Source organism: Helianthus annuus, chromosome 13, assembly GCF_002127325.2.
Source record: "Helianthus annuus cultivar XRQ/B chromosome 13, HanXRQr2.0-SUNRISE, whole genome shotgun sequence".
Classification (NCBI taxonomy): domain Eukaryota; kingdom Viridiplantae; phylum Streptophyta; class Magnoliopsida; order Asterales; family Asteraceae; genus Helianthus; species Helianthus annuus.
In genome coordinates this window covers 99148324-99220412 of record NC_035445.2, presented here as the reverse complement: position 1 = coordinate 99220412, position 72089 = coordinate 99148324, and the positions used below count along the sequence as shown (strand labels likewise).

The following is a 72089-nucleotide window of genomic DNA, read 5'->3' as shown; positions in this document are numbered from 1 at the left end:
TTAATTGGGTTTTTAACTGCCTTTTCTTTTCTAATGGAAGACATGTGTGTTTCTGGTGATTACATGTTTTTTTTTATTTATTTATTTTTTGTTTTCATCCTTATTCAAAACTATTTCATAATCTGATGTACTCGAAAAGGTTTTTGTTAAATACACTTTAATTATAGGGTATTTTTATTCCAATCAACAAGGGAAATTACATAAGGATAGCAGGTAGACGGGCAACAAACTGCGCCGCTATCCCCTATTGAGTTGCACTTTGTTTTGTCGTAAATTTTGTTTGGAAACAAGTCGAGTCAGATATAATACATTTTTCATTCAACGTTATGAATTTGGATTGCTCTACGCTTCAACGTAAATTTAGTTCGAAAACGAGTCGGCATCGCCGCAACGCGTGGCGGGTAAAAAACCTAGTGATTCCAAAAGTTGAAAGTTTCAATACTTATTTTTTTGTTTTTCCTAAACTGTTTAAAAAGTGTTAGTTTTTTTTCATTGCAATTTTTTATATCGTTTATCATTATTCATTTTAGTAAATATTTTATTGTTGAGGTTGTGTTAACATTACGATTTAGTTATTGGTTTTCTTTTTTGTTTGTTGTAGCACACCGACACCATTCGATTTCCCGCGGATGTGTTTTTTTTAATATTTTCGTATTAGCTTACTATTTTCTTATAGTTGCGGTTTTTTCGGTGTTTTTAGACCCGGATCGAACCGGACGGTTGGACCGGGAGCCGGAGGTTGAACTGGTCCGGGTCATGATATCGGGCCGGTAATGCATTGAAACAGAGTTGAACCAGCGACCCGGCTATTGGACCGGGAAACCGGCCGGTCGGACCGGCTTTTGGAAGGGTTGGACCGGTTTTTATATATTTTTCACATTTAAACCTATTAATTTTTATAATATTTACGATACCTTCCGGTTCTTACGTCCGGTCCGATCAGTCGGACCAATCAGACCATTGAACCGGTAAGAAGACCGATTCGACGTCTGGTCCAGTTCTGAAAACATTGGGTTTTTTTGTATTCGTTTTTTTAAATATTATAGTTTTACGTCTCTCTTTATCTTTGCTGTTGTTTAGGCTTAACTTTTAGGTTTCTCTTTGGTTAACGTTATGTCTTTCTGCCACTATCGCGATGAACAGAAACAATATCGATAAAATTCCCCTCGCATTCTCGTGGCAACACGCAATTTGATACATCTAGTTTTTTTTAAACGGCAAAGGTTATATAACTCCTACTATTACTCCTAAACTACACCAATAAAATACTATTATATCTGTAATACCCCGAACCTTAATGTGCTGGTTATAAACGTGTGAAATATGTAATTTATATTTCATATAGTGTTAAACGAGTAAGATGATGGTGTATAAGGTGAAATATCTTGACAAGCCTTGGCTAGTATAGGAGACCGTTTAATATTAATAATTAAATATATTATTTTTTACCTTACTCCGTTTTTAATGAAACTTAGGTTAAAACGTAGATAAAAATATGCTCGTTCTAATGACATATTCGTCGTTTTATAAAACATCATATTTTAAAAGTTATACAAGAAAAACGAGTGAAGCAGCTGAATTAATATAACTAGGCTAGCTAGCACGTCAAGCTAGCTAGCTAGCACGTCAATTGTCCCACATCGCCCAGAAAGTGTGCTTGCTTGCTTCACATATATATAGGAGTTAAATTGTAGGATTTTAGATACACCAAAATTTTAACGGGAATGCTCCAGTATTGAGAATCCCGAGTATACGATACCCCGTTGGGTGTTGTTAGTAGTCGTTTTTGGAACACGAGTAGGAGCAGGAGTAGGGAAACTCTACATCAACGTACCGTAGATAGTCTTGAGGTATACTCTCGTTTAAGTTTATGTTTAGTTATTTATTATTTATTTTTAGTAGTTAATATTAGTTTTATTATTAGTAATAATATATTAGTAGTAGTAGTGTTAGTATTATTTTTAGGTACTAGGGTTATTGTCAGGGGCGGGTATTGGGTAGCCTAGCCTTAGTTAGGCATGGACTGATCACCCATGCTTAAACAAGGTAGGGTTAACCAATATCCAACCATGATAATGACTAGTTAGGTGTACCATTACCTAACCTAGGATTATGTAATTGTGTCAGGACCTTGAGACATAACCCAGTCGTACTAGCGGCAGTTAAGCAATTGCTAATCAGGTGAGTCATCATACTTGTCTTTTAAACTGTGATAGTATACTCGTCCATAACTGGTAATAATAAGAATGCTGCAGTATGCATGTGTCAGTAGGGGTATATGGGATCCTATTATGCTTAATGAGGTGTGTCACTCTGGGAAGGGTAATAAGGTGTTGTACCCACAGGCACTTCGTGCTTATAAGGTCCAGCGACACACACTCATACCTATGTGACGGCCGTAGGGGGACACAACTGGAGGACCAGTATGTCTCTTGTACGGTGGTTTGTGACAAGTCAAATGTGACCTATAAGGTTCAATGAGGCCCAACCTGACTATAAGATGGTCACATGCCCATATTGTGTATGCATGTAATGTAAATTGTGGTCTGTCTTTATAAAAATTGTATAGTATGAGCTCACCAGTATATATCTGACGTCGTTTTGAGTATACTTATCTCAGGTGAGTCATGAGGAAAGCTATAGGAACTACTTGACAGTTGTAGAGTTTTAGAAGATCAAGGAGTTCTTAGTTGCCAAAAGTTTGTAAATAAATAAAGTGTTGTACTCAGACTATTATAAGTTTTAATAAAAGTTTAGTATGTTTCCGTTGTAAGTGTATCAATTGTGCACAATCACCCGGGTTACGGGGTGGGTGTCACAATATCCATGTCAGGATTTGAACCCTAGTCTTTTATCGAAGAGATAAGAGTCTCCACCACCCATACAAAGCTGGAATGACCATCTAGTTATTATCATACATTAATCCATATTACATTTAATATCATATTCTTCAAACAATATCATATCTTACATTGCATTTCAATATATTAGTACTGTATCATGTTATATCTTATTTTATCGTGTTATATCGTATTGTATCAAATTGTATCGTATTCTTTAATAATAATAATAATAATAATAATAATAATAATAATAATAATAATAATAATAATAATAATAATAATAATAATAATAATAATAATAATAATTGTGATAAAACCCTCATAATATTAGAACACATTTTTGGAATTAGTTTTGTAATAATTACACCCCATAATTTTATAACAGTTATAAATATCATAATTTATTTTTCAAATCTCAATTGAGCAATATAAATAGCATAGAAAGTCTGATGTATGTTCACCACAAAAACACATCTCAATATCAGCTATGGCAAATGCTTTGGTTAAAATTTCCTTCTTCCTCACACTCGTGCTTACCTATAGTAGTTTTATGCTTCTTGTTGCATCAAGGCCTCAAAATGTGGCTGTAACTACCGTAACCGATGTTCACGACACAAGTTATGACTCAGATATTACTAATGAACAAACAAGTATAACTGATGTTTCAGTCCATCCGGAGGAATGTCACTTGGTTTGTTGGACAGGAGAGTGCATTTGTATCCCCAAAAAACAAGTATAAAAAAAGAGGGGCATGTTTTTATAGATATGCTATGAAATGCATACCTTTTAAATATGTTTAAGAAATATGTATGTTGGGTCTAAATGATTTTCTAATGTAGCACAAGAACAAATCGTGATTATTGAAAACCAATCAAAATTATGAATTGTTTGCATATATATTTTGTGAACATATATTATACATCATCTTCTACAAGCTGGTTTAATATAAAATTAATTTTAAATAAATGAACAATCGCATAATTAAGACTCTTTTTGTCTTCCATTATATCGGCTCTCAATGCCAATATTATTTTAATTTTAATGGTTCTCTTTTTAAAAATTGGCTGTATGTTTAACTCTTCTTTTATCTTCTAAGAATTCCACTCTACGTGTGATAGAAATATCACCACCCTATCTTCTTTTACTTTCTTTTACTTACATGTACTCAGGTTTCAACCCCTTTCACTCCATATCACTCCAACCCAATCATTTTTTTTTAATCATCACATTTATTTATTTTTTATATACACTAATTTACTAAAATAATTAAATAAATATGAAAATAAAAATTAAAAAAAACTTGAAAAACAATTAAAATGAAATTAACTTGGCAAAAATTTATTAACAGGTAAAGTAAAAAAATAATAAATAAAAATGAAATTCATTAACCTAGGTATAAAATAATTAAATAAATATAAAAAAATATTTACACAAAACATATACTTCAGTATCATATTTGTTTAAATCCCCACTAGTATGTTGTTTGTCAAGTTAATTTGGAATAATAGATTTTAGATTAATAATCTCAATTATTGTCGGTAACGGTCTCAAATTCAAAAATTCTCACTGGCAGTCCCATCTTTTTACATATTGGCCTTCAATGGACCCTGACTAACAGAACCCTAACGTTGTTAGTCTCCGGTCGCCGGAAAAAAACGTTTTTGGTCGGAAAAGTTCCTAAAGGTCCGATCTATGGTTACAAACAGGTTTGGGACGAAAACTTTGAGTTTTCCAGCCAAAAAGTTGAGATTTCCTGCCAAAAAGGAGTTTTCTGGTGAAAAAACAGTTTTTCCATCGACCTCAATAATTGGGGCTTTTTACTAGAAAAAGGTTCCTAAAAGTCTGTAATAAGGTTACAAAGTGGTTTGAGACGAAAGATTGAGTTTTCCGGCCAAAAATGTTTTCTTTCCGGCGACGGAAATTAATGGCGTTAAGGATCTGTTAGTCAGGGTCTATTGGAAGCCAATATATTAATAAATTGGATTATTAGTGGGGATTTTTGAAGTTTAAACCGTTGCAACTCAAAAGACAATAGTTGATATTATTAAAATCTATTATTCTAGATAATTTTAAGTGCATCACATGCGTTGTCTGATTATTATTTTTTCTTTCATACTTATATAACTTCGGGGTAATAAATTTAGTATTTTCAGTTATAGTGCTCTTTTGGCTTTTGTAGCAAAGATCGGTTATGCAAAAGCCAACATAAACGATTCACAAATTATGAAAGTATGTGCATATGCTCTCATGTTTTATTAATATAAAAAGTAAATTACGTTTTTGGTCTCTATAGTTATATCACTTTTACTATATTAGTTTAAAATAAGAATTTTTAACATATCTGCCCCCATGATTTCTATAACTAACCAGTTTGGCCTCTAAGTCTAACCATTTTAGCCCCATGGTCTCTATAACTAACTATTTTAGCCCCCATGATCTATAGACTTAGGGGCCAAAATGGTTAGTTATAGAAACCATGGGGGCAGATATGTTAAAAATTATTATTTTAGGCTAATATAGTAAAAGTGATATAACCATAGGGACCAAAAATATAATTTACTCTAATATAAATTAAATTTTCCAGCTTGCAATGTTCACATGTTATAACCTAGTTATATTGTGTGTGTATATATATAACAAATAATGGTTATTCTATTCTACTATCTCTTAAAAGACAAAGTCGGTGGGTTGACCCACCAGCTTTGCCTTAAACCCCCTAAACTTTTACAATTTTGCGTTTCAAGCCCTTTAGCTTTGCTACCCCCTAAACTTTTATAATACTTCATTTCAAGCCCATCAGCTTTGCTACGGCTCCTTCACTTTTGGAGTAATCAATTTTAGTCTCCCACGGGCTTTGCCTTACCCCCCCCCCCCATACTTTTACAATTTTGCATTTCAAGCCCATCAGCTTTGCTACCCTCTAAACTTTTACAATATTTCATTTGAAGCCCCTCAGCTTTGTTACGAGCCCTCCACTTTTGGAGTAATCAATTTTAGTTCCTTATCTAAATTTACTATTCTTCTACTTTAACAATTGGCATTTTTAGCCCCTAGCTTTTTACTAATTTCTATATAATACTTAAAGTGCAAAGTCGGTAAAACCACCACTCTTTGACTTTCAAAATTTCCACTTTTAGCTTATAGTTTTGTAATTCATATTTTTTTTCATATAGAATTTTCCTTTTTTTTTACTCTCTACTTTTGTAACTTGCATTTTTTACCTATACTTTGGTAATTTACGTTTTTGGTACATATGCTTTATATCGACCCCTCAACTTTTAAACTTTGCTTTTTTACATTTTGAGGTAAATTTGGTATACGCTTTCGGCCTTTATTTTGTATGTTTCCTACATATGAATCGGGTCACATATAATATGTTTTGACTTGATGGTATAAATTCGAGTTACTCGAGTCGCATATAATACGTTATGATTGTACAGTATAAACTCGATTTGCTTTACATTTTAATCCAATTGCAACATATTTATAGGTTACATTGAGTTCAGTCGGATACGTCGAAACGCACATTATTATATGATTAACACATCACATAACGCTTGAACTAATCCGTTTGACGTTTGTGATGTATCCGCGTCGCAACGCGCACGGGTCTTATTACTAGTTCCAACTGAAACCCGAATGGAATTTAGTTTTCTATTCGGAAAAAAAGAAACACCCTTCAAATAAGATGAACATTTTCATAATCGTATTGCAATCTACTTCAAAGGGAACCGCCTATACACGGTAAACAAGATGCTCTAATCAATCATTTATACCCACCCCTCCACACAAATTCAAAAACCGAATCAACTTTTATAATTTATAAATTATAAAATAAATTATATATAAAAAACACTTTATTTGATTAATATTTATCATCATAACTGTCGGCCAACTAGTTATTCACAACATTAGTATTTATTTATATTTTTTAGATAAAAATAATATACTAACTTTAATAAGCAGAACAGCTTTAAAACTAATTTTTAAAATTCTTTCTAATCGACAGAAAACTAAATTTTAAAATTCTTTCTAATCGAATTACTAGTAACAATAAGCAAAACAGCTTTAAAACTAATTTTTAAAATCCTTTCTAGTCAAATTAATGGGTGAGAATCAAATAAAAAGTGTATTTTCGCTAGGAAGTATATGAAGTCATCTTAGCCGTACATCTCTAATTTTTAAAATTAGGAGGCGGGGTTTTTTTATTTTTATTTTACATTATCATATACTCGTTCTAATATTATATCAGATTTTGTTACCTCTACACCCAGTTCATCAATTGCAAAACAAAATTGAGATTGTATAAACCTAAATCGCAATCGATCACAAATTCACCTTTTTCTTCAATCAATAACCTTGTTTCGTTCGTCAATTCGATAACTTCAATGTCTTCTGCAGGTTGGTAACTTTAGCTTCAATTTTGAGTATTTTTTTGTTATTTTGCCGAAATTCAATTTTTTTACGTTTTATAAATTCTCTTTCTGTTATTATTAATTGATTTTTGATAACTTTAACTGTCATTGTTGTATAATTTAACATAATTTGATCGTTTTATTAATTGTTTTGTTTGTTCATCAGTTATTGCGTTTTAGTGAACTTATTGTGTTCTATGCTTTTAGTCACATTATTGTTCTAATATAAAGCACATAACTGTCATTGTTGTATAATTTAACAGTAGTTTGATCGTTTATTCATTGTTTTATTTGTTTATCAGTCATTGCGTTTTAGTGAACTTATTGCGTTTTATGCTTTTAACCATATTATATGATATACAAACTTTAAATCGTAATTTTTCAATTATGAAGCACATAATTTTATATTTAACACTCTAAACATGATTATATAAGAAGTATTGCATTTTATAATTATTTGTTAAATGTTTCAGATCTCAATTCCAAATGGAAGGAACGTGTACGCTGAAATAGTGGAAGAAAGTTTTACAAACCTAAAGTCAGTAATTCCATTAGACCTTCTGTTGGAATTTTTTTTAAAATCATTTGATAAGGCTTTTGCGTTTTATCAGAGATATACACTTGCTGCAGGTTTTTCTGCAAGAAAAAATATCTGTTGGAAAAATGGTGGTTTAGTGAAAATAAGATATATTGTTTGTTCAAAAGAAGGATTTCATGTTAGCAAAGCAATAGACTCTGGTTCAATTGATGAAATTAGTAAAAAGATTGTTAAACGTAATAGAGGTTCAAAAAGAGTTGGATGCAATGCTCATGTGAAATTAATATTAGAGAACAATAATATGTTTAAAATCTACTATTTTGAAGAAGAACATTATCATATATTTGTTGAAGATGAAGATATTCATTTCTTGCCTGCTGCCAGAAGTATTGATTATGTTAAAGAAAGTTTTATATCTAGATTGTCTGCAATCAATGTTGGACCTGTTAAAGCATTCAATATTATGAAAATAGTGTATGGTGGTTTTGGTGAAGTTGGTGCTAGTAAAGTTGATTGTAAGAACTATAAAAGAGATTTGAATCTTTACATAGGTGAGTATGGTGCAGAAATGGTAGTTAGGCGTCTTATTAGGAAGAAAGAATGTTCTCCTAGTTTTACACGTGATTATGTTGTTGGTGAAGATAGAAGATTGAAAGGACTTTTTTGGGGTGATGACCAATCAAAAACAAATTATACAGTATTTGGTGATATAGTAGGTTTTGATGCTACCTACAAATCAAACAAGTAAGTTTTTTACTTTTATTGCGTTATATATTCCTGTGTTCTTTTTTTTCTAATGCATTATCCGTTTGTTTTATGCAGATATGATTTGGTTTTTGTACCATTTACTGGGATTGATAATCATTTTAGGAATGTCACATTTGGTGTTGCATTACTTGGTTCTGAGGCTGCAGATTCTTATCGATGGATTTTAAGGTCTTTTGTTAATGCTTTTGGAAATGAGCCTAAAGTTGTTGTTACTAATCAAGATGCTGCAATGAAGAGAGCTATTTGGATGATCAACAGATTTAAGGTAACCTGCCAAAGCATTCCTCTACATAAATAAAACAAAAAGATTAGGTGGTTTATATTGTGTTTTAAAAGCATAAGTCGGCATAACTTACTGTTTTTTCAGGCACATCACCATATTTCTCTTTATTTGTAACATCTTTGGCACTCTTATAAATGATTTGTTGCTCTTCAAGATTGAATGAGATCACATAGAAATGCTCTACATGGAGAATAGGGATAAGGATAATTTTAAAATCATTTATGCTTTTTAACTTTGCACCTCGAAGAATTTTTTCTATGTTCCGTGTGAACTCTTCTATCATTTTTTCTTCCTTGTCTTCCAATGTGAAAGCCTGCATAGCAATAAACAAACTAAAATATTCATTGCGTTTTATGAAGGTAATAAAACATACAATTGCGTTTTATATAACTTCATTCAAACAAACTATTCATTGCGTTTTATGAAGGTAATAAAGCATACAATTGCGTTTTATATAACTTCATTCAAACAAACTTCAAATAACTTCATTAAACATATATTATTTGTATAAAACAGACAAATTGCGTTTTATAGATCTTACCAACATTTGAATTGTACAGAAAAATCTTGGAGTTTTATTGTCTTCTGATCTTCTTTTTTCTTATTCGTTCAATATATGTGCCCAACAATTGACTACTTCTCCTGTTATGTACAATCCTGGCCTCATTGTTTCTACAACATACTTGCCAAAAAACATGATCACTAATTAAAAAGAAAGTGTCCCTACAAAAAAAATAATTAAATTATAATACATGATTTTTGCATGTGTTTTTTGTGTGTTAGTGTATATAAATGCTTTTGTACATTATGTCTCCTTCTCCATGGAAAGCATATCCCGAAATGTTGTTTTCCTTCGCCGTTCTAACTTCGTTCATTGCTATTTGTCTTTGATAGTATGGTAAACATAATGCTTCTCCTGCATTTTTCTGTCGATCTGGTCGTATAATCTTTGTAATTATTTCTTCTGTTTTGTTGATATCACTTGTTGGTTGTTCTTCCAAAACAGATTTTTGCAGGTGTTTTATACGGATCTTCTTGTGGGTTGAGGAATGATGTGTTTTGAATCAGATCATTGATTTCTTTTTCAGTATCATTTTCATCAATTCTATCTAACATTGTTTCTATTCCAGTAATTTGAATACATGTTTCAACTCGTTTTTCGCTTGTTGGATTTTCAGATTTTGTTTGGTTTACGGATTGTGCAGCGTTGCGAGTAGTATCATCTTCCACTTCATTTTCATTCTCATTTGAAGACAATTGAGAAATTTTCAAATTAAAGGATGGTACCTCATCATTTTGATATTTTTTTTTTGTTTTGATCTTTTTCTGCTTCATCTGTCTTTTTAATCATCTCCAACATTACTGATGGAGTTTCTTCGCTAAATGATGATTGTACCAATAAAGGATTTTCATTGTGTGTTTACAGACTTGATGGAGTTTCTTTCTCAATGGGTTTTTCAAGATTTGAGGATTGGACTAGAATTGTAGTATCTTCATTGCGTTTTGTAGTATCCTCATTGCGTTTTACAATCAATGGAGATGAAATGATTTGATTTGATTTTCCGTGTCTTCATTTTGGCTCAAATTTAAGAATCTTGGTGATGTTTTGATCATAGTTGAATCAATACTAACTTTCTTGTGCATTTTAGCTTGATCGTTGCATTTCTCCATCAATGAAGCCCATTCGTTTACTTTGTTATGAACAATTTCACTATTTGGATATTCTTCAATAACCTCATCTATGCGTGATTGGATTTTTTGGAAAATTTCTTCAAAGCCTTTAAAATGATGATCTAAGGCTTTCACAACATATTCTTCATTGGATTTTTCACCTTCATTGCTTATCATATTTTCATTGCCACTATTTGTTGAATGAATGTCAGAAAGACCTTCACTTTGATTTTGTGATGGCATGAAATTACGCAATCGGCATTGACCGTACCTACAATTTTTCTTTATTTCCTTCTGATGGTTTTATGAAAAATTGCCCCCATGATCCTCCACTTTCTGTTGGGGTTTTTTCAGTTTCATTGGTTTTAAGTTGACTGTTTTGAGCATCCTCTAGTTCAATCCAGTTTAAGCAGCTCTAAGTAAGGTGTTTCCTTCTTCTATTTGAACCGAGTTGATTTGGCTGTTTGGTTGTTCTTCAACATCGTCATCATCTTTTTCTTCAGATTCATCTTGACAAATTTCTTCATTTTCATTGTTGGATTCAGACGGATAAACGCAATATTCAGCCTCCACATCTTTCTTTTTTTGTTTTTTCTTTCCCATATTTTCTCTTTTTTCTTTGTTTCTTTTACAAGAACTCTCCCCTCATTTTGCGCAACAATTTCCAATTCATCTTCAAATTCTTGTAAAGTTGCAGAGTCAATTTTATCCAGAGAGAACTCTTCAGTGTGTTCACCATCTTCAAATCCTTGTTTTTTGTAAGCAATAAAATCTGTAAGAATCATTGCGTTTTAAAAAATAATCAATACTAATTTTGTTGCGTTTTATAATATAAATCATTGTAAACAACTTACATAACTCATTTTTTTGTAACTTTATATACATTGCGTTTTAAACAAGCATTGCGTTTTAATCAAGCATATTTTAAACAAAGCGTATTTTAAACAAGTCATTGCGTTTTGTAAATTTATATACATTGCGTTTTAAACAAGCATATTTTAAACAAAGCATATAAACAAGCATTCAGCATAATATATAGAAATAATGCAAGCATATAAAAAAGTAAGCATAATTGTGTTTTATGATAAAAATAATATAAAGATCAGATTTCATACCGCTAGAAATCCAATAGGTCCATTGAAGGTCCTTTCATTTTCAGGCCATTGTCTTCTTGTACGCCTTAAAACATTTAGAATATATTCACACCAACTAAAATCTTGGGTAATTATGTCACTTTTCATCGATGGCAAAAATCTTTGGTTAACGTTACTACTTTGCATTGCCTCTGCCATGACCGTAAAAAATATAACCAAGAAGTTTAGTTTTAACATTCTTCCAAGTTCATTTCTTTTTTTTTAAATCTCTAATCACGTTGGCAGTATACATTCTCTTCAAAAGTTCTTTGTTGAGTTGACCGCACGAGAATTTAATTATAAGATCTGATTCTTTGGGCCCCAGTTTTTCCTCAATCTTTATTTTTCCATTTGGTATTTGAAATACCTTTTGGATCAAATCAGCCATGATCTTAATCATTTCATTTCCAGTATTTATCACATCATTTTCAGCATCAAAGTTTTTTACCAGCCAATATCCAAATTTGCGTGGAACTGAATGCAAGTTGATTGATAGTATGCTGCCAATCCTATTTCTCTAACAACTTTCTTTTGCTCTTTTGACAAATTTTCAATATAATCTGTGAGATTATTGACTGCACATCTTATGTTGATCTTTCTTCCGTCATAATCATAATATGGTGGTTCTTCTGTTCTATCCTTCCTCAATGATCTCTTTGATTCTGCTCCTGACTTTTCCTTCTTTTTCTTTGATTGATTTTTTGTGTGTTTCACTCTTGGTGGGGGATCAACAAAATCATCATCTGATATATTCAAGTGTTTTAGAAACATATATTTGTTCATAAAATTATATTTAATGCGTTTTATGTTACCTGAATTTATTTGTTGTTGTTCAAAATTATGCAAAACTATAGCTCCCCTAGTATTTTCCTCTTGTGAAACAGAATCTTTATCTTCTGAAGTTTCAATCACCACTTTCTTTCTTCTCATTTTCTATTTTTCCTGTTGTTTTTTTATCTTTAAACAGAATAATGAAACAATCTCAGTTAACAAATTTAAGATAAAACACATTAGTTAACAATTTTAAGATAAAAAGCAGTAGTTCACAGTTTTAAGATAAAACACAATACTTAAGAACATATCAAACTAAGCAAATAAAACGCATTTTTTGTAATTAACAATTTTAAGATAAAACGCAATACTTAACAACATATCAAACTAAGCAAATAAAACACATTTTTTTGTAATTAAGATTACCATTATCTCATTTTGTTTTCTATAATATTTTAAGATAAAACGCATTAGTCAACAAGTTTAAGAAAAAAAGCATATGACACAGTATTATGATAAAACACAATAGTTAACAACACATCTAACTCAGCAAATACAAAGATAAGATAAAACGCAATGTTTTAAATTTCGATTACAATTATCATAATAATAATGTCACTCCCCCAAAATACCACATGCGGAAACCCCCGCGAAGCGTGTGACGTACTAGGATCCAAGCTACCAATCACATTGAACTCATAAATATATTTAAATAAAACTTTCATTCATTAACATAAAGTCTTACAAACGTTACATATCATTCATTGTATACCGCGGAAGCATAACTCATTTGTTAAGTGTTTCGTAAACCATGTGTACATAAACCATTAAGCTTGTATTGAGATTCCATGTATCTCGACCCATGACCACTCCAGCATCCCAAACAGCAAGTCCCAATGTTATAAACCTACAAACCTGCAAGCATGTAGACAAGTGTGTCAGACGACGCTCGTGAGTTCAAAGTTTTGTTAACGCGTTTTGTTACCAGATATGAGTATAAAACAGTTCAATGATTTGATTTGATGTTGTTATTAACTCGATTACCGCAGATGGCTACAAGATTTATTTGCCCAACCCCAATGTCTCTATCAAAACATTGGTCATGATTTAAGGTAATTAGTTCACGCCCGTCCTCCCCGGTACGGTGTGAGGGTGCCAAACCTAATAGCGCTATCAACTAATAACCTCGTTGCCTCCCCGGAAACTATTGGTAGATGTAAAGGGTCTTAATAATAGAAATGAGTGTAATGATCAACATCCTAATAACCCGACGTTCCTCCCCGGAACAATTACTAGATATCCCTCCCCGGGATGCATGCTTGGAAAAAGAGTAGTGAACTCACCTTAGATTTGCTCGGTATTTAACACGTTACTTTACCCATTCCATGTCGGTCAACCAACCCTACCGTGGTTACCAAAGACAATCAGTATTGTGTTCACACATATCACGTATCTAACGTACACGTTGCACAAGTAGCAGACAGGTAAGACACATGTTCTTATACAAGTCATAACCGTTAAACATGCAACCCATTGTTCTATAACGTTTATCGTAAAATCACATAACGAGTGTTTTATTCCCAAGCCAGTCCATGCCCCATGTTTATGACACATATCAACATTCACAGATATACTGTTTGTTCATACAGGTTAAGTCCAGGTTAAGCAAAACAGTGACGAAGCAATTAGTTACTAAGGACGTGTAGGCCACCATGTTGTTATAATCCTGGCGTCACCCACACCGATCCTAAATGCCCTTTACGAGTACCACATCCAGTATTGTTGCTACCGCTACTACAATTCCCAAAACTATCATTGCTCCCTGGGTTGTTGGCGTCTTGCCTTATCATCAGCCATTCCTTATTGAAGCCACCATCATTTCCATACCGAAAGTCATGATTTACGAGTATCTTGCTGTCATCGTGACTGTTGCTTCTAATGTCGTTGCTCGAAACGGAGTCCTGCGATCTTTCACCCACAATGTCCATCTTTTCACATTTCGTGCCACGTTCTAAGGCGCTACTCATTATGCTGGCAGTTACACATTCCACATCAGGGTCAATTGTCATCGTTTATGTCCCGATTGATTTGTAAAAGTCGGCTACCATAATTCGTTGACTAGGGTTAAGGATTCGTTTGGAGTCAAGTCGCTGATGTTCGTTGCCGGTAACTAGGGTCGTTCAAATGCTGAAGTCGGTAAAGTACTACATTTACCCTCTTGTCTGTCGTTCTTACAAGTTGACTGAGTTATACACGGTATATTGCGAGAGTGTTGCAAAAGTGATCACACTTCGGGATTTAAGACGCCAATACATTAAGTTCCAGCAAACGAGGGAAGGTAAGAAGGGTAAAGACCAATCATTGTCATTGAAACATCCAAGTCAGGGATGTTCGTACAAGCACCTAACATTCTACACAGTTCGCTAGGCGTTCAGATGGGTGTTCGGGTGATACTTGATAACATCGAGATTCGAAAGGATTCAGAGAGGAGTGAGAAAATCACGTTCGAGTAGGAGACAATCACTGCTATGACTCCTATAGACTGTTGTGTTTCACATCAACCAAATAACGGAACGGAACCCCTTTTTCACTTGTTAAGCCTCACTGGGACTCGCATGTACCCCACACTATTATTATGTGTGCACCCACAATAATATTGTGATTTACATGCTCATCTCAGCTCCTCCTAACTCATGTCAAATGGTTCTTCAAACTCAAGTAGCAACAAAGAGCATTACGAAGCGTGAGTCATGAATGTTTAGGGAAATACCACCATATCAGTCACATAACACATGCAAGTAATACATGAATTCATACTGTTGTGCTAAACGTGCAATCACATGCAATATCATATGTAAGTGTTCACTAGTTATGATGTGCAATGAGTAAATGAGAGACGAACCTTGCTATCTGGAGCTCAGTGTCATGGTCGTATTCTTGTTGTCAAAACTGTTCGGTTATAGTCTGGTTTTATAAAAATGTTTTAAAACCAAGTTCACTATAACCAGTGGCTCTGATACCAAACTGTCACACCTCCAAAATACCACATGCGGAAACCCCCGCGAGGCGTGTGACGTACCAGGATCCAAGCCACCAATCACATTGAACTCATAAATATATTTAAATAAAACTTTCATTCATTAACATAAAGTGTTACAAACGTTACATATCATTCATTGTATACAGCGGAAGCATAACTCATTTGTTAAGTGTTTCGTAAACCATGTGTACATAAACCATTAAGCTTGTATTGAGATTCCATGAATGTCGACCCATGACCACTCCAGCATCCTAGACAACAAGTCCCAATGTTTTAAACCTACAAACCTGCAAGCATGCAGACAAGTGTGTCAGACGACGCTCGTGAGTTCAAAGTTTTGTTAACGCGTTTAGTTAGCAGATATGAGTATAAAACAGTTCAATGATTTGATTTGATGTTGTTATTAACTCGATTACCGCAGATGGCTACAAGATTTATTTGCCCAACCCCAATGTCTCTATCAAAACCTTGGTCATGATTTAAGGTAATTAGTTCACGTCCGTCCTCCCTGGTACGGTGTGAGGGTGCCAAACCTAATAGCGCTATCAACTAATAACCTCGTTGCCTCCCCGGCAACTATCGGTAGAGGTAAGGGGTCTTAATGATAGAAATGAGTGTAATAACCAACATCCCAATAACCCGACGTTCCTCCCCTGAACAATTACCATATATCCCTCCCCGGGATGCATGATTGGAAAAAGAGTAGTGAACTCACCTTAGATTGCTCGGTATTTAACAAGTTACTTTACCCGTTCCAAGTCGGTCAACCAACCCTACCGTGGTTACCAAAGACAATCAGTATTGTGTTCACACATATCACATATCTAACGTACACGTTGCACAAGTAGCAGACCGGTAAGACACATGTTCTTATACAAGTCATAACCGTTAAACATGCAACCCATTGTTCTATAACATTTATCGTAAAATCACATAACGAGTGTTTTGTTCCCAAGCCAGTCCACGCCCCATGTTTATGACACATATCAACATTCACAGAAATATTGTTTGTTCATACAGGTTAAGTCTAGGTTAAGCAAAACAGTAACGAAGCAATTAGTTACTAAGGACGTGTAGGCCACCATGTTGTTATAATCCTGGCGTCACCCACGCCAATCCTAATTGCCCTTCACGAGTACCACATCCAGTATTGTTGTTACTGCTACTAGAATTTCCAAAACTATCATTGCTCCATGGGTTGTTGGCGTCTTGCCTTATCATCGGCCATTCCTTATTGAAGCCACCATCATTTCCATACCGAAAGTCATGATTTGCGAGTACCTTGCTGTCATCGTGACTGTTGCTTCTAATATCGTTGCTCTTAACGGAGTCCTGCGATCTTTCACCCACAATGTCCATCTTTTCACATTTCGTGCCACGTTCTAAGGCGCTACTCATTGTGCTGGCAGTTACACATTCCACATCAGGGTCAATTGTCATCGTTTATGTCCCGATTGATTCGTAAAAGTCGGCTACCATAAGTCGTTGACTAGGGTTAAGGATTCGTCTGGAGTCAAGTGGCTGATGTTCGTTGCCGGTAACTAGGGTCGTTCAAATGCTGAAGTCGGTAAAGTACTACATTTACCCTCTTGTCTATCGTTCTTACAAGTTGACTGAGTTATACACGGTATATTGCGAGAGTGTTGCATAAGTGATCACACTTCGGGATTTAAGACGCCAATACGTTAAGTTCCAGCAAACGAGGGAAGGTGAGAAGGGTAAAGACCAATCATTATCGTTGCAACATCCAACTCAGGGATGTTCGTACAAGCACCTAACATTCTACACAGTTCGCTAGGCATTCAGATGGGTGTTCGGGTGATACTCAATAACATCGAGATTCGAAAGGATTCAGAGAGGAGTGAGAAAATCACGTTCGAGTAGGAGATAATCACTGCTATGATTCCTATAGACTGTTGTGTTTCACATCAACCAAATAACGGAACGGAACCCCTTTTTCACTTGTTAAGCCTCACTGGGACTCGCATGTACCCCACACTATTATTATGTGTGCACCCACAATAATATTGTGATTTGCATGCTCATCTCAGCTCCTCCTAACTCATGTCAAATGGTTCTTCAAACTCAAGTAGCAACAAAGAGCATTACGAAGCGTGAGTCATGAATGTTTAGGGAAATACCACCCTATCAGTCACATAGCACATGCAAGTAATACATGAATTCATACTGTTGTGCTAAACGTGCAATCACATGCAATATCATATGTAAGTGTTCACTAGTTATGATGTGCAATGAGTAAATGAGAGACGAACCTTGCTATCTGGAGCTGAGTGTCATGGTCGTATTCTTGTTGTCAAAACTGTTCGGTTATAGTCTGGTTTTATAAAAACGTTTTAAAACCAAGTTCACTATAACCAGTGGCTCTGATACCAAACTGTCACACCCCCAAAATACCACATGCGGAAACCCCCGCGAGGCGTGTGACGTACCAGGATCCAAGCCACCAATCACATTGAACTCATAAATATATTTAAATAAAACTTTCATTCATTAACATAAAGTGTTACAAACGTTACATATCATTCGTTGTATACAACAGAAGCATAACGCATTTGTTAAGTGTTTCGTAAACCATGTATACATAAACCATTAAGCTTGTATTGAGATTCCATGTATCTCGACCCATGACCACTCCAGCATCCTAGACAGCAAGTCCCAATGTTATAAACCTACAAACCTGCAAGCATGCAGACAAGTGTGTCAGACGACGCTGGTGAGTTCAAAGTTTTGTTAATGCGTTTAGTTACCAGATATGAGTATAAAACAGTTCAATGATTTGATTTGATGTTGTTATTAACTCGATTACCGCAGATGGCTACGAGATTTATTTGCCCAACCCCAATGTCTCTATCAAAACCTTGGTCATGATTTAAGGTAATTAGTTCACGCCCGTCCTCCCCGGTACGGTGTGAGGGTGCCAAACCAAATAGAGCTATCAACTAATAAACTCGTTGACTCCCCGGCAACTATCGGTAGATGTAAGGGGTCTTAATGATAGAAATGAGTGTAATAACCAACATCCCAATAACCCGACGTTCCTCCCCGGAACAATTACCAGATATCCCTCCCCGGGATGCATGCTTGGAAAAAGAGCAGTGAACTCTCCTTAGATTGCTCGATATTTAACAAGTTACTTTACCCGTTCCAAGTCGGTCAACCAACCCTACCGTGGTTACCAAAGACAATCAGTATTGTGTTCACACATATCACGTATCTAACGTACACGTTGCACAAGTAGCAGACAGGTAAGACACATGTTCTTATACAAGTCACAACCGTTAAACATGCAACCCATTGTTCTATAATGTTTATCGTAAAATCATATAACGAGTGTTTTGTTCCCAAGCTAGTCCACGCCCCATGTTTATGACACATATCAACATTCACAGATATACTGTCTGTTTATACAGGTTAAGTCCAGGTTAACACTATTACCATGTAACAGATAGGCTTTTCTAATCCAACTGCCCTATTCACCACGGTTTCATTCTACCTTACACGGTTTCATTTAACATCATACACATCCTATAGTTTCATAAACTAATTTGACCAGGCATCCTTGACAGAAAATCACAAGTGACGAGACAGAAAATCATACACATCCTCACATGTTTCGTCGAGCTCACTTATGACGAAACACTACTAGTTTCGTCGAGGTCACTTGCGGCGAAATACCACTAGGTTTCGTCGCCCTCATCAGTTGCAGAAACAGTTACAATTTACCATGAATAACATTGTTCCATTTTGTTACACACCAACAACAACCAGTTACTCAATTCCAATTAAATAATTACAACTTCGATTCCTATGAATCTAATTCTTAAAAGGGGCGGCATATGCAGACTTGGAAAAAGGCAACTAGGAAGTGGATTATTAATATATGACATCAGTCAACAATATTAAGCAAGGAGGGAACATCATCATTGGCCGAAAAAGGAGAGACACAAAAGTCAAGGCACAAGCATCAAAGATTACAACATATAATCATCATCACGTATACAAAATTCCAACTCATAACAACCTAAGTCCCAATCCATGCTAAATCATGTTATTCATTTAATCCAAATTCTTAAATCGTAAACACCTTAGCCATTACATATTCAAAATATCGCATATAATAGGGACTAAAACAACCAAGGAGGATATCATACTAACCGGAATATTAAATGGAATCAAAGAAGAGCTTCACGAGAGAGAGGGGTGTTGCCGTCGGGTTCCAGAAGGAGTTCTAGGGTTACCATGATTGTTCCAAAACAAAATATGTTTACATCCTAAACTTAATAGTATGCGAAACCCAATAGGGTTGGACTCGAGCACTTGGGCCTGGCATGTGTGTGGGCCGAGATAAGGGTATGCGGCCCCTAACAAGTGCAGCTCAAATCCGACAATTAGCCACTAAGGATAACCCAGCTATACACACAACCTTCCCGAATACGTTTTACATTAGACCCATATATTTTGGTTAGGAGCGTTTACAAATTTATCACATAAGGAACGAAAAAGAATAAAGAGAAATCAGATTTACTAAACGAAATAACACTACCTTAAATGTTCGGTTTGTCACATCATCCCCAACTTGAAAGAAATTTCGTCCTGAAATTTGACAAGCAAGCACAGAGAAGTGAAGTGATAAATCAAGATTGTTGTAGGTTTTCCTCAGGTACCACATCATCCCCAACTTGAAGAGGAATTTCATCCCGAAATTCTCCAGTGCTACCAAAATTAGGAAATAGTTGAGGATGTTTGAGCCTCATCTTATCTTCGCGCTCCCACGTGAACTCCGATCCATGTCTTGAGTTCCAACGAACTCTCACGATTGTCATACGACTTATGCTAACGAACCTTGACTTCTTGGTCCATGTTTTCAATAGATTCCCTGATAAATACTACTGGTCAGATAACCTCAGACTCTGGTAAAGGTTTCACAAGTGTTTCATCGGACAAACACTGCCTTAAATTCGAGGTATAAATATCATCGCGAACGTTATCCCATTTCGTCAGTTAACTCAAGTTTGTGAGTCATGTCACCTATTCGTTCCAGAGATCCGGATGTCCCAACGCATCGAAAACTAAGCTGGCCACATTGTCTATAGCGTACCGCACCCTCCCAGGGTGGGACTTTCGATTATGACACGTTCGTCTACAGCGAACTCCCAGTGTTTCCTAAGCTTATCAGCTTTCGTGACAGTCACGCGTTGCCGTCAAATAATTTCCGATCCAAGCAATCTTTAAGAGTTTCGAATACAACTCCTGGACCTGTGATTAGGTTGTCACTCACCTTAGCCCAACAAGAAGATTGGCATTACCATCCATACAATGCCTCAAACAGAGCCGTCTGAATACTAGAATGATAATTGCTACAGTAGAACTCAGCCAAAGGTATGTGTCCTTCAATTACACACATGCTCGCAGCATGTCTTCAAGTGTCAGGATTGTGCGCTTACTCAGACCGTTTGTCCTACGATGATAAGCAATGCCCATGTCTAGACGTGAGCCTAGGGTATCGTGTATTACCTGTTATAAATCAGGTATATCTCGAGATCAGACGCAACGGGAGTTGGCACCTCGTGCCTAAAAGCCGCCTCTCTCAGAGGAACGTTCACAGCTGTGAAGACTCGTCAGTTTCCTTGGTTGCAAGAAGGCGTGCTGGTAGCGTGAGACAATCAACGATCACCCAAGTGATACTGTTTCCGTTTCGAGTTCTAGGTAGCCCAGTGACAAAATCCATGGCAGTTTGTTCTCATTTCCATATGAATATTTCTAGTTGCTGATACCTCACCTTGGCTTTCCCACGAGTCAAACATCGTTCACATACCTAGCTAGGTGGGCCTTCATGCCCGATCACCAGGACAAGGTTCATAATTCCTAATGACTCTCCTCAAAACCCAGACGACTAGAATATCGAGGCCGGGGTGCTTTGCTCAACACAAATCCCCTACCGTTACTGTATAATGAGATCCACATTCGTTCCACGAGGTAGCGAATATCGTCCGACTTGCCAGAAGTTGCTCTTCCATGCCCCGCATGGACCTAACGTGAAATTCCTCTTCCCTTAGTGCTTCGATTAGAACAAGGCGAATCTGATTGGGTGGGCTAGAGTCGATAGTGAGCTGCATGCATATACGTGTTTTAGGTTCCATAGTGGTAACCGCTCGAGACTTCCATCCAGTGATGTCATCATATGTTTAGCTTTTTCGAAACACGGGTACACGGGAGGCCCTTGTGATCGGTATAAGCCGCGCATCGGGTACCGTCCAAGTAATGCCTCCAACTTAAATCCAAAGAACATGGTTTCCACTGCAGGTTGTGATTTGTGCAGTTCTTGTAATCCCACTGCGTAGGTCGTCACCTTCTCGCATTGCATCGGCGCATAGCTGGGACTCGGATTCGAACCATCATGCATGATATACCACTAGATCACCCGCATCCTCGAGTAAAGACGATGCTCAGTGCGTTGCAGAGTTGGGATTCGAAAGCTGAATAGTCATCCTCCTGTTTTGTCTTCTAAGAACACCGCACCCTGCTGTGCTAAAGAGTTTGAAGCTACGCGTTCTTCGAAAATCCTGTGATGAATATGCGGTAGTATCTAGTGAGGCCAAGAATTTGCTGCATCCTTGAAGGGATCTTTGGTGTCGATAAGTTTCTAACAAAATGGATCTTAGCAAATTAGTTTAACAAGGTGATTGTAAGGTTATTATCTAATACAAATGAATCTTGATTTCTGTGGGTGAGAAGAGCAGTTGGAGTTTGAGTGTTTGTATGTGAATGTTAAGCTTCAAACTCAATTATCTTCTGCCTCTCGAGCCTTCTATTTATAGACGGCTGTGGACATGAATAAACAATTGTTTATTCATGCAATAAGTCCTGCATAAAGTAGCAATTTGACATATTCATTGAATCCATCGTTCAAGTTGCATTTGTAATCATGAAAACCAGTAATGTCATGCTTCGGTCATGGGTGGCAGGATAGAGTTGTGATTTTAGACAAGTGGGCCTGTCATCAGAATTTCTGATAAGCCACTTCATCAGAAATTCTGGTGAACAAATCATCAGAAAGTTTGATGATCAGAATTTGTCAGAAACTGATGATATTTCATCAGAAATATCATCAGATCCATCAGAAACGACCTTCTCTGATAATCCAAATCAACTCTTTATCAACTTGAGATTCTTTGTAGTAGATGCTTTGCTTTTCGGTTGTCCCAACGTTTTTCTTCATCTTGCTATGTTCTTCAGGACTGTTATCTTCTTCAGAGATCCAGTTGATTGAGATTTTCTTCAATACTTACAAATAAAGTTTTCTAACAGTTTCCCCCTAAGTATTGTAAGAAAATGAACTATCTCTATGTCCAAATGTAAACAACTTTTAACTAATTCTTGAAAAAGAAAGATCAAGTGACTATGTCCCTCAGACATAAAGCATAAAACATAAAAGTTAAAGCATAGACCATCCAACCATTGTAAAAGAAACAGAAAAACAAATTCTAAATACTGTTCAAAAAAAATTACTATCACATCAATTCATTCAATTGATCTTCACTCCGCCTCTGTGTTTGTCTCCTGGTTTCAGCTTCTTCTTGTGATCAATTATCTTTTGAGTTGCCTTGTACATTGATTTGTACCATTCTCTTGCTTCCATCCAATCTTCAATGCAATCTTCAATTTTCTTTCTCAGCTGTTCATTGTTCTTTCCTTTCATCTTGAGTTGCTCTTGTTTCTCATTTATGCAGTTTCTTATATACTTTAAAGTTTGGTTTGAATACCTGCAAATTTCACTGATTCTGAATAGGGCTTTCTCATTATGAGCATCTGCACAGATTTCTGGTGTGTCAAAGATTGCACCAGTTCTTGCTAATTTTGAAGGGATTTCAGCTGGAATAATTGTGTTGGGTGGAGGTATTAACACTTTAGTGTTATACTCAAAATTGATACACAGATCAAAGTCTGCTAAGGCTGCTCTTTTGTATAATTTCGCTCCTGCATTTTTAACACTGTCAAGGGCTCTCCTGATCACTACTGAACCACCTTTCCATTCATCAATGATGTTCTTCATCTTGACTATGTCCATTGGATGAATTTTGTCAGCCAGGTCTGCATCAGTAACTTTTTGAACATCTTTGTCTTTTCTGACTAGGGTGTACTTGTTTTGACTTTCATTCCCTAGTAAGCCTCCTCCAGTAGTCAAAGTATCAACTCTTTCAATTGATACTATTGGATTGGTCAATTTGTTGTGCAATATCACCCAGCTGCCATTTTTTCTTTCTTCATAAATACCTTTACTCATTGGTGAGAGTGGCCTTGTTGGGTTGTCTTCTGTACCTTTCCAATAGTAGTGCTTCAGATGTTCTTCTGGATACATGATTGTGTGTAGATCACCTTCCAGCACTTCTGATTCTTTGATGTTGCCTTCTGAGTCTTCTCTCATTATTTTTCTTGGCCTTTTTGAAGAGGTCACTTCATGTTCCATTCTTCGCTTCTCTTTTGTGTCCATCCTTATGCTAAATTCTGTTTCTCCAGTGATGGTTGTAGTTGATGGTTGAGCTGAAGTGTATTCTTTATGTTGGAAACTTGAAGTGTCTGGCTTTGATATGCTTGGTGGAGGACCCATGGGTAACTTTTCTTTATCTGGTGGTGGACCCATGGTCTGCTTTTCTTTTTGAACTGTTACAGCTTCTGTTTGCTTCATTTGTTCTTGTTGGATGGTTTCTGGTTGATGTTGGGGACTTTCTGACTCTTTTACTTGTCTTTCTTATAGAATTGGAGTCTTTAGTTTATGAAGATCAACTTTTGCCAGTGTGGCAACATTGTATTGCAATCTTTTTACTAGCAAGTGAATGTTAGTAAGAGCTTGACTGTTTGTTTCTTCTTGCTTCTTTATCTTCTGAAACTCCTGATTTTCTTTATTTCTTTGTTCACTTAATTCCAGTACCAACTTTTCAAAAGCCTCAGTTAGACTGCAGCTGTTGGCTCTGAGAAGTTGTATTTCTTCAAGAAGCCTTCCTAAACTTGAACTTTCTCCTGCAGTTGCAATCTCTGTCATCTTTTTCTTGATATCATGCAGTTCTTTAAGAGCCTTCTCTATTTCTGAAGAACTTCCTTTGTTTTCTGATGACTTTTGTATTTCTTTGAGAGCTGCATTATTTTCTTCAGTTTGTTTCTGCACAGCTTTGACAGTCCCTGATAGAGCTTTGACTTCTGATTTTTGATTTCGGATTTCTTCCAGTATCAGATCAAGTTTTTCATTCATGACTGTTTTCTCAGTAGCAGCTTCATCTTCAAGTTCTTTATGAAGTTGTTTTGGAGACATAGATGGTTGTTCTTGGAAAATAGGAGAAACAACAGATGTTTCCCTTCTAACACCACCAGAAAACACATTTTCTGATGTTCTGAGGTTAAGAGGATTGGAAGTATCCAAATTCTCTGTTTCCTCACTAGAAATTTGAAACAAATTCAAGTCCTGGTTTTCCTCACATCCTTGAACCTCTTCAGGTTCTCCATGAGTTGTTGAGAAACTTTTATTTTTCTCATCCAGGTTTCCTTGATCAGTGAACTGATCTCCACCTGTTGTTACCACATTTTCCTCCTCATAGTCTGACTCAGAAAATGGGTCTTTTGTTTCACTCACATTTTGTTTTGTAAAAACAGTGCTTCTTTGTAATATTTCATATCTTGGTTGAATTGATTCATCAGAATCACTTTCAGAAGTATAAAATATATTGAGTTTAGATTTTGTTGCACCTGTTTCTCCAATATGTGAGCCTTCAGCATGATGTTCTTCTGTTGCATGAGTCATATGCACATCTTTATCAGCTGGATGTGGATCAGATTCATCTTGCTGCTCTATTCTTGGTGTGCTTGATTCTTCTGCATCATGCTCCATGGGCGACACCTTTTCAAATCCTTCTTTTGTTTCTGCTTGCCTACTTAACATTCTCATATATTCTGCTCTGTATAATGAATTTTCTGGTACAAGATCCATCATATTTTCTGGTAGAACAGGTACATCAAAGTCTGACTTCCATGACCCTGCAGCACTCCAAGGTCTCATAATTTTTGATCTCCACATATATTTTGATTTTGGAGTTTGCAGATTTCTTTCAGAAAAAGCATCAGAATTATGATGGATAAAAATCTGGGAAATGGTAGATGTGAATCTATCTTTCCAGTTTTGGTCAGAATTGATCTTTTGATCAGATTAAATATTTCTGTTCCAAAATCAATATTCAACCCAGTTATAAGGCTGAACATGATTGTTAGAATATTCATATTTATCTGATCCGTACCTCCGATCTTGGATGATAAACATTTATTCAATATTTCCATCAATACTTGCCAGAAGGCAGGTAGCTTGTTCCTCTTGAACTCGTTGATTTTTGAAATCTTCGCCTTGCATCCCATTACAGCATCAAGTTGTTCAAACATGTCTTCTTTTGGTGGTGCTTCTTCATACTCTTGATTTAAGGGTAGTTCCAAACATTCCCTTATTTTCTCTGGTGTGATTACGATGAAGATATCTTCCCATACATGTGATGTTAGCTCCATATTTGTAGTATGAGTTTCGAGAGTTTTTACAACTTGTTGTAGCAGTCTTTCTGGTACCTCTCTGATCTTTGTAAGAGCATGAGCTATTGGGCTTCTGATCAGAAACTCAATGAGAATTTGACACTTCACATCATATTGTTTGATATTGGTGTTCATAGCTTCATTGTTGTTCTTCAGAGGAAGATATTTAGCTTCAGTGATTAAGGGAACAGAGTGTTCAGCTGGAGGTGGACTATTGTTGGAGGCAGCCATTTAGGATTTGGGTTTTTGCTTTTGAAAAAGGGTTTTTAGGGTTTTGAGAATAGAGATTGAAGATGGACGTCTCTGTTGTTGGAGGGGATATTTATAGTGAGCTGAGACAGAGATTTTTGAGTGTTTTTCATGGGTTGTTTGTATTCAAGGTGTTTTATGACACCTTAATGATGTTTTACTCTTTTAAAGACGCAACCGTTTTTGAAAAACCATTGGTTTATCTCTAATTTAATGTATATCTCATTCAAGACAATTAGAGATTCCAACGATTTTTAAAAGATAAACACTAGTATCCAACTTGCACCTTTTTATGTGGGACCCTTTTTGATTTCAGAATTGGACCAATCAAAAGCCTTTTCTTCAATTGAGTGCTTTCCCATGTTGTCCTTTTAATGATATATATATTGAAAGATCTCTAAATGTTTCATAAAGAGTTGAATTTTCCCATATATATATATATCATCAGAAGATATTTGATTCATTTATAGGAGTCTGAATCAAAAAAAAAAAAATTAAGATGAGAGGGAATGAGTGGAGTTTGATAAAATTTCTTACCTTGATCTTGTGAACTCCACACTTTTGTTCTGATGTATCAGGAAGTCTCTTTCATATAGCTTGTTCCAGTCCTCAGAAAAAAAAAATTCAAAGAAACATATCTAAAAATAATCTAGATTTTTTTTTTTGTTTCTTTGTATCTGATTTCTGATGTTTTAATGAAATTTCTGATAAATTTTATCAGATTCTGATGATTTATCACATCCTATCAGATTTTATTTGATTCTTACCAAATTTTCCTCGTTATCATCAGACACGATTTCTTAGTTCCCCCTGGACCTATTGACATATATAACTAACATTTAATTAAGAAAAACTAAATATATTACTGAACAAAAGTGGGTTAGAACACACAAAAAAAATTAACAAGCTAAAACAAACACAGATAGACCTAACTACTCATCATCTTCATCCAACACGTTATACATGCACTTCACATATAACCAGAGACTGGTTATTCTTCCTGTATGAAAGGTTGATGGAACCAAGGAAGCAACTCTTAAGTTTTCTTGAAGTGCCAGTTCAGCTCTTGTATAACAACTTCTCACACCTCCAAAGTCAAGCTGACTTGTAATTACCTTGGTTACGAAACGAGGGTAGATTAGAAAAGGGTTACGGTCATGGACGTTTCCTTCTAAGTCTCTCATGAGAAACTTAGCATAATTGTAAGGTTTTTCCTGTACCATAGCATGCGCCACTTCCATCATCCTGTAAGACAGCTCATTAAAGTGTCCAATCTTTTTCGAAAAGCAGACACTCAGCTGTGTTACTAAATATTGAAAAGGTGGTATGAACCCAGATTTGCAAATTTGCCTGACACATTGCTTGAATTGTAGCCCATTTCAGTCAAGGTCCTTTGCACTTCTGCCTTTTCCAATATGCTGATCCTTCGATAGTCACCCAATTTGAGGACATCTCTGAGTGTTTCCTCTTTTAGGGTGATCTCTACCCCCATAACCTCACTTCTTATCCACATAGAAGTACCACTCATAACAACTTGAGCATTCCACCAGAACTCCTGAAGAAGTTCTAGATATATGGTGACATGTGTAGACATGGCAAAGCCCAAGGGACTTCTCATGATCATATTGTACACAAACCTGCAGTCCTCCCATGCAGGTCCTTCTGAGTTGGATCTTAGTTTGAGATTATGATGTTCGTGATGTATGAGAGGAAATTGGTTGGATTCCATTGATTTTGGGTGATTCATTTGAAATAAGAGGTTTTCTGACAGTAGGCTTTTGAAGAGAAGATTTTGTTTGTGAAGAATGTCTTTCTCAGATTGTTAATATTTATAGGTGAAAGTGATAGTTCCATATTAACAAAAAAAAATTCTTCTCTTTATTTAAGACGATATCTATTGCAGTGAATATGACAGTCTACTAAGCCTTTTGTGTGAGTAAGCATTCAATAGGTGGGCGGCTACTTTCATAGCTCCTAATGATATCAGTGCTTACGTGTTTCTGTTAAACTTCTTATAACCGAATGACGATGCATGTTAAAAAAATTTCCTTTTTTTTAAAATCATTTGTGACGATTGAATTCTTTGGATTTAATTTTATCTTCATGCATGTCATCAATGGTTTCCCCTTTTTTTTAAACAAAAAAAATTTATACAAATGGAATATGTATGAAGATATGGACTTTTGATGATTACTGATTATTATGCACAATTAAACAAAAGTTCCTGATGTAAATCAGAATTTCTTGTAAATCATCACATTTTATTGATGATTTATTAAATCTTCTGATTTTTCATCAGATAGATGAATTTCTGCATCAGAATTTTGCTTAATTGTCCTTTCATTCTCAGTAACTTGGTGATTATCAATTTGGTTTTCATTTTGTCTTGCTTTTATTTCTGAAACATTTTCATCTCTTATGTTGACCATGCCAAGTTTGCTGATCAAAAAATTATGTCTCTTTTCATCAAGAGGTTTTGTAAATATATCAGCAATTTGGTTTTCAGTTGGAACAAAATACATTTCAATGTTACCTTTCTCCACATGATCTTTTATGAAGTGATATCTGACATCTATGTATTTGGTTCTTGAGTGATGAACTGGATTTTCTGTTATTGCAATTGCACTCTTTGAATCACACAAAATTGGTATTTTTGTCAGATTTACTCCATAGTCATTCAGTTGAGTTTGCATCCACAGCACTTGTGAACAACAGCTTGCTGCTGCAACATATTCTGACTCTGTTGTTGATGTGGCAACACAGTTTTGCTTCTTGCTTGCCCAACATACCAATTTTTCCCCCAAGATTTGACAAGCACCAGATGTGCTTTTTCTGTCAATCTTACATCCTGCATAATCTGCATATGTGTATGCAATTAATTCAAGGTTTGTATCCTTTGGATACCAGAGACCAAGTTCTGAAGTGCCTTTTAGATATTTGAAAACCCTTTTTACAGCTTTTAAATGAGATTCCTTAGGGTCACATTGATATCTGGCCAGAAAGCATGTAGCAAACATGATGTCTGGTCTACTTGCAGTTAAGTATAACAATGACCCTATCATCCCCCTATAGGTTTTAATATCTACACTTATTCCATCTTTATCAGAATCCAATTTGTTCCCTGTTGCCATGGGAGTTTTTGAAACAGAGCAGTTTTCAAGTGAATATTTTTGTAGAATTGTTTTGACATATTTTGATTGACTCAAAAATATTCCATCAATTCTTTGTTTGACTTGTAACCCTAAGAAAAAGGTTAATTCACCCATCATGCTCATTTCAAAATGGCTGGTCATTAATTTTTGAAACTTTTTGCAAAATTTTTCATTTGTTGATCCAAATATAATGTCATCAACATATATCTGAACCAACAAGGTATGGTTTTTGTGTGTTTTGAGAAACAGTGTGGTGTCAATAGTACCTTTGATAAATCCAGAATTGAGTAAGAAGTTTGATAATGTTTCATACCAGGCTCTTGGAGCTTGCTTTAATCCATACAAGGCTTTGTTTAATCTATAAACATGATTTTGAAATTTTGGATCAACAAAGCCTTTAGGTTGTTGCACATAAACTTCTTCTTCAATTTTACCATTTAGGAAAGCTAATTTTACATCCATTTGATAAACTTTGAAATCCTTGGATGCAGCATAAGCAAGAAAATTTCTTACAGCTTCTAATCTAGCTACTGGTGCAAAGGTTTCATCATAATCAATACCTTCTTGTTGACAGTAACCTTTGACTACTAACCTTGCTTTGTTCCTTGTGATTATGCCATTTTCATCAGATTTATTCCTGTATACCCATTTTGAGCCTATGACAGATTTGTCTTTGGGCTTGGGTACCAGATCCCATACCTTGCTCTTTTCGAATTGATCCAGTTCTTCTTGCATAGCTTGTATCCAATCTGGATCATTCAGAGCTTCTTTGGCAGATTTGGGTTCTATTGTGCTTAAGAACCCAGCATATGCACATTCATGTGCAGTTGCAGATCTTGTTCTCACACCATCAGCTGGATTGCCAATGATATCAGAATGAACATGCCCTTTGATCCATCTTAACCTATTTTGAACAATTGTTGGTTCTGATGGATTTGAAGTTTTCCCCTGTTCAGTTACCTCTGTTTCATGTAAAGCACCAGAATTTTGATTTTCTGTTGTGCTATTTACTTGTTCTTCAGGGTTAGTACATGATATTTCTGATGATTTAAATGTACAAGCTTTATCATGTTCTAAAAGATCTTCTGATATCATTTCAAAGAGATGCTCATAATTTTCTTGTCTGTTAGAAAAGTTTATTTCTTTAATGTATTCATCAGAAACTTCAGTCTCTGATGAGTCATCAAATGAGACATATAAACTTTCTCTGATTGTCCTTGTATTAAGAATAAAAATTCTATAAGCTTTTGAGGACAGTGAATATCCAAGAAAAATACCTTTTTCTGCTTTTCTGTTAAATTTTTCAAGGCTTTCAAAATCATTGAAAACAAAACATCTACAACCAAATGTGTGTAAAAATTTTACACTTGGAATTCTATTATTTATAATGTTGTAGGGTGTTTTGTTTAGCCTTTTGTTGATGAGAGTTCTGTTTTGAGTAAAACATGCATTTGCAATTGCTTCTGCCCAAAAGTGAGAGGGCATTTTGGCATACGCAAGCATTGATCTGGCAGCTTCTACTAAGGTTCTATTTTTTCTTTCCACAACCCCATTTTGTTGAGGGGTTCTGGGAGCAGAAAAGTCATGAGAGATTCCTTTGTTTACAAGAAAGCTTTCAATTTTTGAATTTTTGAATTCTGTCCCATTGTCTGATCTGATCCTTCTTACTGTTAGTTTTAACAGATTTTCAATTTTCTTTATAAAATTAATGATCAAATCAGGTGTTTCACTTTTCTTTCTCAAAAATTCAACCCATGTATCTCTGGAAAAATCATCAACTATTACTAGTATATATTTTTTTCCAGAAAAACTTTCTGTACCTATGGGTCCACATAAATCCATGTGTAAAAGTTCCAAATTTTGTGTAATGGAAGATTCAGAAATTGACTTGTGAGAGCTTCTTTTTTACTTTCCCATCTCACAAGCATCACAAATTTTATCCTTTTTAGAGGATATGAAAGGTAACCCTTTTACCAGACCTTTACTTGCTAATTTGTTTAGGTTTTTGAAATTTAAGTGAGCCAATCTTTTATGCCACAACCAACTACTTCCTTTGTTAATTTTTGAAAATAAACATAGTTTAGAATGTTCATTTTCTTCTTTGAAGTCAAAGTAATAAATTGATTGTCTTATCCTTTTCCCACTCAAATATATTTTATTATCATCAATTCCTATAGCAAGCATTATTCTGGTAAAAATGTTACCTGAAAACCTTTGTCACAGAATTGACCACAGCTCAGCAAATTATACTTTAAGCCTTCAACATAAGCTACTCTTTCAATGGTCAAACATCCATACCTGATACATCCGTATCCCATTATCCTTCCTTTTACTCCGTTTCCAAAGTTCACCATTTTACCCAGCTTTGAGACAAAGTTGCTGAGTAAGCTCCTATCTCCAGTCATGTGCTTGGAGCTTCCTGAGTCGCAGTACCAGATCTGCTACACATGATGGTCCTGAAATGAAATGATTAGAGGGTTTTAGGTACCCAGGCATGCTTGGGTACACTTTCTGATGAGATTCTTGTTCTATTATTTCTTCTAGATGACCTTTCATCAGAATTTCTGTTGAATGCTGAGCCATTAACAGAATTTTTGTTTTTCTTTTGGAGATGGTGTTGAACAATCTTCAGTATTTCAACACACATACATGAATCATCAGAAATTTCTGATTTTCCTTCTTGTGATGGAATGAAGGGATAGTTTTGAAAAGATGAGTGAACTGCTTCTGGAGTTTTACAAACTCTTGATTGCATTCACTTCTTTTTGGTTCAAAATTTGGCTTGTCAAAGGAGTATTCAGAACATGTTGATTTGCAAGTTTCAGAATCAGATTCTGATAAGTATTTATCAGAAGTCTGTTGAGTAGCTTTTACAAAGACAGTAGGTTTGTTATTGTTTGTTCTTACATAACCCAACCCTTCTCCTTTGTTCTTTGGAGTGGACTCTATGAAATTTATGAATTATTTTGCTTCTTGAAAACCTCTTACATTAATTTCTTTATCATTGATTTTCTTGTAAAGATCTCTTCTTTCACTTTCATAGAACTCAATTTTAGCTCTTTGATCTAAACTTTGTTCTATCAGTAATTGGTTTTCAAGAATGATTTTATTCAATGTCCTCTGCAACTCATCAGGTTTTTTACCATCTGATTGGTGTTTAACTAGCAAGTTTAAAAAATCTGACATGAGCTCATTTAGCTTGTGTTCAAGATCAAGATTGTCTAAACTTACCTGTTGTCCTGAAGTCTCTGGTATGTCATCAGAAAGTGCCATGAGACAGAAGTTGGCCATTTCTTCTTCTTCTTCATCAGAAGAGTCATCAGATAGCCATGTATCTGTTCCAGCAATTAAGCTGACTTGCTGTTGTTGCTTCTTAGCTTCCTTAAGCTTCTTTTCATAGTAAGCAACATCTTTTAGCTTCTTGGTCTTGCACTCAGATGCATCATGACCTTTTTGCTTGCACTTGTAACACACCACCCCAGCCTTTCCTTTATCCTTAGATCTAACATCTTCTTTAGATCTATCATCCATCCTCCTTCTATCACTCCTCTGGTACCTCTGGCTTCCTCCCCTCAACCTTTGCTCAAATGTTTTGGTGAGCAGTGCTATTGCATCAGCAAAGGCTGAAAAATCTGATGATGAATCAGAAGTTTCAAAGGCCTGGCTGTTTGATGGTTGTGGATCATTGGAAGTTGTTTGTCTTTGTGAGTTAGAGATAAGAGCTAAAGATCCCCCTCTTTGAATAGTTTCTTCAAATATTTCTTCCTCTCTGGGGATCAAGATGCTATATAAGTCATGAAGACTCATGTTTCCTAGTTCTAAGGTTGAGGACAAAGTCATTGTGAGATTTCTCCATTCTCTAGGCAAAGCATCAAGAAATTTTATGTTTCTTTCATCATTTGATTTAGTTATTCCAAATTTCTTTAGCTCGTTTAAAAGTTTTGTGAACCTTTGATATGTGTCATTTAACTTTTCATTAGGTAAACTTTTAAACCTTTCATAGGATGAGACGTTGTTTGTTCTCTTGTTTCTCTTCATCCTTTCTCCTCCTTCACAAAGATTTTCCAACTAATCCCATATTTCCTTGGCTGATGCACAAGCATCAACTTGTGAAAATATGTCATTGGGGATGGCCATTATTAAGAGTGATTTTGCTCTTTCATCCCCTGCTACCAGTTCCTTGTCTTCCTCACTCCAAAGTATTTCACTTTTGGGAGCTCGGGAGGCAGGGATAGCAGGTAGTTGGTCAGTTGCTGGAATTGCAGGTATTTCAGTCATTGGTATATGTGGACCCCTTTCAATGGATCTAAACAGAGCTCGGTCATGACCATTAAGGAAATTGACCATCCTGATTTTCCATTGGGGGTATTCCTCCCTGACCAGAGTCGGAGGTTTTGACATAGAACCAATATTGAAAGCATTATTCCAGGTTTGAAAGCTGGCCATGTTTAGAAAAAAGAAGAAGAGCGATTGATCTTTTGAAAATAATTTATTCAATCTGCTCTGATACCAATTGTTGGACCCAGTATGGCCTTAACAACTTCTTTTTACGTAATATGGCAAGTGATTTCACTATATGTGAAAAAGATGTGCGGAAATGGAAATCAGACTTTCAAGAAACAAGACCTACAGAATTATCAAGTTTATATCACTTTGAAACAAATTAGTTTAACAAGGTGATTGTAAGATTATTATCTAATACAAATGAATCTTGATTTCTGTGGGTGAGAAGAGCAGTTGGAGTTTGAGTGTTTGTATGTGAATGTTAAGCTTCAAACTCAATTATCTTCTGCCTCTCAAGCCTTCTATTTATAGACGGCTGTGGACATGAATAAACAATTGTTTATTCATGCAATAAGTCCTGCATAAAGTAGCAATTTGACATATTCATTGAATCTATCGTTCAAGTTGCATTTGTAATCATGAAAACCAATAATGTCATGCTTCGGTCATGGGTGGCAGGATAGAGTTGTGATTTTAGACAAGTGGGTCTGTCATCAGAATTTCTGATGAGCCACTTCATCAGAAATTCTGGTGAACAAATCATCAGAAAGTTTGATGATCAGAATTTGTCAGAAATTGATGATATTTCATCAGAAATATCATCAGATCCATCAGAAACGACCTTCTCTGATAATCCAAATCAACTCTTTATCAACTTGAGATTCTTTGTAGTAGATACTTTGCTTTTCGGTTGTCCCAACTGTTTTTCTTCATCTTGCTGTGTTCTTCAGGACTGTTATCTTCTTCAGAGATCCAGTTGATTGAGATTTTCTTCAATACTTACAAATAAAGTTTCCTAACAATTATCATATACAGAAAGTCGTATTAGCCGTACTGCGTTTGAAATGCCGTCTTGGGAACATCCTCCTCCTGGACTTCCATCTGATGATTGCCCGGTCTCAAGTCGGTTTCTGAGTAAATGATTTTAACCTTGCAGCTGGCCAAGTAGGTCGTCAATTGTGAGGTAATGGGTGACGGTCTATGATAACCACCTTGTGGTAGACTGCACACGTACGAAAGGACTCGTCCTTCGTTTCCGCAATAGAGCGTGTTTCCCTAAAACGAGGAGCTAGATCTATAAAACTCCCATCCTGTAGTTTCCTGGAGTCGATCGGACAGTACTTGCAACTTCCCAGGCGCCAGACGATAAGGAGTACGAGAAACCAAGGCTGCCTCTGGTCGTGAGATCAAACTGAGATTTTACCTAATCAACCGTGGGGGGGGGGGGGGTAAACCTGGAAGTTCCTAGGGTAACACGCTGAGAGGAATCACGAATAATTGGTGGATCCTCGATCCTCTTTCCATAGCCCAAACGTTAGTACCAGTTGCCAACATAGCGGGGTAGTCCCTCCATAGACACTTCTGGCTTTCATTGCTGAAATGATACAACCTTTACACCACACTGATGTTGTAGGAAAGACGACAATTCGCCACTAGGGAGAGGGGCACTCAAAATTTTCTCCTCACAAGGTATATCCGCGCGTTATCTGGATACCCAATCCCCCCTTACTACTGCATCGAAACTATCAAGGATAGCAGAAGGAAGGTCGATGTCGAACACTTGTCCCACAAGGTCGAGTTTGCATCCCAACGAACATACGAGGTTTCAGTTAACTTGCCATCAGCTGATTCCACAGCAGGTTCGGTTTCAAGAAGCATCAGGGTTAAGCAAAACAGTGACGAAGCAATTAGTTACTAAGGATGTGTAGGCCACCATGTTGTTATAATCCTGGCATCACCCACGCCAATCCTAAATGCCCTTCACGAGTACCACATCCAGTATTGTAGCTACTGCTACTAGAATTCCCAAAACTGTCTTTGCTCCCTGGGTTGTTGGCGTCTTGCCTTATCATCGGCCATTCCTTATTGAAGCCACCATCATTTCCATACCGAAAGTCATGATTTGCGAGTACCTTGTTGGCATCGTGACTGTTGCTTCTAATGTTGTTGCTTGAAACGGAGTCCTGCGATCTTTCACCAACAATGTCCATATTTTCACATTCCGTGCCACGTTCTAAGGCGTTACTCATTGTTCTGGAAGTTACACATTCCACATCAGGGTCAATTGTCATCGTTTATGTCCCGATTGATTCGTAAAAGTCGGCTACCATAAGTTGTTGACTAGGGTTAAGGATTCATTTGGAGTCAAGTCGCTGATGTTTGTTGCTGGTAACTAGGGTCGTTCAAATGCTGAAGTCGGTAAAGTACTACATTTACCCTCTTGTCCGTCGTTCTTACAAGTTGACTGAGTTATACATGGTATGTTGCGAGAGTGTTGCAGAAGTGATCACACTTCGGGATTTAAGACGCCAATACGTTAAGTTCCAGCAAACGAGGGAATGTAAGAACGGTAAAGACCAATCATTTTCGTTGCAACATCCAACTCAGGGATGTTCGTACAAGCACCTAACATTATACACAGTTCGCTAGGCGTTCAGATGGGTGTTCGGGTGATACTCGATAACATCGAGATTCGAAAGGATTCAGAGAGGAGTGAGAAAATCACATTCGAGTATGAGACAATCACTACTATGACTCCTATAGACTGTTGTGTTTCACATCAACCAATAATGGAACGGAACCCCTTTTTCACTTGTTAAGCCTCACTGGGACTCGCATGCACCCCACACTATAATTATGTGTGCACCCACAATAGTATTGTGATTTGCATACTCATCTCAACTCCTCCTAACTCATGTCAAATGGTTCTTCAAACTCAAGTAGCAACAAAGAGCATTACGAAACGTGAGTCATGAATGTTTAGGGAAATACCACCCTATCAGTCACATAACACATGCAAGTAATAAATGAATTCATACTGTTGTGCTAAACGCGCAATCACATGCAATATCATATGTAAGTGTTCACTAGCTATGTTGTGCAATGAGTAAATGAGAGACGAACCTTGCTATCTGGAGCTCAGTGTCATGGTCGTATTCTTGTTGTCAAAACTGTTCGGTTATAGTCTGGTTTTATAAAAACGTTTTAAAACCAAGTTCACTATAACCAGTGGCTCTGATACCAAACTGTCACACCCCCAAAATACCACATGCGGAAACCCCTGCGAGGCGTGTGACGTACCAGGATCCAAGCCACCAATCACATTGAACTCATAAATATATTTAAATAAAACTTTCATTCATTAACATAAAGTGTTACAAACGTTACATATCATTCGTTGTATACAACAGAAGCATAACGCATTTGTTAAGTGTTTCGTAAACCATGTATACATAAACCATTAAGCTTGTATTGAGATTCCATGTATCTCGACCCATGACCACTCCACCATCCCAGACAACAAGTCCCAATGTTATAAACCTACAAACCTGCAAGCATGCAGACAAGTGTGTCAGACGACGATGGTGAGTTCAAAGTTTTGTTAATGCGTTTAGTTACTAGATATGAGTATATGTAGGACCGTTATTGACAGTCGTGTGAGTCAATCAGAGCTAGATACTACCGAAAATGCAACGGAAATACAAAATCGGCATGAATCAAAGCAGAAATGGAGTAGAAACAGAAGTAGATCACTTTAAAACAGTTTTCTCATTAAACTTTCACAAAATACACGAGCAGCAGTTCGGATACACTGGAGACATGAACGTACATAATGAGAAAACAACTACACTATATATAGGGGCAAGGGTTTTGCTTATATGACCATGTCACTATGAGCGAAATCATGACATGAAATTCTAACTTTTACATATTCAACCCCTATACATTCATAATTAACACATCTAGACCCTATACATTGATCAACTAAGACTAAGACGCAGGCTTTAGACATTCGTGCACCAACAAACTACCCCTTGGATACAGCCGCAGTCTTCAGTCTTGGTCTTCGGGTCTTCACAGGGACTTGAACTTTTCGTCATGCTGCTTAGGCTTCTTCCTAAGCAAATTCCTTATCCTGTCATTCTCTTTCTTTCTCTTCTTATCCTCTTCAGCTTGAATGTGCATCCATTTGCCTCTGTTCTCTTCAAGCTTTTGACGTTCACGAGCAGCTTTCCTTTTCATCTTCTCATCGAGCGACCACCATGAAGACTTCCATTTACTCTCAGAATTTATACTTTTCTGAAAGCAAAGGGTCGCAACTCGCTGAAATTGCATGGCCTGCTCTTTGTCTTCTGGCTGATAGTGAATTTTGTTTATGAAAAGACACTCGATATCCTTTGCAGAGCAGTTCACAAGCCACATAGGATCATACACATGTATCTCTCGTAATTCGCTCCCTGCTCGATAAGTAATCACTGCTTCAGTAGTAATACAACTATAAACCCAGCCCATGAAGCCTTTGTAAAACTCTTGCTCCATTGATGGCACTGGTATAGTCTTCATCGTTTTAGGCTTTTTCACATTCAGTATCGTCTCTTCAACACCTGTCACTGGATCTCTTCTTGTAACTCTCTTTGGATAGTATGGCTTCCTGTGTTTGAAGTCTCTCAAAGCCTCGAACTTTATCAATCCCCACATACCAACGTCGTTCTTCCTGACAGGATATCCCAAAGTTCTAATCTTTGACAATTCATCCACATCCCACCATGGAAGTGACATAATATCATGTTACATCTCAAAATATTGCACGCCACATTCTCTTCTTATCGCATACGCATTAATCTGAGGTAAGAAACCCCATCTAATGATATCACCGAGAGATACGCTTCGATCACGTTGATAGTACTTCAAGGGCCGTTTGAACTTCCTCTCGTGACTTTCTTTGGACCACTTTTTCCTTTCTTCTTTTGCCATATCTTTTGGAGTGCCGTCAAAGTTCACATCTTTCAAAATTTCTGCAACTTTTCTTCGCAACTTGTCACGATTCTCCTCAGTAAAGACTTCCATCAAGGTTGGCAACTGTGAAGTATCTTCACTAACACTTTCGTCATCTGTCCAATCTTTGACTTCAACTCTGTCATACATATCAGCCTCTTCAACATATCTATACTCATACTTAGGCTGTTGATTGATGTCGAAGGCATTCAACTCTTCTTCAAACTCAGCATCCAATTCTTCTTCGAAGTCGAACTTAAAATCAGGATTTACCATGTGAGTCATTTCCTTAATTGCTTTCAACGTGTAAGTACGGAAATGATCTCCTTCTTCACGATAAGTATCCAATCTCAGAATCAACTTCTGAGCTTGTTGAACATTCTGTGCATCACCTGACTCCCCCTGTCTATCAGCTCCCCTTGATTCTTCATTCACTGAATCGTTCATCAAATCATCAACAGTCTTTTCAGTGGAAGCTTCAGATACTTTCACACCCGTACCACCCTGAGCATCATCATCATCATCGTCTTTACTAGAACCATGACTACTCGCAGAATAGACTTTCTCATCTTCATCATCTCCCTCGTCATCCTCCTCATCATCATCTTCTTCATCACTATCACCGATTAACTCATCAAGAAGAGTATCTTCCTCAAACAAACCAGAAATAGCAGAGATAGGCTCGGGATTTTCAACAACCATAGAAGGAACAATCGATCTTTCTGTCACTGCAGAACTTCCTTCAGTGCCTTTGCCTTTGTCTTTCATTTGTTCATCAATTTTAGCTTGATGTTCTGCTCTGAGCTCTTCAACTTGCAGCTCTTCAAACCTTTGCTCTACAGACATTCCGAGCATACTTTCGACTACTTTATTCAGCATATAGAATTCATGATCTCTGAACGCCTTAGCTGTTTCAAGCTCTTTGTTCTTTAACTTGAAGTATTCATTTTGTTCATCTCGTCGAGCTTTTTCTTCCTCAAGCTCAGCAACTCTCACCTTCAAGATATCTATCTCTGACTGATCAGAATCAATCTTTTTCAACAACTGTTTGTTATCACCCTCCAACTTCTTCACACGCATTTCAAGAATTCTTTCTCGATCTGCAACTTTCTTGTTCTCAGCAGATAACTTCTTATTTTCAGCAATCACTTCATCAACTTTCTTTTCAACATTCTTGACTTGTGAGGTGTTTGCAATATCAAAATCTCCTACATCATCAAGGCTTACTCCCAAATTCGAAGGAACAGCTGGAAAACCTCGGTACCCCGTAGAACTAGGTGTTAGTTGACCTTGGGTGAGTGGTGGTGTTTGAAAGATTTCTTGTGAGGTGAATAGGGTTTGTTGTGGTGGAGGTGAAAGATGTAGTGGTGAATGATGTATAGGTGATGGTTGTCTTGGAGGTGTTGGTTGTTTCGGTGGTGAGGATGGTTGTGGTGGTGTAGGTTGTCTGGGTGGTGAATGGATTGGCGATTGATGTGGTGTTGGTTCATGTGGTGGTGTTTGTGTTTTCCTGGTTTCTTTTGTTGGTTTCTTCTTTAGCACAATCTTCGGTTTTGATATCTTTGGTGTAACCTTTCTGATCTTAGGAGATACAACTTTCTTTCGTGCTCCAGCTTTCTTTCGACCACCTGGAGGAGATTGTAATTCAGAGGCATGTTCTGGAGAAGGAACATAAGCATCATCATCGTCCTTTTCCTGTCTCTTTCTCTTCCTCAGTTGTTTCTCTTTTTCTATCTCATCTTGGATTCTTTTTCAACGTTCGGTTTCATCTACTACTTCTTCATCTGAAGAACTCGAGGAACTCGTTGTGTCTTTATCAACATCATCTCCCTCAATGTCATCAATAACTTTATCTTTCCCTTTCTGAGCTTCAACATTCACAACACGCTCAGCTTCAACTTCCACAGTTGGTCCGGTTTCCAAGACTTCAGTATCGAACAACAAATGTTCTTCAACATTAAATGGATCTTCTTCCGCAGCTACCACTGTTTCATCTTCTTCAGGTTCATCAATCAAAGACATTTCTGCTGCTTTCTTTTGCTTCTTCTTTGGTTTTGACGACGATCCTTCACCCTCTTGAGCTTTAGGAGTAGCTCTTCTGCGTCTTCTCCCTGTTTCTTTCACATACCACTCATTCTTGCTGTTTTTGAAATCCTTAAGAATTTTCAACTCTTCATCATACGCTGCCTCTTTCCTTTCAGCTTCGTTTCTCCAGTTCTGATGATCAACTGGATCTGGATCAACGTAATTTGCATCTTTTATAAAACCAAAGAATTCTGCACCATCTTTCGGTTCTGGATGATTCGGGTGATATCTTGCAAGTTGTTTAAGCGAATCATTACTCATGTGAGATTGTACCAAAAGATCATTCTTTATGTTTCTGTCAATCTCTGGATACGCGTGATCAATCAACATCTGCACGAACCTCGAATACATCCAACTCTTGCTGTCTGTCTTAATATTCTCAGCCATATAGTGAAATACAATATGTGAGAAATTATACTTCTTGTTCAGCACTAGCGCAGTAACCATATTCATTTGATAATCACGCATCGAATCATAACTTCCTTTTGTGTGGCTCAATGACATCAATACACAGTGAATAAGGAACTTGTATGGTTTCTGAAACTTCGACTTCAAATAATTTCCAGCATTCAAAGCTCCCTGATAACCCATTCTTAGCATGCAGCCTTTCACCATACGTTCCGAAAATCTTATTGGCGATTCTGCTTCATCCGGAAAGTTAACTACTTCACGAATAAGTGCTTCAGTGACAAGAATTTTCTCATTTTTACCATGCACCTCGACAATTGATGAAATTACTTTGTTCTGATCATCGTAGCTTACATTTTTCCAGAAACGTTCTATGTGAGATCTGTATAGTGGTCGTTGATCAGTAAGCGCTTTCTGGATGGGAATACGACCCATGAATTCCAATATACCACTAAACTTTGCTAACTCTGGGTTTTTCTGCATATCCAAATCACAACAGGTGTTGTGAAGAGGATCAAAGACAACATTGGAACCCTGCACATCAACATCACATACAACATGCATCAACACTTAGAACATTTTTCACCAAAATCAAAATTACAAGTTATTACACTTGGTACATCAAAAACGAAATTAGTATAGTGCACTAAGAGCGAAACCACATAATAACACTAAGAGCGAAATCAGTTTATGTACATAAAAGCGGAATCATATATGTGTATAATGAGCGAAAACACAACATGCACTCATGAGCGGAATCCCCAATTACTCTAAGAGCCCTAAGAGCGAAATCATCGAATCATGACAGTTTGGGGCGAAATCATTATCAGACATTCAAAAAACTCAACAAATCCCAAAATTGAACCCATTATCTTGTTAACCTGATAATTCCGATACTAGGGTAAGTTTAATTTCAATTTTGTCCATTAAAACCCTACAGATCTAAGAATATTCATTCTATACATCGGCAAACTTCAATCAACACCAAAAATGATACAATCAAACACAAAGATGTAATCTATACATTAAAACGACTGCACATGATTGTATTCAAGTTCTGATTTAACATTTTAAGTCCTAAATCTATGTATCGATCAACAACAGTTGCCGACAGTTCAAGAAAGCATGATATCGATCAAAATAGAGTTTAAACAACCTTGCCCATGATTGATTACTAAGAAAATGATAAGATCTGGTGAAAACGGGCAGCAATTCGACTGTAAACAGAGGTTATTAGGGTTTCGCTTATGATCGCCTGAGAGAGATGACAAATGAACGAAAACAGGAAAGTGACTCATGAGCGGAATCAGCCTTCTTATATAGTTGGCCTGATTTCGCTCCTGATGACCAATGACATATGAGCGAAATCACATGGGCCATACAAGCGAAATCACATTGAAGCATCTATGAGCGAAATACCCTTTAAAGTGACATATGAGCAAAATCATATCATGATTTTTTAAAAACTTAACATTTTAACACTTTTCTAATTAAACACCGTCACACTCAGTTAACCAAGTCCAAGTCAATGACCTTGGTCAACTGCTTGGCCTACCAAGTCCAAGTTAATGACCTTGGTTGACCGAATTATGAAGTACACAGTCATTTCATTCTGAAAATAGTTCAAATGAATGAACTTTTGAACATTTTGAACTTCCAAACAAACTGACAAACATTGTACCAATCATTGTTTAGCATCTCCAGCTTACCCAGCCCTCATCAAACACAGACATGATCTGCACTAAGCTTTGATCGTTCGATTCCCAACGTCGGTTGTCGAAAATAAAATGAGAACTAAAATCTTTTTGGATTTTTATCTAGATAAACTGAAAACTGTACATACAATCTTTTTGTGAGTGTGTTAGGGGATCATATCAGCTGCCGACTAGACACAAGCACCGTTAAGCTTAATTTCATACCAAGCATTAAGCAATTCGCGTAGATTGCCGATATACTGATCCTCTTAAATTCTCATAAAACTTTCAATCTGTTCGGGATACAGAATTAGTGTTTTAGGACTTAAACATCTACATGTGTCCCACCTCAGTATATACTCCCGTATCCAGATCCCAGTATTCAGTCTTACAGGTGAGTATACCTAGATGATATCTGTAATGGGGTGTAATGCAAGGGTCGTGAGAGCTCAGGTCGATACTTCCGTATACGCAGAGAGATGACGACTTCGACTTAAAGGTGGGTCCCCTTTAGAGGATCTTTTGATTACAACAGCACATGATTAACATTTTTCAATGTGTCATCATTTTTTATGCTGTGGGGAGGCTTTACAAGTAAAGCAATGCATAAAGCATTATCCGGGGACTAGGTCAGTATTTCCATACAGCAGAAGTCCCGGGATAACACCCCAGATATCACTAAGTATAAAGACCTAGTATCTCAGAATACGGGACCCTTCAAACAGGATTTCAGGGGTTACCTATATATCCTGGAGGTGTTCCCCACGTAGACGCAAGTGAATTTTATGTTTATATCCCAAACTGATCTACTAATTTTGCGAAAACCTATCGGCACATCTTTAGCGAGACTGCTTAATTACATTTTATACATTACAATTCTTTAGCGTACTATGTCCGTCTAGCTGATGTACTATCATTTCCCCTATTCTACACAACTCTTTTTGAAGTTTTTCGAATGTTTTTGGATTTTTGAATTTTATCATGTTTTTTGTATTTTTCTGCGAATTACTCCCCCTAAAACTAAAACATATTTTTGTGTTTTTCTTTTTAACGAAAAGCAGAAAAGAAACTGTACAAAGAAAATTGATAACACAACAAAGGTTCACGTCAGATCACCGCCCAACTCGGCTTCACATTCTATAACCCTCCCAGATTGCAGATTTTTCATCCCGTTTAACCTCAAAAGATAGTAAAATCTCTTTTTATCAAAAGGTTTTGTGTAAAAATCGGCTTTCTGGTCATCGGGGTGCAAGTGTTCAATCCGAATTAACTTTTTCTCGTGACAATCACGGATAAAGTGGTGACGGATCTCAATATGTTTTGTTTTCGAATGGTGAACCGGATTTTTAGTAATGTTAATCGCTGCTTCATTGTCCACATAGATCAGAGTATCTAAGAACTGCAAACCGAAGTCTCGCATCTGCTGTTGGATCTAAAGGATCTGCGAGCAACAGCTGGAGGCTGAAACGTATTCAGCCTCACATGTAGAGAGTGCTTTTGTGGTTTGTTTCTTACACTGCCAGGTGACAAGTCGAGTTTCGAAGAACTGACACCCAGCAGTGGTGGACTTTGCGTTTTGCTTGCAGCTCCCAAAGTCAGAATCAGCAAAACCAGATAAAGTAAAGTGACCCGATCGAGGATACCACAAGCCGATGCTTGGGCAGCCTTTCAAATACCGTAAGATACGTTTCACTATGGTCAGGTGTGACTGCTTTGGATTTGACTGATATCTGGCGCAGAGACATGTAGGGTACATGATGTCTGGACGGGAAGCCGTGAGATACATTAGAGAGCCAATGATAGATCGGTACAGTGTCTCGTCCATCTTCACTCCATTCTCGTCTGGACAAATTCCATGATTCTGCGCAAGGGGGTTGATGCAGGACTGCAATCTGTCATGTCGAACTTGTCAAGCACGTCCTTCACATACTTCGTTTGGTGAATGAAGATTCCGTCAGGCATTTGTTCCACCTGCAGCCCAAGAAAGAATTTCATCTCCCCCATCGAACTCATTTCGAAATTTTTCTTCATCACTTTTTCAAATTCTTTACACAGGTCGTCGTTGGTGGAACCGAAGATGATATCGTCAACGTAAATTTGCACGATCAACAAGTGGCCTGCTTCTTCCTTGGTGAACAAAGTGCTGTCTACTGTCCCTCTTGTGAACCCGTTGGCCAACAAGTATTGAGAAAGCATCTCGTACCAGGCTCTCGGGGCCTGGTGAAGTCCGTAAAGCGCTTTGTCCAATAGATACACCTTGTTTTTGTGCAGTGGATCTGTGAACCCCGGCGGTTGCCCCACATACACTTCTTCTCTAATTTGTCCATAAAGGAAGGCAGATTTGACGTCCAGTTGGTACACTTTAAAATCTTTCCATGACGCGAAGGCTAGAAATATCCGAATTGCCTCGAGTCTGGCAACCGGCGCGTAGACTTCATCGTAGTCGATGCCTTCTTGGTGAGTAAAGCCTTGTACCACTAGTCGCGCTTTGTTTCTCACCACGACACCTCAGTCATGACGTTTGCACTTAAAAACCCACTTTGTTTGGATTAACTTCTAGTTCTGTGGTAGATCGACAAGTCTCCAGACACCCAGTTTCTCAAATTGTTGCAGCTCCTCCTGCATTGCATTCACCCAGCTATCCTCGGTCAATGCTTCTTTGTAGGTTCTGGGCTCGATCTGCGAAATAAAGCATTTTAATGAGACTTCTTTCTACAAATCAGCAATAGATGAATAGAAACATGTAAGAGCTTGATCTATTTGATGTCGGGTTTTGACACCGCTTTGCAGGTCACCAATAATCTGCTCTGACGGATGATAAGACAACGTCCGAGGCATAGCATTGTCAGGCACATTCACTTCCGATTCCAAGCTCAATATGTCAAGATCAACGGTTTGATCCTCAGCTTCCGTTGGATCCTCGTCAAAAGTCGGAGCGGGTTCCGCTTCTGAGTCGCCAGATTCGTCAAAAGATGGAGCTGGTTCCTCTGGTGGTTCGTGAGTTGTTCCACTCGGTCTTGCTTCATTGTCGTGAGTACCCCCGGTAGGTTGAGAAACCTCTAGCGGACTAGACACTGGTTCTTGTGAAGTATATTGTTGGTACTGGTACAGAAAAGCTAGTTCCTCATCACTCGGCTCAACAGGCAGTTGAAACGACTCCCAGAGTTTATCGTAATCGAAAAGGAATCTTTGTCCGGGAAGTTGTGGCGATGGAGTGTGCTTCTGACAATCCACATGTTGGACTTGAATCACCTTCCCTAGGCATGGTACGAACACCCTCTTCAGCGGGCTTGCGTAACCTACAAAGAAACCCTCATTAGATTTAGCGCCAAATTTACCGTTTTCATCAATAAAAGTGCAAGGAGACCCGAAAGGCTCCAAAAACTCAAGATTTGGCTTATAACGGTGCAGTAGCTCAAAGCATGTCTTTTTGTACTGCTTGACAGTGAGAACTCTATTCAATGTGTAACAGGCTGCTGATACTGCTTCACTCCAGAAAAAGATTGGTAGCTTGGAATCGGCTAACATTGTACGGGCTGTCTCAATCAGGGTCCGATTCTTTCGTTCAGCAACACCGTTCTGCTGTGGTGTGTACGGCGCACTAAATTCATGAAGAATTCCTTTCTCGTTGCAGAACTCGTACATCTTGTTGTTTTTAAATTCCGTTCCGTTGTCGCTCCGAATCCTCCGAATTGGCAGTTTATACACCGTTTCCATCTTCTTGAAAAGCACCATCAATGACTCAAAGGTTTGATCTTTTCGTTCCAGGCACACTACCCAAAAAAATCTCGTAAAGTCATCAGTCACCACCAGGCAATATAAGTCTCCGCTGATGCTCTTTACGTTGACAGGCCCGAAGAGATCCATGTGCAATCTCTCAAGAGGTAACCTGATTGTGTTCATGATCTTCAATGGGTGTGACTTCCGAGTCTGCTTTCCCGTCTTACACGCTACACAATCATCATAAGTGAAAATTCTTCAGATTAACACCATCAACCAAATCATTATGTACTAAAAAGTTCATTTTGCGAACATGAATGTGGCCCATCTTTCGATGCCACATTATCGAATCTTTTTCTGTCGCTTTAGTTTTAGACACAAAACACTGTTTCTGATGAGATGTTGGCGTTGCGGCGCTCATATCAAGTATATAAAGATCATTTTCCCGCGAAGCTCGCAACAGCACCATCTCATCAGGGATTTTAAACCCTGGTTTCAAAACAACACATTCAGTTTTAGTAAAGTGTACACTAAACGCTTTATCACAGATTTGTGAAATACTGAGTAAATTGTTTGTTAACTCTACTATGTAGTTCACTTTGTTGAACGAAATCACTCCATTTGACAGCGTTCCTTGACCAACGATCCTTCCACCTTGATTCCCGGCAAATCCAACATAGCTTCCGTTTATGGATTTGACATCATAGAGCAGAGCAAGCGTCCCAGTCATATGCCGTGAAGCACCGCTATCCATAATCCACTTTGACAGAATCGACTTGGGCAGCCCCTGCAAACATCAAATCAAAATTATTCAAACAATGAAGCCCAGGATTTCTTAACTTCTGACACACTTCCGAACACAACATCACACTTCTCATGTGTTTTCGGAAAATCAAATATGACATTTGGAACCTCTTCTTTCACAATCGTTTTAACTTTATTAGTTATCGGTGGAAATTCAGCAAGAAACTTATCAACTTCATTTTCAAACTCAACAACGTCATCTTTAAAAATGTTTGAATCAATTTTCAAAGCGTTCTCCATCTTTTTGACCTCAACCGACAGTTTCGACTTCGCGACCCAAGATTGATTTTCAAAAATTTTTGTCTTAGGGTAAATTTTTGAAGTCTTTCGAGTCTTAGAGAATTCGCCAATCTCGAAAGTCGATTTCGGCTTATCCTCCGACTTCAAAGATTCCCCTCTTTTCAAAATGCGGATCGGAGAAACCATCGGCTTTTTGCCCTTTGTGTCAGTCGGAGATTTAGGTCGAGGTTTTTGAACGTTTGACTTTTGAACAGTTGGTTTAGTAACAGTTTGTTTTTGAACACTTGGTTTTTGAACAGTTTGTTTTTTAACCGGTTTTACAACAACAAGTTTCTCAAACACTTTCTGACACTGTTTCGCCATGTGGCCGATCTCATTGCGGCGATAACACACCCTTTTGTCATATTCGACAAAAGTAGATTTGACTGACTCTTCTTTCAACTTTTTCGCTGCGTTGAAATCGTCCACAGCTTTTTGACTGAAAATATAATCTTTCTCATCATCAACACTAGGACCAGCGACAAAAATTTCATTCATCTTCTCTTTCGGCTTAAACACCTGTTTAGCCGTTTCTTTTCAAACCCGATTCCTTTGTTTTTAAGATTATTTTTCTTGTTTTGACCTTTACCAACCCCTTCTTTCTTTCCCGAACTTGTTGGACGTGAAGTAACAAACGACTTTTTAGGTTTCGAAAAGAATTCATTGTTATTAACTTCGTTAATGTTCATTTCAACCAGTTTAAACACTTTTTCGACATTTTCGATCTTCACATTCTGAAGTGGGTACTCGGAATCGGAATAAAGTTTGTCTGTTCCAATCATGGTGTATACCACCATAATCGGATCATCATTCGCACTCTTTTCCGATTTCGGTACATATCGATCTAAGAAATTCCCTTCATCTTCAGAATCACTAACAACCTTCTCAGATTGAGCCTTTTCAGATTTCTCACTCTCCTCATCCAACACCTGATCGAAAACTATTTTGATAACCTGAGATTCGTTGTCGGTATTGGATGGGGAGAATGTGACATCTATACTTTCAGGCAGATTATCCTCAACCGATCTCAATTTGAGATTTAAAGCAGCTTCCACCCCATCTGGATACTTCTGTGTGTAATGATTCCACATTGGGGGTGGAACACTCTTGAAGACTGGTGCAACATGTGGCTGTTGGGGAACAATTTGTTCAAGAACGTACGATGAAGCCACATAACTCATTAACTTTTTATCAATCCGATCGTTTTCAATTTTAGCCAATTCTAGTTCTTTCTTAAGAGATGCAATCGTGTCTAAATGAAAATTGACTTCTTTTTGTTTATCAAATAATGTTGCTTTAGCCAATTTTGTAGCTTTATCGTTTTCGACACTTTCCTTTTGGATCATCTTGATTGACCTTTTAAGAGTATCGTACGCCTCTTTAACTTGGCCAAGGTCAAACTTAATTATATCAGCATGGTGTTTCAATTCCTGATACTTGGTGTCTTTTTCAAGACACTCCGTGCATGGTTCTAAACACTGTTTGCACGGTGTTTCAGGGATTGAAACAACTTTTTCAACAACCTGCTCTACACAATCAGCTTTACCAACATTGTTTGACTCAGACTCAGATATGTTGACAGATTTGATCTCCTGAACTCCAGATTCCTCTCGTTTGACAGACACACTACTGACAGACTTTGACTCCTCAGATTCTGAGTCTACCTCTTTGAGTTTTCCCATTAGAGCTTTGTCAGCTATGTCTTTCAAAACTTCTCCAGTCATCTGTTTCGACACATCGATCAATTATTCAACGACTTCTTTCTTCTCTTCAAATCTTGGGCATGATCCGGTCCTTGGTTCTTCAAAGTAACCTGCAAAAGATTCAGAAATTTCAGGAGGCAATACAGATTTCATTAAACTTCCCAAAACCTCCTGCTCTGACTGATAATAATACACTTCAGCAGCTATCTCTTCAATATTGACCGCATTTTCACCAGAAACCTCTTCAACAACTACAGAAACATCTTCAGTAATTGTTTCTGGTTCAGACACCATCTCAGAAATTTCAACAACTTCAGCCATCATGGCATGTCCATCGCTACTGGGGATATATTTGCTGAAACCTGCAGCTACCTTCTCGTCGTCTTGATTCACGATCAGTGCCTTTTCTGGTTTATTCTCAATCTGTGGCCTCTGAACAGTTGGCTGTTGATTTGGTCGGTGATAGATCGCTTGCCTGTAGTAGTCGTTGGTGAACGGGTTTTGATGATTGTTTACTTCACGGTTAGGACATTCTCGTTTGAAGTGACCACGTTATTTACATTTAAACATGTAACTTTCGACTTATCAAACCCTAGCTTTTGATCGGGGCCTGATAGACTGTTCCGGCCTGTAATTTCCATGAAACGTTGAGCCCTACGCACCAAACTCGCCATGCACCATTTGATGTCGATCAATTCAAGCTCTTCGGGATCGATTTGGTCGTAATCCTCCTTCGTCATGTCAGGATTACGGATCCTCCCTGCTACTAAGCCCTCATAAGCCTCAAGAACGGAAGCAAGCAGTGCTATGTGCTGTTTTGCGGCTGTTTCCGTGATCTCGTTTCCATTCTTTATGTTTACCGCAATATTGCACTGTACCCCAGAAACATACGTCTGTTGGTTGGATCCTGTTGAGCTTTGAGGTGAAGGCTGTTCCTGAGCTTTGACATTCGGTTCAAAGTTCGCGAATGGTGAAGAATTGCCAGATTGCGGTGTGTTTGAAGAAACACTTGAGGTGTTATCAGCAATGAACCCTGTCTGTATTTTTGGGCTTTGATTGGTTGAAACTGGAGGGTTGCCTTTATAATACAGAGACACATCTTGCTACATACTCGCTGAGTTCATCTTCTTGATTTTCAGCAATTCCAGCTCGTGGGCTTCGATCTTCTCGATGAATGAGCTAAGATTGAGATTTACAAAATCAGAATTATTCTTCAGCATCATTAGATACGTGCCCCACTCATCATACGGAAGTGCATCACACAGTTTATCAGTCCATTCTTCATTCGTCTTGGTAATCTCCAAACGCTTCATCTCAATCACAAGATGACAGTATCGTTCGATTAACTGCTTTGTTGTCTCGCCTTTAATCCCAGTAAAAATATCAAATTCCTTTTTGATTAAAGCCTTCTTGCTTTTAATCATTGAAACACTGCCTTGGAATTTCAGCTTCAAAGCTTGCCACATCGACTGAGAATTGTCTTCATGTTGTAGTAAAACGAGAATATCTTCTTTGATGGCCTGTTGCAGAATGCTCACCATCTTCTTTTCAGCCTTGAAGTCAATCTGTTCAGTTTCCGTCAAACTCCCGATGCCCTTTTCCAATCCCATACCGTTGACTGGTGGTACATACTTCGCCTCTGTTTTCATCCAACATTCGAAGTGATTGGCTTGCACCCAGTTTTTGAAACGTCCTGACCAACCCGCATATTCATCCAAACTCATAAGCTTTGGTGGCTTTTGTATCGTCCCTAACTCGTTCTCCATGTTAACGTTCTGTACTATACTTGCTGGACTTTGCGTAACCGACATGCCGCTCCCTGCAAACAAGTTATAAAAATCTTGATGTTCCATTTTTAGTGACAAATTTCCAAAAATGTTTAACTTTTTGATTAACAGGTTGTTTTTATCGAAAAACTTTTAACACAGACTGAGTTTCCAATACTCGATCACGTACGAAATGGACTAAACGCTCAAACCATGACTTTTACACTAAAACAGGCCTTATAAGCGAAATCAAACTCTAAGTGTAACAATGAGCGAAATCACTTAATGCTCACAAAAGCGAAATCACAAATTGACCTAATGAGCGAAATTAGATTGTAACAATGAGCGAAATCAAATCTTGAAACCACAAGAGCGAAATCAGTGGTACACTAAGAGCGAAACCTCAGCCATATGAGCGAAACCTCTGATTTCTCTTCTGCCGTATGAGCGAAATTAGAACCTTAGGTGACAAACACTTGATTTCTCTTGAACGTACGAGCGAAATCACCTCAAGTACTTTCAAGCGAAACCTGTTCACGAGCCATTTTAGGTCACTGTTAAGCTATTTTTAGGTCTGAATTTCTCAAGGGTTTGTTGTTAGACAATTTTACACTATGTGTTCAAATTTAAGTCCATTTTGTCCGTCGGAAAGTCCAGAAACTCAAAATGTGCTAGAAAAAGGCTTTGATTCGGGTAAACTAGCTCACAACTGGCTCTGATACCAATTGTAGGACCGTTATTGACAGTCGTGTGAGTCAATCAGAGCTAGATACTACCGAAAATGCAGCAGAAATACAAAATCGGCATGAATCAAAGCAGAAATGGAGTAGAAACAGAAGTAGATCACTTTAAAACAGTTTTCTCATTAAACTTTCACAAAATACACGAGCAGCAGTTCGGCTACACTGGAGACATGAAAGTACATAATGAGAAAACAACTACACTATATATAGGGGCAAGGGTTTCGCTTATATGACCATGTCACTATAAGCGAAATCATCTTGTTGGGATTTCGCTCATATGATACATTGACATATAAGCGAAATCATGATTTGATGTTGTTATTAACTCGATTACCCCAGATGGCTACAAGATTTATTTGCCCAACCCCAATGTCTCTATCAAAACGTTGGTCATGATTTAAGGTAATTAGTTCACGCCCATCCTCCCAGGTACGGTGTGAGGGTGCCAAACCTAATAGCGCTCTCAACTAATAACCTCGTTGCCTCCCCGACAACTATCGGTAGATGTAAGGGGTCTTAATGATAGAAATGAGTGTAATAACCAACATCCCAATAACCCGACGTTCCTCCCCGGAACAATTACCAGATATCCCTCCCCGGGATGCATGCTTGGAAAAAGAGAAGTGAACTCACCTTAGATTTGCTTGGTATTTAACAAGTTACTTTACCCGTTCCAAGTCGGTCAACCAACCCTACCGTGGTTACCAAAGACAATCAGTATTGTGTTCACACATATCACGTATCTAACGTACATGTTGCACAAGTAGCAGACAGGTAAGACACATGTTCTTATACAAGTCATAACCGTTAAAAATGCAACCCATTGTTCTATAACTGTTATCGTAAAATCACATAACAAGTGTTTTGTTCCCAAGCTAGTCCACGCCCCATGTTTATGACACATATCAACATTCACAGATATACTGTTTGTTCATACAGGTTAAGTCTAGGTTAACACTATTACCATGTAACAAATAGGCTTTTCTAATCCAACTGCCCTATTCACCACAATTTCATTCTACCTTACACAGTTTCATTTAACATCATACACATCCTATAGTTTCATAAACTAATTTCACCAAGCATCCTTGACAGAAAATCACAAGTGACGAGTCAGAAAATCATACACATCCTATATGTTTCGTCGGGGCCAGGTTATGACGAAACTCATATGTTTCGTCGAGCTCACTTATGACGAAACACTACTAGTTTCGTCGAGGTCACTTGCGGCGAAACACCACTAGGTTTCGTCGCCCTCATCAGTCGTAGAAACAGTTACAATTTACCATGAATAACATTGTTCCATTTTGTTACACACCAACAACAACCAGTTACTCAATTCCAATTAAATAATTACAACCTCTATTCCTATGAATCTAATTCTTAAAAGGGGTGGCACATGCAGACTTGGAAAAAGGCAACTAGGAAGTGGATTATTAATATATAACATCAGTCAACAATATTAAGCAAGGAGGGAACATCATCATTGGCCGAAAAGGGAGAGACACAAAAGTCAAGGCACAAGCATCAAAGATTACAACATATAATCATCATCACGTATACAAAATTCCAACTCATAACAACCTAAGTCCCAATCCATGCTAAATCATGTTATTCATTTAATCCAAGTTCTTAAATCGTAAACACCTTAGCCATTACATATTCAAAATATCGCATATAATAGGGACTAAAACAACCAAGGAGGATATCATACTAACCGGAATATTAAATGGAATCAAAGAAGAGCTTCACGAGCGAGAGGGGTGTTGCCGTCGGGTTCCAGAAGGAGTTCTAGGGTTACCATGATTGTTCCAAAACAAAATATGTTTACATCCTAAACTTAACAGTATGTGAAACTCAATAGGGTTGGACTCGAGCACTTGGGCCTGGCATGTATGTGGGCCGAAGTAAGGGTATGCAGCCCCTAACAAGTGCAGCTCAAATCCGATAATTAGCCACTAAGGATAGCCCAACTATACACACAACCTTCCCCAATAAGTTTTACATTAGACCCGTATATTTTGGTTAGGAGCGTTTACAAATTAATTACATAAGGAACGGAAAAGAATAAAGAGAAATCAGATTTACTAAACAAAATAACACTACCTTGAAAGTTCGGTTTGTCACAAATAATCTCTTTGTTTCTGCTATTTTTTAAGATAAAACGCATTAGTTCACAATATATAAAGCCCATAAAAAGCATTAGGTCACAGTTTTAACATAAAACGCAACGCACTCTCTAATAACAAACCTAATTAAGCACATACAATGATAAGATAACACTCATTAACAATTTTTGGGAAGGGATATGGTATATTAGGTCTATTGCACTTCATAAAATGTAATTTGAATACGGTTTAAAAAGCAAAAATATATCAAATTACCATTATTAGAAATCTCTTTGTGTTTTCTACTAGTTTGTTGTTTCATTGTTGATTTTCAGCTAATTTTTCCTTGTTGATCGATGTTTTCTTCATCTGATGTTGTTTTTTGCTTCTTTGATGATTTAGGGTTTTGAGATACGGATTTTTTTTTTGCAGTAACTCGAAGGTAAACCTTCAAATTATCTCTCGATGATGCCATGAACTTCAATGGAGTTTGATTTTCTCAAATTTCAGTATGTGTGTGTTCATTCAATCGAAGTGTAAAACGTAATGAACTTTTTTACGAAGCTTTCTGTGTATATTCAAGAGCGGTTATTGTTGGAAATTGACGATAATACCCTTGAAAGCCCGGAGAGCGTGTTTAAATGAGAGTTTTTTATTTGATTTTAATATAGACCGTTCATTGTACAATTGGACGCTCGTGATTACTTCCTATCCTTCCTAGTGAAATAAACTTCCTATTATATCATAACTCTCGAATTAATAGTAACTAAATAACATCAATGTACATTGTATGTAAAAGTAACTAAGCGACTGCTTGTTTATATCTTAATGAGGCTCTTAATGATTGAGACCTCTTACTGGTTCATCACTTAATGGTTCAGACTGTTTGTTTCACGAGCAGATGTCTCAATGGTTCAGACATTTGCCTCTGAATGGTTAGCATTATACAGAGTCTGAATGGTTAAGACTTCTAATCTGAATTGGTCAGACATTTGCCTCTGAACGGTTAAACATTATATAGGCTTTTAATGGTTCAGACCTCTTTCCGGTTCAACACTTAATGGTTCAGATCTCTTACGGGTTCAGCACTTAACTGTTTAGATTTTACCAAACAGCCCCTAAATAACATTAATGTTCATTCTATGTAAAAAAAAGTAAATTATATATTTATAAATTTTATGTCTATGTTTTGGGGCAAATTATGGATTTGGTCCTTAAATCAGAAATGACAAAAGTGCACTAGATATTTACCAACCAAATGACATTATTAAATTTTAACAACCTGAATAATCTTATCAAATCTTAGTGTGGTACGTGTTTGAAAACTCTTCAAATAATTCAGAATTGTTGAAGGAGATGAATAAATTTATTAGAAAGGGTGTTGATCAAATTTGAGGGGCTGAAAATGCAAAAAAGGGAGAAATCATTTGTTTCTGAGATCCCTTACGGACCGCAAGAACAAACCCCTTGTGATCCGCAAGGGAGTTCAAATTTGTTGGTGCCCAGGTCCCTTACGGACCGTAAGGATATACCCCTTGCGGTCCGTAAGGGGGTTGCTGACAGCAAAACCTTGCTGTCAGCTGTAGATTCAGCTTGATGACGCCATTCCTGTCATTTTTGCCACCTTTCTCATCATTTGAACATCTGGAAGGACACTAATCCTTCTTCTAGCACTCGTGATCACACTTGTCATGATTGTGGAGCTTATGGAGTAGTATAAATAGGCCATGAACCTCATTGTTTCATTCACACCTTTCATACTTTACTTCTTAAAACACCTTTGGAGATGCTTCTAATTTAAAGGAGCATCCTCTTCTGAGTTCAAGTGTTCCTTCTAGCACTAGTAACTGTTCTTCTAAGTTGATTTCAGTTTTGTAGTAAAAATATATCCGAAAGTCAAGCAGTTTGACTTTTGTTTTGACTTTCGGTTCTGACCATTTTGGTCAAGTCAAAACCCGATTAAATTTTCCTACGTGATTATTATATCATAGGGTATAATTCCGTGCAATTATACCCCATAATCATCACGTTTAAACGGGTCAAAAGACAAGTCAAACATACAATTCTTAAAAAGTCAAAAATGCCATCTTGGCATAAAAGCAAATAAATTGGTTTTAAGCATATGCAACCTACATTCTGACTTTGAGACTAAATATATAACATTATAAAATATATATTGACATGTTCAACTCATCATAGACCCATTCGACCACCCGAACCCGTTTATACGCACACGACAAGTTATAAGGACATAAACCGCATAAACTAGCCGTAACGGGTCAAATGCTTTTAAAACATTTCCAAATCGGAATGTTTGGTTAAATAACCCATATTACACGAGACCCCTCGCTCGTACGGATATAAACCACATTTTATCCGGTCAACGCTTAATCTAGCGAAACCGAGCGTTATTCTAAAGTTAACGGGTCAAAGTCAAAGACTTTCCAATGACCCGTAAACATTCTAACGGATAATTATTATGTTAATTCCAAACTATAAAGCACTCCAGATAATTGCATCTTGGATTAATAAACTTTGAATACGGCTTTGCTACAAGAATTAATTACTCAGATTTATTAGATAGCAAAGGTAAACATCTTTTAGCCACTTTTATATTAAAACTTGGGATATGACATGTAACACTTGGTACGGGTATCGCAAATGAGCAAATGCTTACAAATGTGGGTATTCGTTTCAATCCGTTTCGCTTGATAATGCATTAAACGTTTGGGGGTTAATAGTACCGTATTTGGACGTCTCGATTCATTTAGTTGTAAATGACCATTAAGTACGGGGTAACCTGTCATACACAAATACTTTTGGCGAGTGTATTGATCACATACTGCTTCCCAAATATACGGTAAGCTTGTAATTCGGTAACAAGAAATTATCCCAATGATTATTGATTAAAAATCTCCTTTTAAAATGTTTTCTAAAATGTGCCGTTTAATAGTATTTACAAGTGAAAAATGACATATTTTTAAAGATTAACCAAAGGTGACGAACCTCAATAGTAGGCTGGATACGGTTCAACCATAAGCTTTGGAATTTGCGACTCCGCGGCTAAAGACCTATGATGTCTTAAGTCCTTTTTATTTCGATCCTACCTTGTGGGATATTTGTACCGAACAAGATATTACAAATTTTATTTAATATAATTCCAAGCTTTTATACTTAATACTTTATCATTCTATCTTCCGCTGCCAATTGTGATAGTTTTATCCGACCATCACGTATAAACCCAAGTCCGGGCCTACCGAGAAATTGGGGTATGAAATAAATCAAGAAACATATTTGAAAACAAACAGCGAGACCAAGTCCGTACAAATCGTGACCCTAAGAAAAACTATATCTGAGCCGAACTAAAGGGGTAAATATGTAACTAACTCATAAAATTACGGATGAGATCGATACCACGCTGATACTGAAGAAGTGAGTATTGAATACGTACCGAATGTATTAAACTATATTGGTACGGTACCAGTATTTCAGAAAAAAAAATCTTAATATGAATAATAATAATAAAATTAGAAAGAAAGGACAGAAAAAGATCCTAAACCAATGTGAAGTGAACTGGCTAGTCCGGTGACTCATTGTAAAGTCTGTTTGATTCCACTCTCTTCTTTAATTAGGTATCTTCCTTTTCAGATCTCTTTTTTCATCATTCATCTATCTAATTCTGCATTCAATCAGTTCAGTTTTCTTCTATCTACTCCTATTTTCTCTTCAATTTCTTCTTTTTTCCAAAACCACTTTAGGGTTTTCTAGTTTTTTGTAAGTAGGTTTATGTTATCTTTCACTGCGTTGACTTGTGATCTTCTCTGTTCAGTTTATTTTAATTTGGGTTTGTGATTGTGATTGTGATTTGTAGATATGAAGGGTGCCAAGGGTAAAGGGGCTGCAAAAAGAGATGCTTTGAAGCCTGTTGATGACAGGTTGCTTCATTTCTTTTTTGTTTTACTGCTGCATATTATTCATTATATAGATTTGATTTATGAGATCATTGTCACTTACCACTTACCAGTAAACCCTTTTCAGGATGTTTAATTTCTTGTTGTTTTAAAGTCTATATGTAATTATTTGTTGGTGTAAGACTACATGCTTTGGTTTAACTAAAAAGTGTATAACGCTCGGTCGGCCACGTCGCTGCTGTGTCGGCAATGGGCTTTAACTAACCCACCATTTAACTATCACGTTGCGGTTTAACTAACAATTAAATAAATTAAAAAAACAACAAAAAAAGTTTGATTGGTTGATTGGGGGTGGACCCCATCTCATTGGGTTTTCACTAGGGGTGCAAATGAGCCAAGCTGAGCTGGCGCCTGACCGGGCTCGAACTCGATTAACTTATGAGAGCTCCAGCTTGGCTTGGCTCGGTTCGAGGTTTGTTTTCAAAGCTCGAGCTTGGCTCATTGGTAGTTTTTAAGCTCGGGCTTGGCTCGTTTATTATCTATTAATTAATATTTTAAATAAAAATAATATAAATAAGACTCGTTTAGGCTCAAGAGTTCGATAAGTGAAGCTGGGGCTAGGGTTTGTTTACTAAACAAGCTCAATTTTACGTTTGGGCTCGGCTCGTAAACAAGTTTAAATAAGCTCGGCTCGGCACGGGGTAAATGTTATTAAATATTAATAAAATCTAATATTACACTCGATGAGGCTCGACGAGCCTGAAAAGCTTGACATGCCAGGCTCGAGCTCGAGCTCGATAAATTAACGAGCTTTATTTTAGGCTCAAGCTCAGCTCGGCTCATTTCGACTTTTCTCGAGCCGATCTCGAGCAGCTCGCGAGTTGTTTGCACCCCTAGTTTTCACGCCCGTTAAAGGAGTGGTGCTCCCTACTTTGGCGCCCTTCTTTCACGCCTGCGTGGTGGCGTTTAGCGCTGGTTTTGGGTGAGGAGGCATGGGGCGCCGCCACCCCACAACGATCAGTCTAATAGATGGTGACGATTAGTTATAAAGTAGTAATAATAGATTGTTGAATGTTGCAGAAAAGTAGGGAAGAAAAAGGCTCCTGCTAAGGCAGCCAAGACGAAAGGTGGGAAAGCAGCTAAAGATCCTAACAAGCCGAAGAGACCACCAAGTGCTTTCTTCGTTTTCCTGTATGGTATATTCGTTTTGGAATTTCAAAACGGAAGTTACATATTGTTACTGATTTGTGTCATCTTATCTTTTCAGTGAGGAGTTTAGAGTAACATTCAAGAAAGAAAATCCTAATGTCAAGGCTGTGTCAGCAGTAAGTACCGAGTGCTAGTTAGCGAGTCATTCAGTTCTTGTTGTATTTCCTTTTTAATTTTTTATTTTATTTTTATAGGTTGGGAAAGCTGGGGGCGAGAAGTGGAAATCCATGAGTGCAGCTGTAAGTGACCTAAACTTGTTCGTTTTTCTTATGTGAAACTGAATATGTGAGTTTACGAAGTTTATATATTCTGACAGGAAAAAGCTCCTTATGAAGCCAAAGCTGCAAAAAGGAAAACCGAGTATGAGAAAGTTATGAAAGCGTACAATAAGAAACAGGTGAATACTTATGTTTGTGCATTTTCTGTAAACTGTTGTTAGTGATGTGTTTTGACCCATTTATATATGATTATGTCAATCTTTTATGTTTCTATCCATGACGGGCATAAACCATTTTTATTTAGAAGACTACCTTATTCGTTTAATCAATGTAATTTCTATCATAGCTATATTTGACATGTTAATAAAGGATATAAAAGGGTTTTTAATGAAATATTTGATGGATTTTGTATGTATAAATAGGAGAGTGAAGCCGATGATGTTGAGGAGGAATCTGATAAGTCAAAGTCTGAAGTAGATGAGGAAAGTGGGCAGGTATTTGTTCTTTCTTTCTTCTCGTTTATGTTTTAGAATGTCTAGCTTCAGGGCCGGCCCTGAGAATTCGTGTACCATGTTCGAGCTCGGAAAAACGTGCCCTTAGGCCTTAACGAAATTGGGTATTGAGCTCACTAAAAGTCTAAACCTAATGACAATGTGCTAATAACTAATCTAAACCATAAAAATAGTTTTGTAAGTGGGCCTATGTTGGTGTTTGTACGGGTATACCCTATTAAAAAATATTTAACATATACATACTGGATTTTTTTCATACAATAACGTGGCCTTCGAAATATCGGACCCTGGCCGGTGGTCCTCCCCGCCCACCCCCTAGCTTTAAACAAAACAATCTTCAGTGGTTCACATATAATTTATGTGTGCTATTCTTCCATTTTATTATAACTACTCGATAGTATTGAGTACGATAACCGAATACTTTGTTGCATATATAACATAATTTTAACAAAATATGAAAAAAGATCAAGTAGTGGTTCTGGTGATGGTGATATTGAAATCAAATAGTGTAGTGTAGTTGATAAAAGCAAAATATCATCAAAACATGTGGGATTGAAGTCGCATAATTAGACTTGGTAAGTTGTATGCACGATTGATGTCGGATATATTTCATCTCACACTCAAAACGCCTCTTTATGAGCAGGAAGATGATGAAGAAGAAGACGACGACGATGAAGATGATGATTGAAATACCCAAATGGTATGTTGACAAGGGAGATGTCAGAACAAACATAGGCATTGCTTGCCGGACACATGTATGTTTGGTATTCATGGTTGACTTGGGTTTGTGCTTTAGTGTATGCTTCTTGACAATTTGATTTAGTTTCAAAGAATGTTTATTCCCCTTTTTTTTAATTTAATAAATGTCTATTTTACTAGGAACCAAGATGTATGTATATCCATGCCTATAAAACACATGAAACCAATTTAATTTAGGGTTTAGGCTTTTCTTGAATTGGAAAATCTCTCAACTATCTAAGGCTATATGTTTTGGGCTTCAATGGGGTGCTAGCGCTACCACATCAGCTGCGAATTGGGTGCAAACAACGCAACGACGAGGCGGGAGGATGGGTGGGGGCTCGGTGGGGATGGCGGGCATGTGGAAGTTGGAAAGGGTCGTTGGGCTCCATGCTTAGCGGACCGTTGGGTTCCATGGGATTCCACACAACTGATGCAAGCTTTAAAAAACGTTGTTTTTCACTTATTTAAATCATTTAAATCGTTTAAAAACACAAGGCAGGTAATGTACGATTGCTTGATTTTACATAATATGATATTGAAAGATGAAGATGAAACGATTTGTCAAAGCTATGAAGGTGGCTATGGCCCCCTGTCACGAACAGACTTCAAAATCGAGCGGCAATATGATGTAGAGAAATGCATAGCATCCTTTGTTTGGATTTGGTGGAACATATTTGGCAGTATCATCCCTGGGGTAAAGTTCTTGTACAAATAATCTTAACATACTAAACATACAAATTGAAGGAAAACTCAAAAAAACAAGGTGGCATTTTTGTAATTATCAATAACTATCAAAGTTACTCTACAAATATACCTAAAAAAACCTAATCACTCCCCCCACCCCCAAAAAAAACCTAAACCCCCACACCCCCCCACCCCCCAAAAACCTAAAAAAAACCTACCCCCACCCCCAAAAACCTAAAAAAACCTAACCCCCCCCCACCCCCAAAAACCTAAAAAAAACCTACCCCCCCCCCAACCCAAGCTAAAATGCTAAAAACTAAACCCCCCAAAAAACCTAAAAAAATCTAAAAAAATAAAAAAAAACACACAAATTATTTTATTTTATTTTTTTAACATTTTTTATTAAAAAATCGCTACTTTTAGTAGCAGCAAAAAAAAATATTTTTTTTTTTGGCTAACGAAATGTAGCTTTTTTAATAAAAAATGTTAAAAAAAATTTGTGTTTTTTTAGGTATTTTTGGTTGTAACTTTGATAGTTGGTGGTAATTACAAAAATGCCACCTTGTCTTTTTGGGTTTTCCTTCAATTTGTATGTTTAGTATGTTAAGATTATTTGTATTTGATCTTTTGCCATCATCCCTGTTAGGGGTGCAAACGAGTCGAGCGGCTCGCGAGCTACTCGAGATCGGCTCGAGAAAAAGCTCGAAACGAGCCGAGCTTGAGCCTAAAATAAAAGCTCGTTTGTTTTATTGAGCCCGAGCTCGAGCATGGCAAATGAAGCTCGCCAGGCTCGTCGACCCTTATCGAGCCTTAGTGTAAACGAGCCAAGCCAAGCTGAGCTTATTTAAACTTGTTTACGAGCCGACCCCGAACCTAAAAATAAGCTTATTTAGTAAACGAGTCCGAGCTTCACTTATCGAGCTCGCGAGCCTAAAAAGTCTATTGTTTATATTTTTTATTTAATATATTAATTATAAGATAATAAAGGAGCCGAGCTCGAGCTCTCATAAGTTAATCGAGCTCGAGCTCTCATAAGTTAATCGAGCTCGAGCCTGGTCAAGCTCGGGCTCAGCTCGGTTCGTTTGCACCCCTAATCCCTGTAACTTGTACCTGGATTAGTTATGTTTATTTATTTGTACTTTGTAGTATTTTAATAGGTATTAAGTGAATTTAAGTGTTTTCTTTCAAAATATTTGTATTATTATTTTTAATAATAAACATATTTTTAATATTTAATTATATATCAAAGTAATAAATAATTATAATTAAAAAAATAATTATTGATAAAGCCTCTCTGCAACACCCATTGGTGATGTCGGTGTGAAGGGTGAAAAAAATACGCCTACCAGAACAACTTTTTTTCCTAATAAATCACTTTAGTGCCCCTCCATAAGAAATCCTAAGAAAAACCGCCTTCATCTTCATAGCACAATCCATATTCCATCAAACATACATCTTGATAGCTTCATCATTTGGTCCAAATTTGCATAATAAACAGATTGAATGTTAGCACTACGGGTGCAAATGAGCCGAACCAGAGTTTAACTAGGCTCGAGCTTGTTAACTTTAGTAAGCTCGAGTTTGAGCTCGGCTTGATACAAGCTTTGTTTCCAAAGTCCGAGCTCGGCTCGTAGGTAGTTTCTCGAGCTTGACTTCTTTATTTTTTTAATAATTAATTTGCATTAGTTTAATTATTATTTTATACATAATTAAGTTTTTTTTTTTTTTTCATAAGAGTAAACTGCAATTTTACCTTCTGGGGTTTAAGCCAATTGGCACTCTGACCCCCCTAGCGAAATAATTGCAATTTACCCTCCAACGTTAATGTTATGTCGCAATTTTACCCCCTGCTGTCAACTTCTGTTTAAAGTCAACATAAGTAACGGTCAAAGGGTATAATGGTCTTTTCGACTCTAGTTTTATATCTTACTCAAGATACCACCCTACATATATCACACTCTTGCACTCTTACCCCCCACCTTCCCCCACCTTATAAGCTACTTCTGTTTCTTCGTCTTTTACTCTCTTCCTATGTCAAACACAACTCACAAACAAAGAACACCAAACAACAGATAATCCTATTTTCCCCTCAATATATTGAATTAAAAAAAAAAAAACCATTTGTATGATTTAAATCATTGAAACCCCTAAATTATATTCAAATCTTCTGGAACAAACTTCATCATTTTCACTATTTTTCTACTCGAACCACACAGTTTAGTTCCTGTAATCCTTAGCAGAAGGTTGTCTTTACCTGATTGTGGATGGGTCTCTGTTTGGGCATTGAGATGAAAACAAGGACGTTTTCATGGTCGTGTGAGCTGTTAACTGCTACACCTGTGTTTCATGCCATGTCCCTCATGCAATCACTCCACGTTTCCTTTCTACATTTCCCTTCTAGTTTATTCCCATGTGCTGCATTTAATTTTCTTTCAATTTCAGTTATGTACTGTTAGCAGGGGCGGACCCACATTGGTGCCACTGGGGTCCCCGGACCCCAATCTTTTTAAAAAAAATAGTAGATTCGGTATATTAAATTGTATATGGACCCCATAAATACAATTAGGTGGACACCATAGAAATAAAAAGAAAACTGGTGTAGTGGTAAATCTTCCTCTTTTCCACCAAGAGGTCATGGGTTTAATCCTTGATAAGCCCATTTTTCTTATTTTTTTTTAAAAATCTAGTTCAAACCTCACTTTAACTCGACCCGAATAAGGACCGACCCAAAAATGGACCCCATTAAAACAAATTCCTGGGTCCGCCACTGACTGTTAGTGGGTTAGTGTCTTAGTGGTCTAATTATGTAACGTTAGTGGGTTAGTGTCTTAGTGGTCTAATTAGTGGTTTGTTTAAGCCTCCGGTCTTTCATTTGTAAGCCTATAAAGGGCTGTTATGATTTGGGTTTAAGTAGGTGAAGGGGTATGGTCCCAGATCTCGCGTCAGCATCGACCGCGAGTGACCATTACCCTTATCAAAACCCCCACCAGTTAACAACCTACTTGTGCCCATGCGAGAACGCATCGACACAAGGGGTGAATCCAATCTATCTAGTAACGAAGGACTTACATGGAACATGAGAACGGTAGAGTGATGCGACATAGCATCACATCTGGTGTATGAAAACGGAAGTATTCACAGCGATGCGGCCTCGCACCGCGTCCAGTGAACACTTCTATCAATACAAGGAAGCTGAATAACAGCAACAGTCACCACAGGCGACGATGCGGCCAACACCGCATCTCGCGTATTTCTTGATCACTAGCAAGAGACGCGATAACATTAGATGTTACCGCAGATCTCGCGTCAGCATCGACCGCGAGTGACCATTACCCTTATCAAAACCCCCACCAGTTAACAACCTACTTGTGCCCATGCGAGAACGCATCGACACAAGGGGTGAATCCAATCTATCTAGTAACGAAGGACTTACATGGAACATGAGAACGGTAGAGTGATGTGACATAGCATCACATCTGGTGTATGAAAACGGAAGTATTCACAGCGATGCGGCCTCGCACCGCGTCCAGTGAACACTTCTATCAATACAAGGAAGCTGGATAACAGCAACAGTCACCACAGGCGACGATGCGGCCAACACCGCATCTCGCGTATTTCTTGATCACTAGCAAGAGACGCGATAACATTAGATGTTACCGCAGACAGCGATGCGGCTAGCACCGCATCCTATACGCTCAACAAGTGGGACTGACACCACAGTGCAAGTGGAACCAATGGCAGTCACCTGTCAGATCTACGGAAGCGACAAACTGACGTGGCGTCGTCTCAACGGCCGACATGTCTGACACACCTGCAAAGGTGCAGCATGCCGTCAGTCTATCCATCCACCTCCTCCTTCACTCCTCGGCTATAAATACCAACCCCAAACCAGGTTTGAGGTATCTCTTCACAACTCTCTCACTCCTACTACAATCTTACTTTGCTTCCCAAGCAGACTACTGATTCTCACGCCGGAGAGTGGTAACAAGGAGCACCCCTCACCCCATCCTCCTTGTTACGAGTCACGGTTTGTTTCCTTGTGCAGGAGATCAACCCACCGGTGATCCAGCCAGCGATCCTCGAGAGGAAGGGATTAACCCTTCTTGACGAGACCAGTGAGTTAACCCTGTCCGGTTAACCATTGTTTCATCATTGGCGCCCACCGCTACTCTTAGCACTTTTTCGATCATCCTTTGTCCTCTCTCAAAATCATGACTGATCACCAAAACAATACTACAGGGGATAATCCACTCCCCACCAACACAGGAAATGTGGGGAGTACCCCACCGGAACCGAATCCGGGCCATATTGGCACATCAACGCAAAGGGGTCCATCCCTAACGTTCGGGCATGACTTATCACAGTACGCATCTGTGATCCCCCCGAACATGGACCCCCACATCTGGTATGACCAACAGGCCACCCTGCTGGCCGCAACATACAACCGCGCTTGTGCGGAAGCGCACATACAAGCTGGCCAACCCCAGCACCGCACACCCCTGCCGATCGTATTTTACAATACGAAGGCAGGGCGCGTTCACGTCTAGCTTCGAGAAGCAGACGTGAGGACCGCGGATCATCTTACTGTTCGGTCCACACAATCAACGAGGATGATTCCGCATACGAGTCCCATACCAGGGGACCAGTGCATACCCGCCTAGGTCCTTATGTTGAGGACAGACGACGGTCTGCATCCCGACATGGCTCTGGAATTCAGAGCCGGTTGGGCCCACAACCATACACCGAAGGGTATGGTCGTACCGACCCGGACGACCGTACATATTGTGGGGATTCACATGACACCTGCAGCAGACCGGGAGGACGCAACTATGTTCCTCCCACTCACCCCCGCAGTACATACCTCAGGGCTGCAAAACGCCCTGAGAACCAGCCCTATAGGCCGAAAGCTGCGGCCGAAAACTCCAAATTCGCCCCGCGAATAGCCCACGCCCATGTCACCACAAAAGCTGATGAACGACACTTTACGCGGCCAAATAAGCAAAAGAGTCGAAATCTACATGGACGACCTAGTCGTCATGAGCATGGAGGAAGATACCATGCTCACAGACATTGAAAGAACATTCCAGACTCTGTGAAGCGTTAACATAAAGCTCAATCCAGGGAAATGCTCGTTTGAAATGGAAGAAGGCAAGTTCCTTGGGTTCATCGTGACAAAAGATGGATTCAAGGTAAACCCGGAGAAAGTTCAGGCGATCGAGCGCATGCCATCGCCTTCATCGATGAAAGATATGCAACGACTAGCCGGCAGGCTAGCGGCACTCAACAGATTCTTAGCCAACCATGCAGCTAAGTCTTATCCTTTCATCAAAACCCTGCGGAACTGTTTAAAGAAAGAACAATTCCAATGGACCGCAGAGGCCGAAAACGCCTTCCGGGAAATGAAGGAGTGTTTGATACAACTCCCAACCTTAACCGCACCACGCAAGGAGGAGCCACTCATATTATACCTATCTGCCGCGGACAACGCGGTAAGTGCGGTATTGATAGTGGAGCGGAAGGGGGTTCAAACACCCATCTATTACATTAGCAAGATGCTCAACGACCCAGAAACAAGGTACTCAATAATGGAAAAATTGGTATTAGCACTAGTGCACGCATCAAGAAGGTTGCGACGCTACTTCGCGAACCATGTCATCACGGTGCTAACCAATTACAGGATCGGCCCGATCCTATCCAAACCTGAGATTTCTGAGAGATTAGCAAAATGGGCAATAGAGCTGGGCGCGCACACGTTGAACTACAAACCGCGCCCCGCGATAAAAGGCCAAATCTTAGCTGATTTCGCTGCCGAAGTACCGGTGAATCGCATCCAAGAATGCGAACAAGCACAAAACCCTGCACCAACGCCATCTTCCTCAGAAACTTGGGCACTATTTACCGACGGTGCCTCCAACGAGGAAGGTGCGGGCGCAGGTCTGCGACTCGTCAGCTCTGATGGCCAAGAGCTTACATATGCCATCCGCCTCGATTTCAAAAGCACAAATAACGAGGCCGAATATGAAGCCCTACTGGCAGGACTACGTTTAGCAGTCAAACTCGGCGTGCAGCATCTGGAAGCACACGTCGACTCTCTGTTGGTTGCAGGACAAATACGCGGCGACTATGCCGCAAAGGGGGATATCATGATACTCTATCTCGAGCAAGCCCTGCAACTAACATCCCAATTCGCGTCGTTCAATATCCGACATATTAATCGAAGTGAAAACAAGTCCGCGGATGCACTATCAAAACTTGCATCCACCAGCTTCCAGCACTTGGCAAAGGAGATACGCATCGAAATTCTGCAAAATCCTTCGGTACCCCTGCGCCAAGTCAACGTCATTCAATACGGTACAACATCATGGATGACACCTATTATCGCATATCTGCAATCAGGTATGACCCCCGAAAGCAAATCAGAGGCACGCAAGCTACAATACAAAGCGTGCCATTATCAAATGGGAGACGGTATCTTATACCGCAAATCATACCTAGGACCACTACTACGATGCGTCAACCCCCAGGATGCCACATACCTCATCCGAGAGATACACGAGGGCATATGTGGCATACATGCTGGACCACGCATGGTAGTGGCCAAAATCATGAATGTCGGGTATTACTGGCCCGGCATGCACCTGGACGCCGTCAAAGAGTTGCGCAAATGCATCGACTGTCAACGTCATGCTCCAAAAACTTTGCGGCCAAATAACAACTTAGTCCCCGTCACAACCGCATGGCCCTTTCAGAAATGGGCAATTGACGTTGTGGGACCTTTCCCTGACGCTCCGGGTACGGTCGAGTTTATCATAGTAGCGGTTGATTACTTCACAAAATGGGTAGAAGCAAAACCGCTCGCCTCAACCACTGCTATGATAACAAGAAAATTCATTTGGGAACACATCATCTGTCGTTTCGGGTTACCAATGTGCATTGTCACCGATAATGGCACTAACTTTGCTGCTGACGAATTTCAAAAATGGCTAAAAGAACTACACGTTGAACACATATTCTCATCTGTGGCACATCCGCAAGGAAACGGCCAAGTTGAGAGTATCAACAAAAGCCTAGTCGAGGGCATCAAAGCAAGGTTGGGAACAGCCATGCGTGGTTGGGTCGATGAACTCCCAAGTATCCTATGGGCGTACCGTACTAGCCCAAAAACAAGCAATGGGGAAACACCCTTCAGCCTAGTCTACGGTTCAGAAGCGGTGATACCCGCGGAAGTAGGTCTCCCCTCTCCTAAAATGTTGGCTATTGAAAAACTAGACAACATCACAGAACGCAGGATCGATTTGGACCTCTTGGAAGAAAGGCGCGAAAACGCTGCCATCAACGAGGCCAAATATAAATCCAAACTTGAAAAGTACTACAACACGCGAGTCCGCGTTTGTACTTTCAATCCAGGAGACTACGTCCTACGCGACAACGAAGCATCTAATGCTGAGCGCCCAGGCAAACTTGCCCCCAAGTGGGAAGGACCCTACCTCATCAAAGAGATCTTAGGAAAAGGCGCATACAAATTACAAACGTTAGAAGGCGAACCTATCGCACGAACATGGAACGCACAACAGCTTCGACGCTGTTATATGTAAGTCATGTTCCTACATTTTCTATGTAACATAGCGGGCCGCAGGCCATTGGCAAATAAATAAATAAGCAATTTTATACATTATTGTTTGTTACTACTATTACAAATGCGTGTTCCACTTTGCGGTATCCCAAAAACAGATTGGCAAAATCTTCATTCGCGATACCCATACAAAGTGGTAACCACACACAAATATTGTAATAGGCCAGCAAAAGGCAAAAAGACTTGCATATTTATCCGGTACCAGGTGCACGATTTACACCGATCACAGGAGTCTCGAGCATATCCTTAAGCAGAAGGATTTGAACATGCGTCAACGAAGATGGGTTGAACTACTGAATGATTACGAATGCGCCATCAAGTATCATCCGGGAAAAGCCAATGTTGTGGCTGATGCCCTCAGTCGAAAGGACACTTTACCTCGGCGCGTGCGAGCGCTACAGCTTGCGATTCAGTCTAGCCTTCCTGCACAGATACGAGCTGCTCAGACAGAAGCACTGAAGCCCGAAAACGTCAAGGCAGAAGCCTTACGCGGATCACGGCAACGATTAGAACAAAGGGAAGACGACGCCTACTATGTGACAGGACGTATTTGGGTCCCACTATATGGCGGCTTACGGGAACTTGTGATGGATGAAGCTCATAAGTCTCGCTACTCGGTACATCCAGGTTCGGATAAAATGTACCACGATATCAGAACTACATATTGGTGGCCTAGCATGAAGGCCCACATTACAACCTACGTCGACAAATGTTTGACTTGTGCGAGAGTCAAGACAGAGTACCAGAAACCAGCTGGTCTACTTCAGCAGCCTAAGATACCACAGTGGAAATGGGAAGAGATTTCCATAGATTTTCTTACAGGCCTACCCAGACCCCAGCGTGGGAATGATACTATATGGGTGATCGTTGATCGACTCACAAAGTCTGCTCACTTCTTGGCTATCAAAGAAACGGATAAGTTTTCTACCCTAGCAGACATCTACTTGAAAGAAGTTGTTTCGAGGCACGGAGTGCCCACCTCTATTATTTCGGATCGCGATGCACGATTCACGTCAGAATTATGGCAAGCGATGCACAAATCCTTTGGCTCACGATTAGACATGAGCACGGCATATCACCCTCAGACGGATGGGCAGTCTGAGCGAACGATTCAAACACTTGAAGACATGCTTCGGGCATGCGTTATCGATTTCGGCAACGGCTGGGAAAAACACCTCCCATTGGTGGAGTTTTCGTACAATAACAGTTACCATACCAGCATCCAAGCCGCTCCATTCGAGGCATTGTACGGACGTAAATGCCGGTCACCTCTCTGTTGGGCAGAGGTGGGGGATAGTCAAATTACGGGTCCAGAGATTGTAGTGGACGCCACAGAAAAGATTGCGCAGATACGACAACGCATGGCGGCAGCACGCGACCGTCAGAAAGCCTACGCGGATAAGCGTAAGAGACCATTGGAATTTCAGGTCGGGGACCGGGTTTTACTAAAAGTCTCACCCTGGAAGGGTGTGGTTCGTTTTGGCACACGAGGCAAACTGAATCCGCGGTACGTCGGACCATTCGAAATCTTAGAAAAGATTGGCAAAGTGGCCTACAAACTGAACCTACCTCCTGAACTCGGTGCAGTTCACAATGTATTTCACGTGTCGAATCTGAAGAAATGCCTATCAGATGAGACCCTTATAGTTCCTTTTAAGGAACTCACTATCGACGAGCGGTTGCAGTTCGTCGAGGAACCAGTTGAAATCACGGACCGGGATGTTAAGGTCCTCAAGCACAAGAGAATCCCTCTTGTTCGAGTTCGTTGGAACTCCCGACGTGGCCCAGAGTACACCTGGGAACGCGAAGACCAAATGAAGGAAAAGTATCCCCAGTTATTCGAAACCAATGCATCCACTACTGAGGCTGAAGCTACTACTACTGAATTTCGGGACGAAATTCCAAATCAACGGGGGGATGATGTGACACCCCAGGAAAACCAGTAAACGATGTAACTTACCTAGCTTCCTCAGTGAGTGCGTACCAAATTTCGGGACGAAATTTCTTTTAAGTTGGGGATAATGTGACAACTCGAATTTCCAAGATTTCTATTTCGTATTTATTGCACAATCATGTATTAACTAGTAGTTTAATTGCACATTTGGTTACCATGAAATTATATACTTGTTGATTGTGCATAGTTGTTTGTTATTGTGAAACTTGTCAAATGTGTAAACTTGGTGGTGGAACTATGAAATAGATATGAGATGGTGTGCATTTGTAAATTATTATACTTAGGGATGTAGATGGTAATTAGTGAAATCCTAAATACTTAACCCTAATCTCATTTCCCTAATCATTCACTAATCACTTTCACCAAAACCAAAGCACGTACTCTCATTTCCTTGGCTCTCTAGCAATCATCACCAAATCATTTGGCACAAGAAAATCATCACTCTTGATTCCTCTTTCTCTAGAATCATTCAAGGTAATTGTTAATGATTTGTGCTTGATTGTTTATTGATTTCTTAATTCTTGTAATGCGTGTAAACCCTAGTCTTCACATGATGCTTCTATGTTTTTGATTGATGATTGATTGTTGTGTTATGAAGATTATAAGTCAGATAATCAATTGATTGATGATTGTGATGTGTGAGATGTAGACATGGAGGTCATTACTTTGATTTGTATATTGAAAACGTATGAATTAGGGTTTTCACGTTCGTAGAATACCAATACGTAACCGTTCTGATCCTGTTGATTTGTGTGCAAATTGATGATATTGATTGTCTGAGTTTATCAATGTGCTTGATGTTATCCGAATTTAATGTAGTTAACTTGGTCCGAGTATAATTGAGTTGTAAAGGTCCGAACATAATGAACATAGATTGGTCCGAATTTAATGTGACTTCATATGGCCCGAACTTAATTACTTATATGTGGTCCGAATATAATCATCTACCTTGGTCCGAGTTTAACTAGTTGAAGTTGTCCGAACATAATGGGTTGATCATGTCCGAGTATAAATGGACCACTTTGGTCCGAGTTTAATGAAAAGGCAAGTGGACCGAGTTTCATTATCCTAGGTCTTGTCCGAATATGTTTGTATATGAATGGGTCCGAGTTTAATTTCACTATCTATGGTCCGAGTATAATGTTGCTCTTGGTCCGAGTTTAATACATATATCAATGGTCCGAGTATGAT

The 72089-nt window shown here is 38.2% G+C and overlaps 3 protein-coding genes across 6 annotated transcripts; 2 read left to right on the top strand and 1 right to left on the bottom strand.

The window, feature by feature from the left end:
- The first annotated feature begins 3330 nt into the window (after window positions 1-3330).
- LOC110901389 (protein FAR1-RELATED SEQUENCE 5-like) lies at window positions 3331-8862 on the top strand. Its single transcript, XM_022148220.1, has 4 exons — window positions 3331-3534; window positions 7732-7800; window positions 7870-8540; window positions 8619-8862. Exons 1-4 carry the CDS (start codon window positions 3331-3333, stop codon window positions 8860-8862), a joined length of 1188 nt encoding a protein of 395 aa, XP_022003912.1.
- Window positions 8863-38519: 29657 nt separating this feature from the next.
- Window positions 38520-49440, bottom strand: LOC110901387. Its single transcript, XM_022148218.1, has 7 exons — window positions 49240-49440; window positions 48553-48645; window positions 47474-47704; window positions 47232-47420; window positions 40484-41753; window positions 39350-40384; window positions 38520-39253 (listed from the first exon to the last, which is right to left on the bottom strand). The coding sequence occupies exons 1-7, from the start codon at window positions 49438-49440 to the stop codon at window positions 38520-38522; spliced, it is 3753 nt and encodes a 1250-aa protein (XP_022003910.1).
- An 8096-nt stretch (window positions 49441-57536) lies between these two features.
- Window positions 57537-60768, top strand: LOC110898808 (high mobility group B protein 1). 4 transcript variants are annotated; one of them, XM_022145651.2, is made up of 8 exons: window positions 57537-57668; window positions 57908-57971; window positions 59028-59138; window positions 59215-59272; window positions 59351-59395; window positions 59473-59553; window positions 59797-59868; window positions 60530-60768. In XM_022145651.2, exons 2-8 carry the CDS (start codon window positions 57910-57912, stop codon window positions 60572-60574), a joined length of 474 nt encoding a protein of 157 aa, XP_022001343.1. In that variant the 5' UTR covers window positions 57537-57668; window positions 57908-57909; the 3' UTR covers window positions 60575-60768. The 4 variants fall into 4 exon arrangements, with proteins under 4 accessions (XP_022001343.1, XP_022001341.1, XP_035837697.1 ...); XM_022145649.2 differs by having other exon boundaries at window positions 57597-57728; XM_035981804.1 differs by lacking the exon at window positions 57537-57668 and adding an exon at window positions 57700-57814.
- Window positions 60769-72089: the final 11321 nt, after the last annotated feature.

Bases quoted from the DNA above. Each gene is read 5' to 3' on its own strand.
- LOC110901387 (XM_022148218.1), bottom strand. From the start codon at position 49,440: ATGACTGGAGAAGTTTTGAAAGACATAGCTGACAAAGCTCTAATGGGA. The intron at 48,646-49,239 runs GTTGTTGAAAAA...GTTTTCGATCAG, and splicing joins AAGCTGATTGTGTAGAGCAG to GTGTTGGATGAGGAGAGTGA. The intron at 47,705-48,552 runs GTACCGAAATCG...TGGGTCGCGAAG, and splicing joins GGAATTTCTTAGATCGATAT to TCGAAACTGTCGGTTGAGGT.
- LOC110901389 (XM_022148220.1), top strand. From the start codon at position 3,331: ATGGCAAATGCTTTGGTTAAAATTTCCTTCTTCCTCACACTCGTGCTT. The intron at 3,535-7,731 runs GTTTGTTGGACA...TAAATGTTTCAG, and splicing joins ATCCGGAGGAATGTCACTTG to ATCTCAATTCCAAATGGAAG. The intron at 7,801-7,869 runs GTAATTCCATTA...GCGTTTTATCAG, and splicing joins GTTTTACAAACCTAAAGTCA to AGATATACACTTGCTGCAGG.
- LOC110898808 (XM_022145651.2), top strand. From the start codon at position 57,910: ATGAAGGGTGCCAAGGGTAAAGGGGCTGCAAAAAGAGATGCTTTGAAG. The intron at 59,273-59,350 runs GTAAGTACCGAG...TTATTTTTATAG, and splicing joins ATGTCAAGGCTGTGTCAGCA to GTTGGGAAAGCTGGGGGCGA. The intron at 59,869-60,529 runs GTATTTGTTCTT...CTTTATGAGCAG, and splicing joins TAGATGAGGAAAGTGGGCAG to GAAGATGATGAAGAAGAAGA.